General features: G+C 44.1%; 2 protein-coding genes across 2 annotated transcripts in view; both read left to right on the top strand.

Moving 5' to 3' along the window:
* The first annotated feature begins 15,495 nt into the window (after positions 1-15,495).
* On the top strand, positions 15,496-41,287 carry LOC138364492 (piggyBac transposable element-derived protein 4-like). Its single transcript, XM_069324137.1, has 3 exons — positions 15,496-16,927; positions 17,066-17,622; positions 41,216-41,287. The coding sequence occupies exons 1-3, from the start codon at positions 15,496-15,498 to the stop codon at positions 41,285-41,287; spliced, it is 2,061 nt and encodes a 686-aa protein (XP_069180238.1).
* A 26,422-nt stretch (positions 41,288-67,709) lies between these two features.
* The window catches only part of LOC138364308 (leukocyte elastase inhibitor-like), a 16,048-nt gene continuing 11,668 nt past the window's right edge, over positions 67,710-72,089 (top strand). The window contains exons 1-2 of the mRNA XM_069323909.1: positions 67,710-68,044; positions 68,189-68,327. Of these exons, the coding sequence (XP_069180010.1) occupies positions 67,722-68,044; positions 68,189-68,327 (462 nt within the window). The 5' untranslated portion in view covers positions 67,710-67,721. The remainder of the gene's footprint in view (positions 68,045-68,188; positions 68,328-72,089) is intronic.

Below are 72,089 nucleotides of genomic sequence, written 5' to 3'. Positions count from 1 at the left end.
ATTATTTCTTCTGATCCAATCCCAGTACGGCAGGCCTTGGTGGTTGGACTAGGCCGAAACAATGGAAACTCTTGGGTTGCAAGAGCAGGAAAAGTTTTAAACAGACTACATTTAAAAAACATGATTCTTGATAGAGAGGGTGATCATCCACACCCAAATTACACTCCTTCCGCGCCGTGGGAAGAGCCTACTTTCAAAATAGTAATAGAAAGTCTCCCAATGAAAAAGGCTGCCTATGATCCGACAATCCTAAGGCACATAATAGAAGAGCAAATGTATAGCATAGCAGTAGCGGAGCCACCCACATCTTCACAGACGGATCGGTGGACACAGAATATGAGAGTCTGGCGCTGCTCTTTGCACGACCAGCGTACAGGCATATTGGAGACTGGGAGGACTAGTATCATCAACCCAAACTGAGCTGTTTGCCATACAACAGGCATTCGCATATGTGATTGCACAAAACACTCAAAATGCAATCATACACACAGACTCAAAAGCTGCAATTCAAATACTAGGACAAAAACAGTGGAAAGATAATGTGGAAATAATTGCCACCATTTTGTATCTTGGAGCAGTCGCTAAAGGCAAAGGACTCAACATAACTTTAAACTGAATCCCATCCCATATTGGAATCCCATTAAATGAAAAAGCTGATGAAATTGCTAAATTGGCAACTCGTCATCCAGTGATACATAAAACAATTCAACCCAGTCTAGAGAACATAAAAAACTTCATCATAAAAATACTCTCACATCTCAACAAAGCCTTCCTACACCAGAGAATAGCTGAAGGTTCGCCATCTGCAACATGGTATCTTCAGGCAACCAAATTAGAAAGGTTAAATATCCCAAAAGGAATCCACAGGGAAATAGCAGTTAGGTTATATAGACTACGTCTAGGTTACAGATGCAACTGGGAGATTGGTGAACTTCGACAGAGAGAGTGCATCTTTTGCCAAACTGTCACAGAAAAGCCATTACTTCACTAGCTTCTGGAATGTGAAGCAACCAATGACCTTAGAAGAGCTTTAAGAGTTCCTGAATCATGCAGTGGCCACCCTGAAGCCATCAACACAGCCACTCTCCTGGTCAACAAAGGTGTCCAGCAGCTGGACACCCTCATAAAGACTGTGAAGCAGTATCCTCCCCCGCGATAACAGCTTGATAGTTAAATGCAACCTCAGAATACTGAGAGAAAAAAAAAAATTGTACCACTTACGGGCTATTCATGCCCATGCCACCTCTTGGGTGGCTTAATCTTTATCAATCAATCAATCAATTCTAGCACAGTAGAACTCTGTTTAGTGTTAGCAGGTTATTTTTTTGTGTGTGTAAACTAAAGTCTTTGAAAATGTAATAAGTTATTACGAAACGCGTTCAAGTGTCGCGTCAGAATAGAAATAAAAATGAATTTTGGAGAATTGATTTTTCAATTACCATCGACAGTGAAAAGAAACATAAGAAATATTGAGAAAATTCGTGTTAGAATTATTAGTCTTACTTTTTCGGTCACATTAAATAATATATATATATATATATATATATATATATATATATATATATATATATATATATATATATATATATATATATATATATATATATATATATATAACTGAAAACTCCACACCCAAGGAGTGACTCGAACCCAGACAGCCAGGAGCACTCTGCAACTGGCGTACATGGTACCTTAACCACTTGACCAACTGTGACCGTACAAAAGACGTTGGTAGCCTTGGCTATATCCACAACGCCCCAACGGCACTAGGTGGTAAGCTTGGGCATAGTTATTTCATTGAATTACCTTACTTTGAGGGGCCACGTGAGCAACACAAAAGTGAACAAGTTTAAATGGTCCCCAAGCCAATATGCAACCGAAAAGTCCACACCCCAGAAGTGATTCGAACCCAGACAGCCAGGAGCTGTATGCATCTGGCGTACAGTGTATCGTAACCACTTGTCCAATCGTAACCATACACCGAATTTTGTACAAATTTCAAGCATAGAAAGCATATATAGCTAACACGAAGTACTCCTTCTTGATGAGACTCGTCAGCTAAATTTTTTGTTTATTATAAAATCAATTGTCTGTGTTGTGTCGTAAAGAAAAATTGAGTTATATACAGTCAATGTAAAGCTACGATTGGTCGAGATCGTCCTTAGCGCGACGAAGTTTACTTACGAAGATTTTCTTACTGAAATGCCTACCTGAATACTGACGTAGCCACTATGAAGATGCTAAATAAGAACGTTTGTAAGTACGTACGTAACTGCTTCGTGAATCTGGCTCCCGGTTACGGAAGGGTTCGTAACATGGCACCAGGCATGCGGGAATAGTCTCAACTCCCACCCGGATCATGGTGGGGTGCTCCTGACCCTAGTGTAGGGTGAGTCTTAACCTTTGCCGGAGCATAGTGTGGTGCTGTGGCCCAGCGCGAAGTAAGTCTTAACCACTGCCTGGAGCATGCTATGATGCCCCTGGCCCCAGGGCGGGGTAAGCTTTAACCCACTGGCAGGAGCATGTGTAGTGCTCCTGGCCCAGGATGGGGTAAGATATAACCTAATCTCGGAGCATGGTGTAAGGTTATTGCCTCAGAGCGGGGTAAGTCTTAACACCCACCCGGAGCATTGTCTGGTTCTCCTGGCCCCAGGCAGGGAAAGTCTTAACCCCCCGCCCGGAGCATGGTATGGTGCTCCTGGTCCAGGGCGGGGCAAGTCTTAACCCCCGCCCGGAGCATGGTGTGGTGCTCCTGGCCCCAGGCAGGAAAAGTCTTAAACCCCGCCCGGAGCATGGTGTGGTGCTCCTGGCCTGTGACGGACCTCTGCGCCATCTATGATCCAGGTTCCGAATTAAATAGTTGAACCTCCCATTAATATCAGTTTCCCATCTTCAAGTCAGCTGTTCTGGTAGGTGATGAGCTACTGGTTACAGAGAGGGCTAGTGGAGCGCTGTGGACTTCACTGTTGGGGTGTGCTAGCCAGAGAAGACTAGTGGAGCGCTGTGGACTTCACTGTTAGTTTACTAGTCAGAGGGCTAGTGGAGCTCTGAGGACTTCACCGTTTGGGTGTGCTAACCAGAGGGCTAGTAGAGCTCTGGAAGACTTCACTGTTTGAGCGTACTAGCGAGTGGGCTAGTGGGGCGCTTGAAGACATCGCTATAACTGCAGCTAGTGGGCTAGGGGCTAGTGTTGCGCTGAAGACCTCGTCAGAGGAATGTAAATAGTATCCGTCATCTTCGCAGCTAGCTAGCGTGAGGGCTAACGATGCTCTGGATGACCTCTAGTAGTGAATTGTATATAGTTGTGGTGGTAGATAATAAGAACGGTTAATTTTAAGTGCAACATAATTTCTTACCTTAAAGATTACACTACATTTCCACAATGGGATCTCTGACCTTGAGAATGATCGTAGAGTTTATAAGAACCCGGTTACGGAAGGGTTCGTAACATGGCCCTAGGGCCGGGGAAGTCTTAACCCCTGCCCGGAGCATGGTGTGGTGCTGTGGTCCAGGGCGAGGTAAATCTTAACCACCTCCCGGAGCATTGTGTGGTGTTCCTGGCCCAGGGAGGGATAAGTCTTAACCCCCTGTTGGAAATCCTACACACATGTTAACATACTATAGTTAGCCATTTCCGAATATAAGGAAAATGGGAGATTCAGTGTCATCACAATAGACCCATATTCACAACACGTATATGTTAAATTCCATTTATTCTTTTAAACTTAAGTCTAGTGTTTAAACCTAATAAAAAAGTATTCGCTAGGACATTATAATTAGCAATAAAAATACACTACAGACTTCCTTGCTATTGTTTAATAAACCTAGTCCTTAAAACAGAGTAGGAACCAACAGAGTATTGGAACGCAACCTCAGGGAAGGAGGCTGGCAGTCACGCTCTGGCTCAGACACAGAAACAAAACAAAGAGGGCTCCTCACGACAAGCACAACTTGTCAATGGATCCACAACGATCCGACCAACCCTCAATAACAAAGAGAAGAGCTTAGTTCCCGACTCCCATTACATCTTTTATTGGTAGTGATCACTATTAAATATAGGATAGGTAGTTGGTTAAGCTGCAGACGAAGCCCCACAACAGAGTGAGTAGTGTTTTACTCAGCACTACACACACACAAATAATTCATGTCAAACCTGTACTTTATATGTTAATGGAACCGTTATTTATCCCATTCTTTGGTAGGTAAGTTTGTGAGTTGAAGATAATGAGGTGAGCTGGCCAACATAACTTGTGATGTTCTTGCTTACCCTAGCTGTTCCACAGACGCCACCTGAGTGCCAGCCCCCATTTTACAACTGGACCACATGTAGCCACACTCTAACAGCTATCACACTGCCTAATCAGGCCATACCTACATCATGGCTAAGATCTCACATTTGTACTAACCCATGTTTACTATAAGATTGAGTAGTACTAACCATACTGTAGATTAATTACCACCATATGTGGTATAATTTATATTATAATAAGGTAAATGTTTATAGCTTATTATATGACCACCAATTGTTGTATAAGGTGTAAACGTCCCTCCAACTATGTGCAGGTAAATTCTGGCAGGCTGAATCAAATATACAGTCCACTTAGAATCATAATCATCAATATTGAAGTGATAAAAAAATAGAAAATAAATGTTCACAAAGAATAAAAACAAATAATTGCTTGCTAGGATTATCCAACACCCCCACCCAGAGCACGGAGGGGTGCTCCTGGCCCAGGACGGGGTAACAACGACGACGACAACAAGCACTTCACTCTCGCATCACAACATCAACAACACGGGTACATCAACAACAGCACTATAACAACACATCATCAACAACAAGAGAACATCATCAACAAGGGAACATCAACATCAACCACAACAACAACAACACCACCACAACAACAACAACAACAAGAGCCGGCATGACAACATTTGAGGGGATTCCCATGAACAAAACAGGAAAATTTTTCCGAGATATTATCTTACACGCCACACCAGGTGGTATTGTTGACCTTTGTGGACGCCTGCTGGTAGATACTGGGGGAGGGTGGGGAGGGTCGGCGGTGGGGAGGGTCGGCGGTGGGGAGGGCCGGCGGTGGGGAGGGTCGGCGGTGGGGAGGGTCGGCGGTGGGGAGGGTCGGCGGTGGGGAGGGCCGGCGGTGGGGAGGAGACAGGGTGAGGAGGAGACAGGGTGGGGAGGGTCGGCGGTGGGGAGGAGACAGGGTGGGGAGGGTCGGCGGTGGGGAGGAGACAGGGTGGGGAGGGTCGGCGGTGGGGAGGAGACAGGGTGGGGAGGGTCGGCGGTGGGGAGGGTCGGCGGTGGGGAGGAGACTGGGTGGGGAGGGTCGGCGGTGGGGAGGAGACAGGGTGGGGAGGGCCGGCGGTGGGGAGGGTCGGCGGTGGGGAGGGCCGGCGGTGGGGAGGAGACAGGGTGGGGAGGGTCAGCGGTGGGGAGGGCCGGCGTTGGGGAGGGTCGGCGGTGGGAAGGGGACAGGGTGGGGAGGGTCGGCGGTGGGGAGGGCCGGCGGTGGGGAAAAGACAGGGTGGGGAGGGTCGGCGGTGGGAAGGAGACAGGGTGGGAGGAGACAGGGTGGGGAGGAGACAGGGTGGGGAGGAGACAGGGTGGGGAGGACCACGGTGGGGAGGGCCGGCAGTGGGGAGGGTCGGCGGTGGGGAGGAGACAGGGTGGGAGGAGACAGGGTGGGAGGAGACACGGTGGGAGGAGACAGGGTGGGAGGAGACAGGGTGGGAGGAGACATGGAGGGAGGAGACAGGGAGGGAGGAGACAGGGAGGGAGGAGACAGGGAGGGAGGAGACAGGGAGGGAGGAGACAGGGAGGGAGGAGACAGGGAGGGAGGAGACAGGGAGGGAGGAGACAGGGAGGGAGGAGACAGGGAGGGAGGAGGCAGGGTGGGAGGAGGCAGGGTGGGAGGAGACAGGGGTGGGAGGAGACAGGGTGGGAGGAGACAGGGTGGGAGGAGACAGAGTAGGAGGAGACAGAGTAGGAGGAGACAGGGTGGGAGGAGACAGAGTAGGAGGAGACAGGGTGGGAGGAGACAGGGTGGGAGGAGACAGAGTAGGAGGAGACAGAGTAGGAGGAGACAGGGTGGGAGGAGACAGAGTAGGAGGAGACAGGGTGGGAGGAGACAGGGTGGGAGGAGACAGGGTGGGAGGAGACAGGGTGGGAGGAGACAGGGTGGGAGGAGTCTGGGTGGGAGATGTATATAAGAACTGCTGCATAGTTTTTCCCGACACAGTTGACCACACGATCGTCAGCTGTTGTCTGCTGCTGCTGCTGTTGTCTGCTGCTGCTGCTGTTGTCTGCTGCTGCTGCTGTTGTCTGCTGCTGCTGCTGTTGTCTGCTGCTGCTGCTGTTGTCTGCTGCTGCTGCTGTTGTCTGCTGCTGCTGCTGCTGTTGTCTGCTGCTGCTGCTGTTGTCTGCTGCTGCTGCTGTTGTCTGCTGCTGCTGTTGTCTGCTGCTGCTGCTGTTGTCTGCTGCTGCTGCTGCTGTTGTCTGCTGCTGCTGCTGTTGTCTGCTGCTGCTGCTGTTGTCTGCTGCTGCTGCTGTTGTCTGCTGCTGCTGCTGCTGTTGTCTGCTGCTGCTGCTGTTGTCTGCTGCTGCTGTTGTCTGCTGCTGCTGCTGTTGTCTGCTGCTGCTGCTGTTGTCTGCTGCTGCTGCTGCTGTTGTCTGCTGCTGCTGTTGTCTGCTGCTGCTGCTGTTGTCTGCTGCTGCTGCTGTTGTCTGCTGCTGCTGCTGCTGTTGTCTGCTGCTGCTGCTGTTGTCTGCTGCTGCTGTTGTCTGCTGCTGCTGTTGACTGCTGCTGCTGCTGTTGTTGTCTGCTGCTGCTGCTGTTGTCTGCTGCTGCTGTTGTCTGCTGCTGCTGTTGTGTGCTGCTGTTGTCTGCTGCTGCTGCTGCTGTTGTCTGCTGCTGCTGCTGTTGTCTGCTGCTGCTGCTGTTGTCTGCTGCTGCTGCTGCTGTTGTCTGCTGCTGCTGCTGTTGTCTGCTGCTGCTGCTGCTGTTGTCTGCTGCTGCTGCTGTTGTCTGCTGCTGCTGCTGTTGTCTGCTGCTGCTGCTGCTGTTGTCTGCTGCTGCTGCTGTTGTCTGCTGCTGCTGCTGCTGTTGTCTGCTGCTGCTGCTGTTGTCTGCTGCTGCTGTTGTTGTCTGCTTACGTTGTTCTCTCGTCCCTTCAGTTGTGAGGTAATAATACATGGCTTGTACACGATAAGTGGCCAAAGTATTTGGCCATATTCAACCCCCCCCCCCCCCCCGCCCTCACCATATTCTACTACCACCTTATTCTACACCCACCATATTCTACCCCACTATATTCTACCACCACCATATTCTACCACCACAATATTCTACCACCACAATATTCAAACACCACCATATTCTACCACCACCATATTCTACCACCACCATATTCTACCACCACCATATTCTACCACCACCATATTCTACTACCACCTTATTCTACCACCACCATATTCTACCCCACTATATTCTACCACCACCATATTCTACTACCACCTTATTCTACCACCACCATATTCTACCACCACCATATTCTACTACCACCTTATTTTACCACCACCATATTCTACCACCACCATATTCTACCACCACCATATTCTAATACCACCATATTCTACCACCACCATATTCTACCACCACCATATTCTACCCCCATCATTTTCTGCCACCACCATATTCTACCCCCACCATATTATACCCGCCACCATATTCTACCACCACCATATTCTACCACCACCATATTCTACACGAACAATATTCCACCACCACCATATTCTACCACCACCATATTCTACCACCACCATATTCTACACCCAAAATATTCCACCTCCACAATATTCTACCACCACAATATTCTACCACCACGATATTCTACCACCACGATATTCTACCACCACGATATTCTACCACCACAATATTCTACCACCACAATATTCAAACACCACCATATTCTACCACCATCATATTCTACCACCACCATATTCTACACCCACCATATTCTACACCCACCATATTCTACCAGCACCATATTCTACACCCACCATATTCTACCACCACCATATTCTACCACCACCATATTCTACCACCACCATATTCTACACCCACCATATTCTACACCCACAATATTCTACCCCACCATATTCTACCACCACCATATTCTACCACCACCATATTCTACCACCACCATATTCTACCACCACCATATTATACACCCACAATATTCTACCCCCACCATATTCTACCACTACCATATTCAAGCACCACCATATTCTACCACCACCATATTCTACAACTACCATATTCTACACCCACAATATTCTACCACCACCATATTCTACCACCACCATATTCTAACACCACCATATTCTACCACCACCATATGCTATACCACCACAATATTTTACTACCACAATATTCTTCACTCACAATATTCTACCACCACCATATTCTACACCCACAATATTCTACCCCCACCATATTCTACCACCACGATATTCTGCCACCACCCTATTCTACAACCACCATATTCTACCACCACCATATTCTATCACCACAATATTCTACACCCACAATATTCTACACCCACAATATTCTACCACCACCATATTCTACCACACTATATTCTACCAACACTATATTCAACCACCACCATATTCTACCACCACCATTTTCTACCACCACCATATTCTACACCCACCATATTCTACCACCAAAATATTCTACCACCAACATATTCTACCATAACAATATTGTACAACTACAATATTATTCCACCACCTTATTCTACCACCACCATATTCTACCATAACAATATTGTACAACTACCATATTATTCCACCACCATATTCTACCACCACCACCATATTCTACCACCACCATATTCTACCACCACCATATTCTACCACCACCATATTCTACCACTACCATATTCTACCACTACCATATTCTACACCCACCATATTCTACCACCACCATATTCTATCACCACAATATTCTACACCCACATTATTCTACCACCACAATATTCTACCACACTATATTCTACCAACACTATATTCAACCACCACCATATTCTACCACCACCATATTCTAAACCCACCATATTCTACACCCACCATATTCTACCACCACCATATTCTACCACCACCATATTTTACCACTACCATATTCTACACCCACAATATTCTACCACCACCATATTCTACCACCAAAATATTCAACCACTACCATATGCTACCACCACAATATTTTACTACCACAATATTCTTCACTCACAATATTCTACCACCACCATATTCTACCACCACCATATTCTACCACCACGGTAATCTGCCACCACCCTATTCTACAACCACCATATTCTACCACCACCATATTCTATCACCACAATATTCTACACCCACAATATTCTACACCCACAATATTCTACCACCACCATATTCTATCACACTATATTCTACCAACACTATATTCAACCACCACCATATTCTACCACCACCATATTCTACACCCACCATATTCTACACCCACCATATTCTACCACCACCATATTCTACATAACAATATTGTACAACTACCATATTATTCCACCACCATATTCTACCACCACCACCATATTCTACCACCACCATTTTCTACAACCACCATTTTCTACCACCACCATATTCTACCACCACCATATTCTACCACTACCATATTCTACACCCACAATACTCTACCACCACCATATTCTACCACCTCCATATTCTACCACTACCATATGCTACCACCACAATATTTTACTACCACAATATTCTTCACTCACAATATTCTACCACCACCATATTCTACCACCACGATATTCTGCCACCACCCTATTCTACAACCACCATATTCTACCACCACCATATTCTATCACCACAATATTCTACACCCACAATATTCTACCACCACCATATTCTATCACACTATATTCTACCAACACTACATTCAACCACCACCATATTCTACCACCACCATGTTCTACACCCAAAATATTCTACACCCACCATATTCTACCACCACCACCATATTCTACCACGACCATATGCTACCACCACAATATTTTACCACCACCACCATATTTTACCACCACCATATTCTAACACCACCATATTCTACCACCACAATATTCTACCACCACAATATTCAAACACCACCATATTCTACCACCATCATATTCTACCACCACCATATTCTACACTCACCATATTCTACACCCACCATATTCTACCAGCACCATATTCTACACCCACCATATTCTACCACCACCATATTCTACCACCACCATATTCTACCACCACCATATTCTACCACCACCATATTCTACCACCACCATATTCTACACCCACAATATTCTACCCCACCATATTCTACCCCACCATATTCTACCACCACCACCATATTCTACCACCACCATTTTCTACACCCACAATATTCTACCCCCACCATATTCTACCACTACCATATTCTAGCACCACAATATTCTACCACCACCATATTCTACACCCACAATATTCTACCCCCACCATATTCTACCACCACGATATTCTGCCACCACCCTATTCTACAACCACCATATTCTACCACCACCATATTCTATCACCACAATATTCTACACCCACAATATTCTACACCCACAATATTCTACACCCACAATATTCTACCACCACCATATTCTACCACACTATATTCTACCAACACTATATTCAACCACCACCATATTCTACCACCACCATTTTCTACCACCACCATATTCTACACCCACCATATTCTACCACCAACATATTCTACCACCAACATATTCTACCATAACAATATTGTACAACTACAATATTATTCCACCACCTTATTCTACCACCACCATATTCTACCATAACAATATTGTACAACTACCATATTATTCCACCACCATATTCTACCACCACCACCATATTCTACCACCACCATATTCTACCACCACCATATTCTACCACCACCATATTCTACCACTACCATATTCTACCACTACCATATTCTACACCCACCATATTCTACCACCACCATATTCTATCACCACAATATTCTACACCCACATTATTCTACCACCACAATATTCTACCACACTATATTCTACCAACACTATATTCAACCACCACCATATTCTACCACCACCATATTCTAAACCCACCATATTCTACACCCACCATATTCTACCACCACCATATTCTACCATAACAATATTGTACAACTACCATATTATTCCACCACCATATTCTACCACCACCACCATATTCTACCACCACCATTTTCTACCACCACCATATTCTACCACCACCATATTTTACCACTACCATATTCTACACCCACAATATTCTACCACCACCATATTCTACCACCAAAATATTCAACCACTACCATATGCTACCACCACAATATTTTACTACCACAATATTCTTCACTCACAATATTCTGCCACCACCCTATTCTACAACCACCATATTCTACCACCACCATATTCTATCACCACAATATTCTACACCCACAATATTCTACACCCACAATATTCTACCACCACCATATTCTATCACACTATATTCTACCAACACTATATTCAACCACCACCATATTCTACCACCACCATATTCTACACCCACCATATTCTACACCCACCATATTCTACCACCACCATAATCTACCATAACAATATTGTACAACTACCATATTATTCCACCACCATATTCTACCACCACCACCATATTCTACCACCACCATTTTCTACCACCACCATTTTCTACCACCACCATATTCTACCACCACCATATTCTACCACTACCATATTCTACACCCACAATACTCTACCACCACCATATTCTACCACCTCCATATTCTACCACTACCATATGCTACCACCACAATATTCTTCACTCACAATATTCTACCACCACCATATTCTACCACCACGATATTCTGCCACCACCCTATTCTACAACCACCATATTCTACCACCACCATATTCTATCACCACAATATTCTACACCACAATATTCTATTACTGTAACGACCGCTTACCCTGTCGTAATAATAACCGCGGCCTTTATTGTAATAACCCAATGTTCCCCAGTATTACTCCTGTTATCGTGTTATCTCTCGTGATCGTAATATACGCTCTCTGTTGTACGTCTCTGTCTCTCTTCACTCAATACCCCAGCTTAACACTGTTACAGTCCAGCATGACCCCTCACTGGACGGCCACGTATGTAAGAGGAATATTAAATGAGGAAGATACACCAAGGACAAGGGTTATTAGTTAAAAAAAACAATAACATAACACATTTACACTGCCACCACCTTCCTGACCAACCATACCTGAATGTGTCAATCACCGATCCCCCAGGAAGGCAAGGAATCAGTAACCATGGGACTCCGGGTAATATGAATTTCAGTAATAAATTTTGGAAAATTAGTTTGTGTAATTTACGTTAACTTATTTGAATCCAAGGGCAACTTTAGTATCTATTAATAGTAGGAGAACATGGGGGCTTCCAATACAACACCTAAAAATGACAAAGTAGCAAAATATATCAAAGGGGAGTTAAGTGAATACCACTGGACAAGCTATACAATTTATTTTATGAAACATATAAATTAAGACAATTTGAACACATCACCTATTCTATTTCCCTAGAGGCACAATGGATATTTACCGAGGACACAAAACTCAAGTGCACTATACCTTAAATACCCGCACCACGGCCAAGATGTTGATGGCTGCCCTCAGCCCCGAGGATACGGGCTTGCGGCCCTGTTCCTAATACACTCCCAAGACACACTGATGAAATTTAGTTTTTCCAACTTATTGTTGGGAAGGATTACTCCTCCCACCATCTAATACAGCCCCAGGGCTCCACCCATTATTTTGGCACTGGCCAACCATTTAACACGTAGGCCTGAGGTCTGGCTCTCTAGGGCCAATAAGGACTTGGCCCTATCTCAGGCCAATCACCTTCACTGATCTGTCGTGGAAAGCTACATGAATTTCTGAAGATTGAGTCAGCTCTCCCCAGCTAAAGAGAAGAGGGACAAGGCGCGTCTATGGAGCCCAGGCACCTGCGAGCAATGTTTACAAAACTGATAATTTATGTTCAAGCCTGTCTCCTCTAAGATAGGAGTAGGGACATTTGACTCTGCCTGGTATGGGGAAGGCCGCTGCTGAGAGGGACAGAGAGGGGATGAGAGGGGATGGAGAGGGGAACATCTGAGTGGGGAATTGAGTGGGAGAAGCCAAGGTATCCAAGACCACCCTACCCTCAGGTCAACCTCTTGACCCTGACAAATGGGCGACAGGGGGGGGGGGAAGAGGAGGAGACGAATGACGGCCAAGGGGAGGGGAGAAGGAAGGAGGAGAGAGGGAGAAGGAAAGGAGGGGAGAAGGGGAGGGAAAAGAGGGGAGAAGGGAGAACCAATGATCTGAGCCCCAGATCATTACAACTCCCCCTCCTCGGAAATTAAGAAAAAACATAACACATTTACACTGCCACCACCTTCCTGACCAACCATACCTGAATGTGTCAATCACCGATCCCCCAGGAAGGCAAGGAATCAGTAACCATGGGACTCCGGGTAATATGAATTTCAGTAATAAATTTTGGAAAATTAGTTTGTGTAATTTACGTTAACTTATTTGAATCCAAGGGCAACTTTAGTATCTATTAATAGTAGGAGAACATGGGGGCTTCCAATACAACACCTAAAAATGACAAAGTAGCAAAATATATCAAAGGGGAGTTAAGTGAATACCACTGGACAAGCTATACAATTTATTTTATGAAACATATAAATTAAGACAATTTGAACACATCACCTATTCTATTTCCCTAGAGGCACAATGGATATTTACCGAGGACACAAAACTCAAGTGCACTATACCTTAAATACCCGCACCACGGCCAAGATGTTGATGGCTGCCCTCAGCCCCGAGGATACGGGCTTGCGGCCCTGTTCCTAATACACTCCCAAGACACACTGATGAAATTTAGTTTTTTCCAACTTATTGTTGGGAAGGATTACTCCTCCCACCATCTAATACAGCCCCAGGGCTCCACCCATTATTTTGGCACTGGCCAACCATTTAACACGTAGGCCTGAGGTCTGGCTCTCTAGGGCCAATAAGGACTTGGCCCTATCTCAGGCCAATCACCTTCACTGATCTGTCGTGGAAAGCTACATGAATTTCTGAAGATTGAGTCAGCTCTCCCCAGCTAAAGAGAAGAGGGACAAGGCGCGTCTATGGAGCCCAGGCACCTGCGAGCAATGTTTACAAAACTGATAATTTATGTTCAAGCCTGTCTCCTCTAAGATAGGAGTAGGGACATTTGACTCTGCCTGGTATGGGGAAGGCCGCTGCTGAGAGGGACAGAGAGGGGATGAGAGGGGATGGAGAGGGGAACATCTGAGTGGGGAATTGAGTGGGAGAAGCCAAGGTATCCAAGACCACCCTACCCTCAGGTCAACCTCTTGACCCTGACAAATGGGCGACAGGGGGGGGGGGAAGAGGAGGAGACGAATGACGGCCAAGGGGAGGGGAGAAGGAAGGAGGAGAGAGGGAGAAGGAAAGGAGGGGAGAAGGGGAGGGAAAAGAGGGGAGAAGGGAGAACCAATGATCTGAGCCCCAGATCATTACACCACCACCATATTCTATCACACTATATTCTACCAACACTACATTCAACCACCACCATATTCTACCACCACCATGTTCTACACCTAAAATATTCTACACCCACCATATTCTACCACCACCACCATATTCTACCACGACCATATGCTACCACCACAATATTTTACCACCACCACCATATTTTACCACCACCATATTCTAACACCACCATATTCTACCACCACAATATTCTACCACCACAATATTCAAACACCACCATATTCTACCACCATCATATTCTACCACCACCATATTCTACACCCACCATATTCTACACCCACCATATTCTACCAGCACCATATTCTACCACCACCATATTCTACCACCACCATATTCTACCACCACCATATTCTACACCCACCATATTCTACACCCACAATATTCTACCCCACCATATCACTTTCGCTCGGGGATGACGCAGCATTGCGTCATCCGTTTACTGGCGGTAATGCCGGGGATGACGCAGCATTGCGTCATCCACTTTAAAAATTCGCCAAAAATCAGGTTTTTATCCGATTTTTTGGGGACTGGTTTTAAAATGCGCGCCGATGTCTTCCCATTTTCTTTGTTGCGCCTAGTGGCCCTCAGGCGGCGCGGCACACGCCGTCGGCCCATTGTTTTCGCTCCACTGTTGTGACCGGTATCGCCTCCCCTCGCTTCTCAAACGTGTGAACATTTCGGCTATTTTCCGTGGCTATATTTCTTACTGCGGCTTCAGAAACTATCTACGCTTACTCCACGATGGATAGTGATCATGAACAAGGCCCTTCCAGGAAGAAAATTGCAAAAGAAAGGCGTGAAAAGCAGAAGCTGAGTAGTGTACAGGAGAAGTACAAGCATGTGAGACTAACTCCCTCAAAGTTTCAGGCTGTATTTGACGATTTGTCTGGGTCATCTAGTGATGAAACTGATGTTGGTATTGATACTGATGCAAGTAGTGAACATTTAGAAACAGAGACGGCCGATGAGGATTTTGAAAGTGATGAAAGTGAGGACAGTGAGGAGTCTGAGGTCGAGATTGCCACTCATGCACGGCGTGGTACTGGAGCTCGTGCTAGAGCCAGACATACCACACGTACCACACGTACCCCAGCACCAACAGATTCTGATGATGGATGGTGTAGTGACAATACTGCACCCTTTGTGGACAATTTTACAGGTACACCAGGCTTGACTGTTCCTGTACCTACCACTGTTCTTGGATTCATTCAACTCTTTCTGACACAAAAATTACTGAAATATATTGCCTATGAAACAAATTTATATGCTTCCCAAAATAAGGCAGGTACTGGGCAAAGTACAAAGCATAGATGGCAACCAGTGACAGTGAAGGAAATTGCTAGATATATGGGACTGACGATCTTGATGGGTATTTGCCCGTTGCCAAGACTTAGAATGTATTGGCAAACAGGCAGATTTTGGCACATACCTTGTTTCAACACCTTCATGACAGGTAAGCGATTTGAAATGATTGCTAAATATTTCCATGTTTATAACAATAAGTCCATACCACCAGGCCAAGGAGTTGACAAACTTATCAAAGTTCGCTCACTCATGCAATATCTCCTGAATAGATTCAAGAGAATATACATTCCCAATAAAAATTTGAGTTTGGATGAAGGGACAATGCCATGGCGTGGCCGTCTATGTTTCAAGACCTATAATCCCAATAAACCAGATAAATACGGAATAAAGCTCTACATGCTAGCTGAAGCCACCAGTGGCTACATTTATGATTTTGAAATCTATTCAGGAGTTGGGAAAAAGACGATTGACACAGTTATGGCCTTGATTGAACCACTGAAGGATAAAGGTTACCATTTATATATGGACAACTATTACAATTCGGTCAGATTGAGTGAGGCACTACTTCAAGTAGGGGTATACACCTGTGGTACCCTCAGACTGCAGCGTGGTGCACCTAAATCCCTTCAGATGCAAGCAAAGGGTAAAGTGCCAATAGATAAAACTTTATTCAAACGCAAAGACAATACTTTCATAATTTTGTGGAAAGATAAACGAATTGTTTCACTCATAACAAATTGCCACAATGCAGAAACACAACAGGTTCAACGCAGAAAACGAGTACGGAATCGTGATGGAACAACCTCAGTGCAGCAGGTAACTGTCAACAAGCCGAATGCAATCTGTGACTACAATACAAACATGAAAGGTGTTGATCACTTTGACCAAATGATCAAATATTATCACTTCACAAGGAAAACACACAAATGGACGAAGAAAATGACCTTTTATTTTGTGCAAATGGCTATCTACAATGCTTTTGTGATGTACAACTACTACACAACAGATAGAAAGAAACTGACATTACTCCATTTCCATGAACAAGTCATCGCTGCACTATTGTTCTATAAGTCTAGTAACTGGCCTGAGGAAGATGATGACATCCCACATGCTGCTGATGTCAATGCCACTGGAGCCAATGTTGCAACACCAGGACCATCAACACCCAGAGCTCCAACAGCAGGACCTTCAGGTGTGAGGCGCCCACTATTCACTTCACCTGTACCTGCAGACTTACCTTCATCATCTGAGTCAGGAGACGAGGCTGTGATTATCACTAGTGGTGCTTCTGCTGCAACAAGACCCCGTATTGTGGATAATCCAGACCGCCTCAAAAGAAACTTGTCCCATACCCAAGTAAAGATACAGAAACGTCTGAGGTGTCGTGTGTGCAAATTGTCGGGTAAAAGGAAGGACACACACTATAAGTGCAAGACGTGTGATGTGGCATTGTGTCCTGCACCATGCTACAGCAAATACCATCGAAAGAGAAAATTCTGGGCAGGTGGAGTGGATAAAACAAATGTTCAACCCATGTCATGTTCAACACACAACACTGAGGTGGTAAGTGCAAATTTTTTTATTATTTATTTATTTATTTTTTTTTGTTCATACTTTCCCGTATTGTACAGGCAATGTTGTTCTTCAATTGGCCCTTATATGCACATATCCATCTGAAGAATTCTATTAGGAACATTTTCATACCTAAATGAGCGCTGTAACACGAAAATTGAGATTACCACCAGGAAATAATACTAAACATATGTGGGCAGGAATTGGGAGTGTAGCTGGAAGGCGTCTGAGCACTCACTCACGGCTAACGCGTGGCCCGTCTTCAACTCGTCGGCGGTTGGAGCGTGACCAGGTTTTTTATTTTATATGTTAATATTCCTCTAGAGAATTCTATTACGAACCCATTGAGACCAAAATGAAAGACCTAGGACGAAAATTGAGGTGACCAGAGTGAAAATAGTGAAAACATTTTATCATGTTTGCGCGCTCCCGGGTAACTCGTTCGCACTTTCTCTGCTTGCTGCGGGTAATTAGCCGGGCTTTTGGAGTTTATATGCATTTAGTGCTGTAGAGAATTTTATTGCGAACACAATGATACCAAATTTAATCTCGTAGAACGAAAATTGAGGTGACAAAGTTGAAGAGAGTATACACTTTTCGGAATTGACGCGCGCTTCCATGACACGCTGGGGCCCATATCGCCCTGTGGAGGGGTGGCGCGCGGGGTGCGCGAAAGTGATATTCTACCCCACCATATTCTACCCAACCCGTCCTCTTAAAAAGAACGTCACTTTTGGCTGGTATGCGCGATATGGCTAAATTTGGACGTAATTTGAAATGAAATCGACTCACAAAAGTGACGTTCTGTTCCGTTTTCTATTTGAGTCGTCCGGCGTACGCGCATACCACTACCATATTCTACCACCACCATTTTCTACACCCACAATATTCTACCCCCACCATATTCTACCACTACCATATTCTAGCACCACCATATTCTACCACCACCATATTCTACAACTACCATATTCTACACCCACAATATTCTACCACCACCATATTCTACCACCACCATATTCTAACACCACCATATTCTACCACCACCATATGCTATACCACCACAATATTTTACTACCACAATATTCTTCACTCACAATATTCTACCACCACCATATTCTACACCCACAATATTCTACCCCCACCATATTCTACCACCACGATATTCTGCCACCACCCTATTCTACAACCACCATATTCTACCACCACCATATTCTATCACCACAATATTCTACACCCACAATATTCTACACCCACAATATTCTACCACCACCATATTCTACCACACTATATTCTACCAACACTATATTCAACCACCAACATATTCTACCACCACCATATTCTACCACCACCATATTCTACACCCACCATATTCTACCGCCAACATATTCTACCACCAACATATTCTACCATAACAATATTGTACAACTACAATATTATTCCACCACCTTATTCTACCACCACCACCATATTCTACCACCACCATTTTCTACCACCACCATATTCTACCACCACCATATTCTACCACCACCATATTCTACCACTACCATATTCTACCACTACCATATTCTACACCCACCATATTCTACCACCACCCTATTCTACAACCACCATATTCTACCACCACCATATTCTATCACCACAATATTCTACACCCACATTATTCTACCACCACCATATTCTACCAACACTATATTCAACCACCACCATATTCTACCACCACCATATTCTAAACCCACCATATTCTACACCCACCATATTCTACCACCACCATATTCTACCATAACAATATTGTACCACTACCATATTCTACACCCACAATATTCTACCACCACCATATTCTACCACTACCATATTCTACACCCACAATACTCTACCACCACCATATTCTACCACCTCCATATTCTACCACTACCATATTCTACACCCACAATATTCTACCACCACCATATTCTACCACCACCATATTCTACCATAACAATATTGTACAACTACCATATTATTCCACCACCATATTCTACCACCACCACCATATTCTACCACCACCATTTTCTACCACCACCATTTTCTACCACCACCATATTCTACCACCACCATATTCTACCACCACCATATTCTACCACTACCATATTCTACACCCACAATATTCTACCACCACCATATTCTACCACCACCATATTCAACCACTACCATATGCTACCACCACAATATTTTACTACCACAATATTCTTCACTCACAATATTCTACCACCACCATATTCTACCACCACCATATTCTACCACCACGGTATTCTGCCACCACCCTATTCTACAACCACCATATTCTACCACCACCATATTCTATCACCACAATATTCTACACCCACAATATTCTACACCCACAATATTCTACCACCACCATATTCTATCACACTATATTCTACCAACACTATATTCAACCACCACCATATTCTACCACCACCATATTCTACACCCACCATATTCTACACCCACCATATTCTACCACCACCATATTCTACCATAACAATATTGTACAACTACCATATTATTCCACCACCATATTCTACCACCACCACCATATTCTACCACCACCATTTTCTACCACCACCATTTTCTACCACCACCATATTCTACCACCACCATATTCTACCACTACCATATTCTACACCCACAATACTCTACCACCACCATATTCTACCACCTCCATATTCTACCACTACCATATGCTACCACCACAATATTTTACTACCACAATATTCTTCACTCACAATATTCTACCACCACCATATTCTACCACCACGATATTCTGCCACCACCCTATTCTACAACCACCATATTCTACCACCACCATATTCTATCACCACAATATTCTACACCCACAATATTCTACACCCACAATATTCTACCACCACCATATTCTATCACACTATATTCTACCAACACTACATTCAACCACCACCATATTCTTCCACCACCATATTCTACCATAACAATATTGTACAACTACCATATTATTCCACCACCATATTCTACCACCACCACCATATTCTACCACGACCATATGCTACCACCACAATATTTTACCACCACCACCATATTTTACATCCACCATATTCTATCACCACAATGTTCTACACCCACGATATTCTAGCACCACCATGTTCTACCACCACCAAATTCTACCACCACCATATTCTACCACAATATATTCTACCAACACTATATTCAACCACTACCATCTTCTACAACAACCGTATTATACCACCACCATATTCTGCCACCACCATATTCTACCACCACCATATTCTACCACCGCCATATTTTACCACCACCACATTCTACACCCACAATATTCTACACCCACAATATTCTACCCCCACCATATTCTACCCCCACCATATTCTACCACCACCATATTCTATATCCACCATATTCTACCACCACCATATTCTACACTCACTATATTCTACACCCACAATATTCTACCCCCACCATATTCTACCACCACCATATTCTACTACCACCATATTCTACCATAACAATATTCTACCATAACAATATTCTACCACTACCATATTATTCCACCACCACCATATGTTACCACCACAATATTCTACCACCACCACTATATTCTACCACCACCACCATATTCTACCACCAACATATGCTACCACCACAATATTTTACCACCACCACCATATTCTACCACCACCATATTCTGCCACCACCATATTCTACCATCACCATATTCTGCCACCACCATATTCTACCATCACCATATTCTGCCACCACTATATTCTACCACCACCATATTTTACCACCACCATATTTTACCACCACCATATTCTGCCACCACCATATTCTGCCACCACCATATTCTGCCACCACCATATTCTGCCACCACCATATTCTGCCACCACCATATTCTACCATCACAATATTCTACCACCACCATATTCTACCACCACCATATTCTACAACCACCATATTTTACCACCACCATATTCTGCCACCACCATATTCTGCCACCACCATATTCTACCATCACAATATTCTACCACCACCATATTCTACCACCACCATATTCTACAACCACCATATTTTACCATCACCATATTCTGCCACCACCATATTCTACCACCACCATATTCTGCAACCACCATATTCTACAACCACCATATTTTACCACCACCATATTCTACAACCACCATATTCTGACACCACCATATTCTACCATCACAATATTCTGCCACCACCATATTCTACCACCACCATATTCTACCACTACCATATTCTACCACCACCATAGTCTACCATCACAATATTCTACACCCACAATATTCTACCACCACCATATTCTGCCACCACAATATTCTACCACCACCATATTCTACCACCACCATATTCTACCACCACAATATTCTACCACCACCATATTCTACCATCACAATATTCTACCACCACCATATTCTATCACCACCATATTCTACCACCACCATATTCTACCACCACCATATTCTACCACCACCATATTCTACCACCACCATATTCTACCACCACCATATTCTGCCACCACCATATTCTGCCACCACCATATTCTGCCACCACCATATTCTGCCACCACCATATTCTACCACCACCATATTCTACCACCACCATATTCTACCACCACCATATTCTACCACCACCATATTCTGCCACCACCATATTCTGCCACCACAATATTCTACCACCACAATATTCTACCACCACCATATTCTACCACCACCATATTCTACCACCACCATATTCTACCACCACCATATTCTGCCACCACCATATTCTACCACCACCATATTCTACCACCACCATATTCTACCACCACCATATTCTACCACCACCCTATTCTGCCACCACCATATTCTACCACCACAATATTCTACCACCACCATATTATTGGGAGCAGCGCCAAGTATTAAGTTGAATAGGAAATAGTGTTTAAAAATAATCAGCGCTGCAGGCTGTGGAGGCTAGGCTGTGGAGGCCAGGCTGTGGAGGCCAGGCTGTGGAGGCCAGGCTGGGGTGAACAGGCTGAGGACGCCAGGCTGTGGAGACCAGGCTGTGGAGGCCAGGCTGGGGACGCCAGGCTGTGGAGGCCTGGCTGGGGACGCCAGGCTGTGGAGACCAGGCTGGGGAGGACATGCGTGGGAGGTCACACTAGAGAGGCAAAGCTGGGTAGATCAGGCTCGGAAAGCCTTGCTGGGGAGGCCAGGCTGGGGAGGACAGGCTTGGAAGGACATACTTTGGAGGGCAGGCTTGGGAGGCCAGGCTGGGAAGGGCAGGCTTGGGAGGCCAGGCTGGGGAGGCCAGGCTGGGGAGGCCAGGCGGGGGATGCCAGGCTGGGGAGGCCAGGCGGGGGAGGCCAGGCTGGGGAGGCCAGGCGGCGGAGGGCAGGCTGGGGAGGCCAGACTGGGGAGGACAGGCTGGGGAGGCCAGGCTTAGGTAGAATGACTTGGGAGGCCAGGCTTGGGGGGACAGGCTGAGGACGCCAAACTTGGTAGGCCAGGCAGGGGAGGCCAGGCTGGGTAGGACGGGCTTGGGAGGCCAGGCTGGGGAGGTCAGGCTGGGGAGGCCAGGCTGGGGAGGCCCCGTCAAGAAAAGGAAGGAGGGAATTTGATTCCCATTCAACTTTGAAATGGATGGAAGGAGCCAGACTGTTACGAGAGGAGAGGAAAGGATGGAAAAGACTAAGGTCATGAGGCCAGGAAGCAAAATGTTATCAACATAGCGAAGCCAGAGAGAGGGACGAGTATCAATAGAAGGAAGAAGAAGAAGAACAGTTTCGAAGTGTTCCACGTAGAGTTGGCAAGATCAGGGCAAAGAGGGAAACCCATATATGGTGTGTATGTGTATATATGTGTGTGTGTGTGTGTGTGTGTGTGTGTGTGTGTGTGTGTGTGTGTGTGTGTGTGTGTGTGTGTGTGTGTGTGTGTGTGTATATGTGTTTGTGTGTGTGTATGTGTTTGTGTGTGTGTATGTGTGTGTGTCTACTCACCTAATTGTACTCACCTAATTGTGCATGCGGGGGTTGAGCTTTGGCTCTTTGGTCCCGCCTCTCAGCTGTCAATCAACTGGTGTACAGATTCCTGAGCCTACTGGGCTCTATCATATCTACATTTGAAACTGTGTATGGAGTCAGCCTCCACCACATCACTTCCTAGTGCATTCCATTTATTAACTACTCTGACACTGAAAAAATTCTTTCAAACGTCTCTGTGGCTCATCTGGGTACTAAGTTTCCACCTGTGTCCCCTTGTTCGTGTCCCACCCGTGCTGAAGAGTTTGTCTTTGTCCACCCTGTCAATTCCCCTGAGAATTTTGTAGGTGGTTATCATGTCTCCCCTTACTCTTCTGTTTTCCAGGGATGTGAGGTTCAGCTCCTTTAGCCTTTCCTCGTAGCTCAATCCTCTCAGTTCCGGGACGGGCCTGGTGGCATACCGCTGAATCTTCTCTAACTTTGTCTTGTGTTTAACTAGGTATGGACTCCAGGCTGGAGCTGCATACTCCAGGATTGGTCTTACATAATTGGTATACAGGGTTCTGAAAGATTCCTTACACAAGTTTCTAAAGGCAGTTCTTATGTTGGCCAGTCTAGCATATGCTGCTGATGATATTCTTTTGATGTGGGCCTCTGGGGACAGGTTCGGTGTGATATCAACCCCCAGGTCTTTCTCTTCTTTTTGACTCTTGCAGGATTTCACCTCCCAGATGATACGTTGTGTTCAACCTCCTGCTCCCTTCGCCTAATTTCATCACCTTACACTTTCCCGAGTTGAACTTTAGCAGCCATTTTCTAGACCATTCCTTCAGTTTATCCAGGTCATCCTGTAGTCTCTGTCTATCTTCATCCGTGTTGATTCTTCTCATATTTTTTGCATCATCTGCAAACATTGAGAGGAATGAGTCTATACCCTCCGGAAGATCGTTCACATATATTAGAAACAGGATGGGTCCAAGTACTGATCCCTGTGGGACTCCGCTGGTGACATCTCACCACTCTGATGTCTCCCCCCTCCCTGTTACTCGCTGTTTCCAGTTGCTTAAGTACTCCCTTATCCACTGGAGCACCTTCCCTTTTGCTCCTGCCTGTTGCTCCAACTTTTTTAACAGCCTTTTATGGGGTACTGTGTCAAAGGCTTTTTGGCAATCCAGGAAAATGCAGTCGGCCCACCCTTCTCTTTCCTGCCTAATTTTTGTTGCCTGGTTATAAAATTCTATTAAACCTGTGAGGCACGATTTACCATCCCTGAACCCATGTTGGTGGTGCGTTACAAAGTTATTTCCCTCCAGATGCTCTACGAGCCTTTTCCTCACGATCTTCTCCATCACCTTGCATGGTATACAAGTTAAGGAAACTGGCTTGTAATTCAGTGCCTCTTGCCTGTCACCCTTTTTGTATATTGGGACCACGTTAGCTGTCTTCCAACTTTCTGGTAAGTCTCATGATTCCAGTGACCTGTTATACACCATAGAGAGTGGCACACTTAGTGCTTCTGCACTTTCCTTTAGTATCCATGGTGAGATTCTGTCAGGCCGAACAGCCTTTGTCATATCCAGCTCCAGCAGACACCTTTTGACCTCATCACTGGTGAGGTCAAATTCCTCCAAGGTTGCTTGGTTTGCCACCACCTCATTTAGTGCAGGGGCTTCTCCTTGTTCTATTGTGAAGACCTCCTGGAATCTCTTGTTGAGTTCTTCACACACCTCCTTGTCATTCTCTGTGTATCTGTTCTCTGCTTTTCGTAGCTTCATCACTTGTTCCTTCACTGCTGTTTTCCTCCTGATGTGGCTGTGGAGCAGCTTTGGTTGGGTCTTGGCTTTACTCGCGATGTCATTTTCAAACTGTCTCTCTGCTTCCCTCCTCACTCTGAGGTACTCATTTCTGGCCCTCTGGTATCTCTCCCTGCTCTCTGGTGTTCTGTTATTTCTGTAGTTTCTCCATGTTCTTTTACTCAGTTGCTTCGCTACCTTGCATTCCTGGTTGAACCATGGGTTTTTCTGTTGTTTTTCGTTTTTCTCCTTTTGGACGGGGATAAACCTGTCTGCAGCTTCCTGGCACTTCTGGGTGACAAAATCCATCATGACCTGCACATTTTTGTCTCTAAGTTCTGTTTCCCATGGTATTCCCCTGAGGAAGCTCCTCATCTCGTCATATTTTCCTCTTCGGTAATTCAGTCTTTTTCCCTCTACTCCCATCCTTGGATAGGTTATCCCTACCTCCACCAAGTACTCAAAAGTCAGTACACTGTGGTCACTCTTTCCTATGGGGACTTCAACTTTGACTTCCCTTATTTCTGACTCATTCAGGGTGAATATCAAGTCGAGTCTAGCTGGTTCATCATTGCCTCTCACTCTTGTGGGTTCCTTGACATGCTGGCTCAGAAAATTCCTTGTTGCCACTTCCAAGAGTTTAGCTCTCCACGTATCTGCACCACCATGTGGGTCCCCATTCTCCCAGTCTATCTTTCCATGGTTGAAATCGCCCATGATTAAGAGTCTGGAGCCATTCCTGCAGGCAATTGAAGCTGCTCTCTCTATTATATTAATGGTTGCCATGTTGTCCCTATCAAACTCCTGTCTAGGTCTTCTGTCATTTAGGGGAGGGTTGTAAATGACTGCCACTATTATCTTAGGTCCACCCATTGTTATAGTTCCTGTTATATAATCTCTGAATCCATCACAGCCCGGAATTTCCATCTCATCAAAACTCCAGTCCTTCCTTATCAGCAGGGCCACTCCTCCACCTCCTCTCCCTTCCCTCTTTTTCCTTACTATATAGTAGTCCTATGGAAACACAGCATCTGTTATGACTCCTGACAATTTTGTTTCCGTTAGTCCTATTACATCAGGGTTTTCTTCTTGCACCCTTTCTGTCAGTTCACTTGCTTTATTGGTAATCCCATCAATGTTTGAGTACATTACCTTGAAGCTCACTTTCTTATATCCAATTTCACCCTCACTCCCCACAAGTGTAGGAAGTTGTTCTATGGTCATTGCTACTTGGGTTGGCTCCTCCTCCTGTGAGGTAGTTTCCAGGGGTTCAGGGGGAGGTGGAGTGGGGGAAGGAGGGCTTAGGTCTTCCTCAGGCCTGCTTGAGGCAGGAAGAAGTCCTGGGGGTGAGAGAGCAGGGATTGCTTGGGGAAAGGGCACGCCCTCCTGCAGTGTAGTTGACAGGGGTTTGGAGGGAGATGGAGTGGGGGATAGAGGGCTTTGGTCTTGCTCAGGCCTGCTTGGGGCAGGGAGAAGACCAGGGGCTGGGAAAGCAGGGGCTACTTGGGGTAAGGGGAGGGGGAGGATTTGGGTTTCCTGATGGGCATTGTGCAGGGGCAAGGAAGGGTTTGTGCTGAAGGGTAGGGAGGGGCCCTATTGGGTGGTGGGTTGGGGTGTTGCATTCCCCCTGGGGTTCCTGGGTTGCTGGATTTGGGCTCCCCATTCCCCTCTGGGATTGCTGGGTTGGGGGCTGAGGTTCCCTGGCTCCCTTCCCTCTCCTTGCGCCTTTTCCTTGCATCTACTGCCCTTACTATCTCGTCTCTGGTCATGTCCCTCTGAACATATACCTCTTTGTAGTTCTTTGCATACCTCAATTTGCTCTTCTTTACTAGGATGTTCTCAATCTTGAATACTACCTTGATCAATCTCTTTTTGTCTCTGTTGTACTGGCCAATCCGGAAAAACTGGTTTATGTCTCGTTCATCCCCTTTCATTCCTATCTCCTTTAATATCCCTGCCACTTCAGCTTTGTCTTTATTCCTTGATTCCTCCCTTGTGGTGCCGTCTTGTTCCTTCACAACTACCACTACTACAGCTCTTTTCCTTTCCATTAGCTGGCTTGTGCATCTAGCTGCCTCCTGTGAGGTTACTGCTTTCATTACAACTTCCTTGACTGTGGACATTGCTCCTGGGCTCTTCAGCATTTCAGCAAAGGTTGGGCCAATTGTTGTGGTTCCTGCCATTGCTACATCTCCTGGTACCTGGGGGTTGGTCCCCTGGACCAGAGTCTGAGGAGGGCCTGTTTTTAGGCGTTTTATCTCCTCTTGCGCTTAGTTCTATCTGCAGCTTACATATAGTTTCCCTCAGGTCCTTTAATTCCCCACTGACTTCCTTCCATGCCATAGCCATCATCTCCATGAATGACTCGTCCAGTCCCTCTCCTCCAGCTTCATTCTGTTGTCTTACCATCCCGCTTGACCTGTGTGTGTGTGTGTGTGTGTGTGTATGTGTGTGTGTCTGTGTGTGCCTTTGTGTGCATGTGTGTGTGTGTGTTTATTGTGGGGCTGGCACGGTGGGGGGGTTGGGTTAACTGGTGGAGGGATGGAGGGAGAGGGAGTGAAAGGGAGAGGGGGAGTGAAGGGGAGTGAAAGAGAGTGAGGGAGATTGAGGAAGAGAGGGAAATAGGCAGAGCGGGAAGGGGGGGAAAAGGAAGGAGGACAATCAGGGGGGGTGAGGAATGGAGGGTCAGTCCCTGGGGTGAGGGGTGAGGTTGACGGTAGGCTGGTTTGTGCGTGCGTGTGTGTGTGTGTGTGTTTACACTGGCGTGTTATGGTGAAGTGGGGGGGGGGTAGGTCTAGTCAGTGGCGGTGTAATGTAACACACAGGTGTGAGAAAACTAGTACCAAACTGAGGCTCTTGATCTACTTTTTGTATTTTAATTAACTTATGTTCAAAGCTAATTACTATATATAAAAAACACTGTACACCTTGTATGACTGACTTTGAGAGGCACTCACCTCCAAGTAAGCATCCCACAGCACAATTAGGTGATTTATGAAGCGATGTCCGCCTTAATTGTTGACATCCCCGCCAGAGGTCCTCCCACGTGGTGGTCCAAGCTCTTCCCTTCTCAGGCCTCTGGTGCCACCGTCTTGCCACAATCTCGTTCTTTTTCAATTTTTTTCTCATCCAACGTTACAAGAATTCACTATGTTGCGTTATCACTGCGTTGCTGTACCCTTCATACGACCAAAAACTAAGTTTTGAGCTCACTGGTACGTAAGTGTGTGTGTGTGTGTGTGTGTATATACTCACCTATTTGTGCTTGCTGGGGTTGAGCTTTGGCTCTTTGGTTCCGCTGTAATGGGGGGTGGGGAAAATAGTTCTCTCTTGTCCATTATTCCACCCCTCAGTTAACTAACGAGGCCGAGGGAAACAGCTCCCTCTAGTCCGTTATCCCGTCCTCAGTTAGCTAACTATTCTAGAGCACTCTCAGAGTTCCTACGGCAGCCTCTCTCATACATCACCTTGTAACCTAGGTATTTGACTACCTAGGTGCTGGGACTACAAGGCGCCGTAACTTGATCAGCTACCCGAAACTCTAGAGAACTCTAGAATACATTTCACTGCCACAAACATATAAGAGAAACGAAAGGGAAAAGATGAGTAATGAAGTAATTAGTGAGGGTTTGGGGTGAGGGAGGTAGAGGTGGGAGAAGCGAGGAGGGTCGTCAGTTGAAAGTGAGAGTTTAGAGAGGGGTGGAGGGAGAGGAGTAGATAGGCAGAAGTAGAAGAGTAGATAGTAGAAGTAAAAGAGTAGAAGAAGGAAGACGAAATGCTGCCACCATCCATTCAAGACCATTTGTCCGTACCTACAAGACAAGGAATGGAACGTGTCTGTACCAAAAGATGTTATTACCATGTCATTATTAGTCTGTTCCAACTGTATCATGTACTCATTAACTCATGAGACCAGTAACCACAGAGGCTTTCTCACCTCAACTCAAAAACTCTAGGGAACAAAGTTAAAGACAATTTAAACAATAAATTCATCAATTATATTTTTCATGATAAGTATCATAATTTAAGCCATTTAATTTAATGTTCAAGATACAAAGTGCAAAGTGAGTCATAATCCAAGAATTCGACCTACAACCCTACAACTTGACTGCCAATGATCCTCACACAACATTTGTAAACACGACCAAGTCACCTTAATGTTCAACTCACCAAGTGTCTCCCTATAGCTGGATAGAGAGGAAGGGGGGGGGATGGTCTGTAGTTGACAGAGACGGTCCCGCCCCGCCGGCTGACAGCCTCCCTGGCTAGGCTGTCTTCTCCTCTGCTCTGCTGGCTGGCTCCTATTGCTTTTTGTATGCTCTGCTCTCCGAGTATATATTGGAGAACCTAGTAACTAACTCCGCCCACAAGTAGATAGCCTCAGGCACTCAGGTCTCTTGTCTGTCACGCTTTTTGTGTATTGGGACTACATTAGCCGTCTTCCATATATTTGGTAGGTCTCTCGTTTCTTGTGACCTACTATACACTTTGACAAGTGGCAAGCAAAGTGCTTCTGCACACTCTTTTAATACCAATGGTGAGATTCCACATGCGCCAACAGCCTTTCTCACGTCAAAATCCAACAGATGCCTCTTGACCTCATCTCTTGTAATTCCGAGCCCTTCTAAGGCCGCCCGGTTTACTGCACCTCTCCTAGGACAGTAACCTCGCCTCGTTCTATTGTGAAGACCTCCTGGAACCTCTTGTTGAGTTCTTCACATACCTCTTTGTTATTCTATGTTCACCTGTCCTCACCCGTTTAATCACCTGTTAATCACTGTTGTTTTCCTCCTTATGTGACTGTGGAGTTGTTTGGTTCGTTCTGGGCTTTATTAGCTATATCATTTTCAAACATTTTCTCAGCTTCTCTTCTCACACTAACGTTCCTGGTTCTTTGCACAATTTCTCTGCTTTCTGATCATCTGTTATTTCGAAAATTCCTACATGCCATTTTGTTCAGTTCCTTTGCTTCCATATATGCCCTATTAAACCATGGTTTATTGTTTTGCTTCTCGGTTTTTTCCTTTTGGTCCGGGATAAACCTGTTTACTGCCTCCTGACACTTCTGGGTGGCATAGTCCATTATGTTTTGTACGGACTTAGTTCTGAGTTCTGTCTCCTGGTATATCCCTTAGGAATTTTCTCATCTTATAAATTCCCTTTCAGTACGCCAGCCATTTTATTTCCTATTTTTTTTTTTGGGGGGGGGGGGGATGGGGGAGATAAATCTTAGCTCTACCAGGTACTCAAAGATTAATACACTGTGATCACTCATTCCCAAGGATGTTTCCAACTTAACTTATATCCGACTCATTTAGGGTAAATATCAGATCAAGCATGGTTGGTTCATCCTCTCTTCTCATTCTTGTCGGTCCCTTGATGTGTTGGCTTAGAAAGTTTCTTGTTGCCACGTCCAGCAGCTTAGCTCTCCATGTGGGTCTCTGTTCTGTCAATCTATCTCTCCGTGGTTGAAGTCTCCCTTGATTAGTAGTCTGGATCCGTTCCTGATGGCGACAGAAGCTGCTCTCTGTATTATATTAATAGTGGCCATGTGGTTTCTACCATATTCCTGTCTGGGTCTTCTGTCGTTTGGTGGGGGGGTTATATATGACCACTACTATAATTATTTTCCTCCAATTGCTATGGTACCTGTTATGCAGTCACTGAAATCTTCACAGCCCTGAATAACCATCTCCTTAAAACTTCAGTATTTTCTTATCAGCAGAGCTACACCACCTCCTCCTCTTCCTTCTCTCTTTCCTCACTACATAGTAGTCCTGTGGAAACATTGCATTTGTTATGGTTTTCATCAGCTTTCCTTCTGTGAGTGCTATTATGTCTGGGTTTTCTTCTAGTGCCCATTCTCCAAGTTCGCTTGTTTTATTTATAATACCATCTATGTCAGTGTACATTGCCTTGAAGCTCACTTTCTTCTGTTCATTCTCATGTTCCATTCTTGGTGAGCGTTCTGCTGATGGAGGAAGTTGTTCCATTGGTGTGAGGATTTGTGAGGTGGTTAAAAGGGTCCCGGAGGATACTTGGTGAGGGATGGGGGGGAGGGTCAAGGGAAGGTGGGATAGGGAGGGAATGGGGTAAGGAGGGAGGAGAGACATAGAGGATATGGAGTGAGGAGGAGGGGGGGATAGGGAGGGTATGGGATGAAGGGAAAGCGGGGACAGGGAGGGAAAGGGGAAGGGGGAACATGGTTGGAATGGGGTAGGGATGACAGGGTCAGTTCTGGGTGAGGGGTCTCACATCAAGGGTATTTGAGCTGGTTGTGGATTTTAAAACCCAAAAATGATCTCTGATCATTGCACCAGACTGTTACTTGCATACAGGTGGACAGCGTTCTCAATACCTCCCAGACAGAAATAAACAGCCAACCTCGGCAGCCACTCTCCCGCTACCGTCGGTTGACCAGCAATGGACACTTAGGTGCTTGTAATTTACCCAGGAGAGTACTCTGTATGCATCTTGATCTTGGGGAGTGGTTCAGCGTCACCTACTTAGCGGTGTGGCTCCCAAACTGGCCTCGTTGTCTTGTGTACACACACCCTACTCGAGCTGCCATGACTCCCCACTCTCTCCTTGTTTGGAATGATCTCCTAAATACCCCTTTTGTGAATTAGTGTCTACTGTCACATATCTGCAGCCATGACCATCTTTCTTTCTCTCCCTTTCTGGGAAACCTCACCAGCACAAGGGCAAAAGCCACCTAACATTTATTATACAAAGAAAACGTACATAATTCATGACATATAAAATTGAACATCACCATACAACGGTCTAAGCTGCTACAACCCAGTAGCGCTCCAAATCATATCCTGGCTTCACCAGCTCTCCATAGCAAGTGGCTGCACAACTCTGGGCTTTCCACTTACTACTCCCTCACTGTTTGAGGCGGAAATCCTGTCTCAACATTACTGTATCCTCAACCCTAAAATTATATGAAACTCTGTTTGAGGATGAAATACTTGAAACATCTATATATACATAAGTACCCCCCATCAAAAGAAGAAACCCGGGAGAAAGTCTTAACCCCGGGGGGGGGGGGGTTAAGACTTTCCCTGCCTGGGGCCAGGAGCACCACACCATGCTCCGGGTGGGGGTTAAGACTTACCCCGCCCTGGGCCAGGAGCACCACACCATGCTCCGGGCGGGGGTTAAGACTTTTCCTGCCTGGGGCCAGGAGAACCAGACCATGCTCCGGGTGAGTGTTAAGACTTACCCCGCTCTGAGGCAAGAGCCCCACACCATGCTCCGGGATTAGGTTATGTCTTACCCCATCCTGGGCCAGTAGCACTACACATGCTCCTGCCAGTGGGTTAAGGCTTATCCCGCCCTAGGGCCAGGGGCATCATAGCATGCTCCAGGCAGTGGTTAAGACTTACTCTGCCCTTGGGTCAGAACCACCACATCTTGCTTTGGGAGGGGATTAAGACGTACCCATATATGGGGCCAGTAGCACTACACCATGTTCAGGGTGGGTGTTAAGACTTACCAAGCTCTCGGGCCAGGGGCACCAAACCATTCTCTGGAAGGTGGTTAAGACTTACTTCGCCCTGGGCCACAGCACCACACTATGTGTGAGATTTTTTTCTACGCCTACCTCCCTTAGGAGGTGGACTACAAGTTTAAAGGCTGCTCACGGCAGTTAAGCATGAGTCCAATAGAAAAAGGAAAAGCAGGAGCAAACCGCCAGGCCTCCACCAGTAGGGGGGTGAAAACCTGTCCACAATAGGCCGCTGGCTCCTCCTAGTTAAACAGGACGTTAAAACTAATAAAGGGTAACCGACGGGTTCTCACAATCAAATATTTATATATGATGTGGCGCTATGAATTGGAATTCGATTTCCCAATGACAGCCGTCATATCAAGATCACATCAACATTTAATCGTATAAAGCAGAACATGGGTGGAAAAGAATGGTTGAAGGGTTGACATCAAAGACCGTTTTCTATAACATAACAATTTATAGATAACAAGAGACTAACTACTACGTTACCGAGTTTACGTTACGTTAATGTCCATCCAGTGGCACGATAACAAACAGCTAAATAGCAACCCTTGCTGTGCGGCTGCATACTGAACTAACCTGAACACAGTTGTGCCCACTGATGACGCAATATTGCAAATAAAAAAAAAATATCACAGACTAAGTTATACCACAGCGAATGGTTACGTTATTGTCCATCCAGTGGCAATTACAACACAGCTATTCAACAGCCCCTCGAGAAATGACAGCAGGCTCCATCCTGCTGACACTTCGTGCTGACAAGTGAACTAACTGAACAATGATGCCCACTGAAGACACAAGCATGCAATCAATAGTGTCATGGCTTCCCTGACAGCTACTCTAATCACAAGCTTAAGGGTCCTCCTTCCAAACAGGAGTGACCCCCGTAACTAGGCGGGTAGTCCAACAGTGACTCCCCCTATCACAACCTAATGTGAACACTCGTTGCAACTCCCTACAAGAAGCTGCACTGTAAACAGTAAAAAAGTCAGACAAGGTGGGATTCTAGGACACAGCTCCAGTAATCCCGAAGTTACTCTACTCTCATCACCCGACGATAAACAAAAGAAATTGCCTTAATCAATTACCAAACTGATTATGTGATTAATTACGTTAATTGACTAATCACAGCAGTCAGCAACAAAGTACTACGGTAATCACAAACAATTGTCTCTCATAGACAACAACATGATGGTACTCTACGTTAATCATCAACACATGACATCTTGTTAACAATAACTCAAAACTCTCTTATATTACATCACACTTGACTCCTTGCAAGTATTCAGTGAGTAATTCTTAATTAAGGTGAAACGGACCACTAATTACATCCCCATTGAGTTACGATGACTAAGCCTACCCTAACTTGGTAGCTTCTAAACAGTCTGTGTCAAAAATTTACTTTACTGAGCGTTAATTACCCTAATTAACTCCGAGCAATTAATTAACTGTCACCAGAACCGATAATTAATCATACATAAATACGTCTCACTCCGCACTACCTAAGCAAGTCTCATCAAACACTGTGAATTCACGGGAAATGAGTTAATTACCCTAATTAACATGAGTGCAATTAATCCACTGTCCTCAGACAGGATATGATTATTATATCCAGTTATGCTAGCCCCATGACCTCGCTTTACCGAGTCATCTGAGTCCTCAAGACTCCAGACGTTAATTACTCTACTAATTATCATGAGCCACTAATTGCTATACCCCCGAAAGGTAATTAGTCCCGAGCAAATTACGTTAACACAAATACTGACAGACTCTGACAGATCCTCTCTCACTACGTGAATTCATGATGAGAAGGCTAATTACATAATTAGCTAGAGTGGTCAATTAGTTGTCACACGGACAATTAATTGCACCCGAGACGTATCTCACTCAAGCTCAACACTGTTCTCTCATAACAGCTCTCACTCACTCAACAATAAGTGTGCACCCCTTATCCAGTTAATTACCCCAATTATTAACTCACTGAATCCTTAAGTCCTCAACACAACTTAAAGAAACAAAGTAACCCCAGTGTTACATAGGTCACACTCCAAATGCATGCAACAACACAAATGCACTGCCCACATACGGTTGCAGCTACTGCAACTCGTTAATTACTATGACCACACAGTAATGACACACGGTTGTGCAACAACAAGAGTATACCAATATTACTGCCCCCCTTATCTTGCAACCGTTGCAAAGGACTACTGTGAGCACACACTTACCTCAGCAAGGCAATTAACAAATCAATTGCCTGCTCTCATTTAGTACTGTGAATTCCCCTGAATAATCATAGAGGTCCCTTAAACCCTCAACACAGCTCCTAGGGTAGTAATATCGTAAACCTGATAACAACACTGCACAAACCTAACTTTTTCGGCTTCCAAACCTAACCTAACCTATAAAGATAGATTAGGTTAGGTTAGGTAGGGTTGGTTAGGTTCGGTCATATATCTACGTTAATTTTAACTCCAATAAAAAAAATTGACCTCATACATAATGAAATGGGTAGCTTCATCATTTCATAAGAAAAAAATTAGAGAAAATATATTAATTCAGGAAAACTTGGCTTATTAGGCAAATTGGGCCTTGCATAGTAGGCTGAGAAGTTCGTTCTGGCTACTAGGTACGACATTGTCACACATATATATATATATATATATATATATATATATATATATATATATATATATATATATATATATATATATATTTAATAATGAAGAATTTAAGAATATTGATTCGATTGGTCTTAAGCTTTGTTACCCACTGAATTTTTTGGAAGTTTGTCGTAACAAAGCTCGTCGTACATATTATAATAATGTATGTAGTGAAAGGATTCGCCCAAAGAATGTGTTATGTTTACCATATTTCTCTGGGTTTGAGAATATTGTCAAGGCCTTGAAACTTTTTAATATATATATATATATATATATATATATATATATATATATATATATATATATATATATATATGTCGTACCTAATAGCCAGAACGCACTTCTCAGCCAACTATGCAAGGCCCGATTTGCCTAATAAGCCAAGTTTTCCTGAATTAATATATTTTTTCTAATTTTTTCCTTATGAAGTGATATAGCTACCCATTTCATTATGTATGAGGTCAATTTTTTTTTATTGAAGTTAAAATTAACGTAGATATATGACCGAACCTAACCAACCCTACCTAACCTAACCTAACCTATCTCTATCGGTTAGGTTAAGATAGGTAGCAGAAAAAGTTAGGTTAGGTTAGGTTAGGTAGGTTAGGTAGTAGAAAAAACATTAATTCATGAAAACTTGGCTTATTAGGCAAATTGGGCCATGCATAGTTGGCTGAGAAGTGCGTTCTGGCTATTAGGTACGACATATATATATATATATATATATATATATATATATATATATATATATATATATATATATATATATATATATAATGTATATATATATTTAGAGAGAGAGAGAGAGAGGCCTAGGGGACGGACGTGTGGCGGAGGAGCTGCTGCCTTCTCAGCCATTACCCTGAGACATCTTGACCTCACCGTACCAAGACTCAACCATATTCACCGTGAATACACCAAGCAGACGTGGGAGTGGCCGGAAGTGCCTACGGTGTACCATCTATGTGAAAACTTATCAAAACAGGTGGGTTGGCAGTGTGGAGTGATGGAGGCTGGAATGAGGGGCCATGATGGACCCTGCAGGCCTCCCATAGTGAGGGGAGGTGGGGGGCAAGTGAGGGGTATTGTGTGGTCAGGAGAGAGAGGTGGGGGTTACCCGTGTGCCAAATAGTGTTTTGTGTTTTTCTTTTTTGAAAGTTTTGTTGAACAAGTTACGTTGTCAGCGATAATTGGCGCAACATATCTATCATATTGTGAGTACATCACACGTGCAGTGAGTCAGATTACAAGTGTGTGATTCATTCATTATTGTGCAGTGATATACGGGGGAATTATACCTGTGTTAGTGTCACCCTGTCCCCCGCCCCCACACTGCGCCTAGGCCGGGAAGTACCTGCAGCTCTCCCCCTCTTACCCACCCCACCACGTCGCCTCCCCACCCACGAGGCCACCTTGCCACCCTCCCATAGGGCCCGGGAGGCGCCCATGTGTGTCTACGCCACCCACTCACCCAATGTATACCCACATATTGTGTAGTGGGTGTATACCCACACTTCGTATAGAGGTGGTATATGTATTACCACTCGTCTGAGTAGTAAGAGCCACGGCCAGCTGATCATTCCCCCAGCCTCCAACCGCCGCCCACCCTCCAGTCTCCACCCGCCGCCCAGCGCCCGCCCATGTCGCAGCTCTCAACAGACAGCCAGGTTTCTCCAAGCCAAGATGAGCCATCAAGCAGGGGTAGACAAGGCAGATGTCAGACATGTGACCGGGTATGTTATATCCGGTTGAGTGACGATAATGTGCGCCTTCATTACTATAACAGAGCCAGGTGTTTGGGTTCTGGGCGCCCTCCCAGGGAGAACACCAATCAACAGCCCACACCGCCCGTAAGGCAAAACACCGCCCAGACCTTCATTCCCACAGAAAACTTATTAGAAGCTATCAAAGCAACATCAGCCAGAACCTTGCAACACATCCCTAAACAGCCCGCCCCCATGCTGCAGCCAAATTATCTGCCCTCCTGAGAAAGGTCAACGACTCTCCTGGAACGACCCAAGCATGGCACAACCTCCTACTGTTTGGCAACATATGTCTAGCCACCCCTGCAAGGAGAGACAAGACCTTAGCTGCCTCGGTCATCAAAGCTATAAATGATTTTCCCAGGGAGGACAACCAGGTGCGCCTTCCCACTCGCGCGAGAAACACCCACGGCAGGAAGAGCAACAGTGCCATATCCGAGACATCAAAAATCAGAACATCAGTCACCAAGAAAATAGAAGAAGGAAATACTATTGGCGCAATAAGAGTCATCACCAATGAGGACTCAATTGCCGACAGAGATGCCGCAACAGCTCAAGCCCTAAGGGAGAAACACCCACCCAGGGCTCCGCGTGAGGACGACATTGTACAAGTGGGGGCTACCGGAGCAGAACCTCTCTGGGTGGCTGAATCTGTGGTCCATAAAGCAGCCATGTCCTTCCCTACAGGATCAGCAGGTGGGTTCACAGGACTAAAACCCAACCACCACAAGCAAATGCTCAACCCTGCACTGGGTGACATTGCAAAGAACCTCTTGGTGGAACTAACCAGATTCACCAACACATGTCTAGCTGGCAACATACCAGCGACCATAAGACCTATCATTTTTGGAGCATCTCTCTGTGCTCTAAAGAAAAAGGATGGAGGGATCAGGCCAATAGCTGTGGGCAATTCTCTCCGGCGTCTCGTCGCAAAGGCAGCTAGTTAGTGATGCAGCGGCCAACATGCTGAAGCCAAAACAGCTCGGGTTCGGCATTCCACAAGGGTGTGAGGCGGCAGCCCATGCAGCTCGAGCCTTCATCGCCAACATCACAGACGAAAAGGCCCTTATCAAGCTAGATTTCAAAAATGCCTTCAATTTGGTGCGGAGGGATGCTGTCTCCGTGCGGTTCATAGTCATTTCCCTTCCCTCTACCCTTTTGTACATTCATGCTACAGTATGGACCTTAAGCTACTTTTTGGCGAACATGAAATTGACTCGCGAGAAGGCGTCCAACAGGGTGACCCCCTTGCTCCTCTCCTTTTCTGCTTAGTCATCAAACAAATCACAGAGGTCCTGTCCAGTGAGCTTAACGTCTGGTTCTTGGATGATGGTACCCTAGCTGGTTCCCAAGACTCCCTCTTGGAGGACATCAGAAAAATCCAGGAGCAAGGTGCAGTTTAGGCCTCACCCTGAACCCTTCTAAATGTGAAATAATATGTTCCAACCAGGGCATCGTAGAGAGAATAGAGGGTCTTCTGCCAAATATCCATAAAACTAAACCTGAAGACAGCACACTCCTAGGAGCTCCCCTGGGGTTGAAAGCCATCGATTAGGTCCTTGATAAGAAAATCGCCGACCTTAAGAGGATGGATGGGAGGATTGAGGATTTTGATGCTCATGATGCACTCTACCTCATCACCAGATGTCTGTCCCTCACCAGGTTAACCTACTTTCTGAGGTGTTCACCATCTTACAGTAGCCAAAAACTAAGTGAGTATGACCGGTTACTGAAATCAATGCTAGAAAACGCCCTTAACCTTTCTCTTGATGACCTACAGTGGAAACAAGCCTCTCTTCCCATAAGACTTGGGGGCCTCGGAGTTCGAAAAGCAACGCAAATCACTGTTCTAGCCTTCCTGTCCTCCTTATCAGCATCCGACGACCTTGTGAAGGAAATTCTACCTGCCCACTTACATCAGCTGGCAGGTGTACATGATCACAATTTTACACGCAGTGCCACAGAGTGAGCCTCTCGTGCAGGCCCATCACCTCAACCACTATCCCCAAAAGCCCACAAGCAATCCAGCTGGGATGGCCTCATTGTAGACCAAGTTGCTGCAGAGTGCCTGGGTGCTGCAACAACACAGCACGACATTGCTCGCCTCACAGCAGTAGCAGCCCCACATGCAGGGGATTTCCTGTTAGCAACCCCAATGTCGGCAACTGACACGCGTCTCACACCACATGCCCTCCGAATTGCTGTGGCCCATCGCCTTGCTGCCCCAATCCACACCAGATATAGGTGTATTTGCGGCGAGGTGGTGGCTGACAGGTACGGCCACCATGGCCTACTCTTCCAAAGCACAGGAGGATGGCACTCGAGGCACAGTGAAGTTAACGACATCATCAAGAGGAGCCTCACCACAGCTGGATGCCCAGCTGAAAGAGAGCCCCATTACCTAACGCCTCGTAACTCTGATGCTCTTATTAGTCGCCCAGATGGTATCACAGTGAACCCCTGGAAGAATGGCAAGCAGTTGGTATGGGACTACACGTGCGTATCAACCCTGGCTAACACCTACATTAACCTCAGTGTTGCACAACCAGGTGGCGCTGCCACCCACAGGGATGCAGCCAAATTCCGTAAGTATAGAGAACTGGATCACCACTACAATTTTGTCCCCAATGCTTCTGAGACACTCGGCGCCTGGGGTAAAAGTGTTACCAGATTTTTGAAGGAACTGGGTTCTAGGCTCATTGAAACAACAAGGGACCCTAGAGCTGCCAGCTTTCTTTTCCAGCGCCTTAGCGTGGCGATACAGAGGGGAAATGCGCACTGCATCCAGGGTTCCTGCCCGCCATCTGAGGAGCTGGAGGAACTCGACAACCTATGTTAACCATCTTTGTAACCTATATATAACTCCTTTTTTGTAACAAGGTTCAAATAAAGCAAATATATATGTGTACATACAAAAGAATGGGGGTGGTAGGAGAAGATAATTTTAGTGTTCAGTGAGAGACCACAAGGTCTCCTCTGAATACTTTTTATTTTCTTCTCCGAGGCTATGGGTCCCCACATTGGCACCAGAGGTGGTAAACTCACAAATTTTATTATATATATATATATATATATATATATATATATATATATATATATATATATATATATATATATATATATATATATATATATATATATATATATATATATATATTGGTGTATACTGGCAGCAGGTTTTCTTTCAAACATGTTTCATTGAATATGACCGCATATTCTGTATTTATTATTTTCTGGTTTAGGGCTTCTATCCCTCTAACTATTTTCTTAGCATCAGGGCTTAATTGAAATAGGAGTTCTCCAAAACTCATTTTCGTACTTTTAAGGTGAAGAAAAGAAGTGATTTACTATAGAGTGTATTACACTTATTTGTATAATTTGCACGACGTTTCGAACCTCCATGGTTCATTCTCAAGTGAACAGATCTTACAATACTAGTTGATTTTATACCCGCATTAGGTCAGGTGATAATACAATGAAGGTGAAAACATGGGGGGATACATAAGGGATAAACATAGGGGCTGCTGAAGGCTTATTGGCCCATACGAGGCATCTCCTATCTAAACACAAAGATTAATCCAGTGTAATTGGCCTGTTATGTTGGACATTGTCTTCTGTGTTGGCATCGATATGTTCTTGTCTTGTCCTTACTCTCATGGTGGGTAGAGTAAATAGTTCCGTGATTTGGGTGTTCATGGTAGGTCGCTCTATTCTTATGTGAATTGCCTCAAGAATTTGTAATCTTCTTGAATCTTGGGTTTTGTCTATTATGCAAGTATTCTTGTTCAACATTTCTCTTGTTAGAGTAATGTCATGGGCTTGTCTCATGTGATTCCTAGGGGCACCAGATTGAAGATGGCAAAGATGCCATCTTCAAGTTGAAGATGCCATCTTCAATCTGGTGCCCCTAGGAATCACATGAGACAAGCCCATGACATTACTCTAACAAGAGAAATGTTGAACAAGAATATATATATATATATATATATATATATATATATATATATATATATATATATATATACATATATATATATATATATATATATATATATATATATATATATATATATATATATATATATATATATATATATGCGAACAAGCCTACTGCTCCTGGCAGTATGGGTTCGAGTCACTTCTGGGGTGTGAGTTTTCAGTTGCATATTGTCCTGGGGACCATTCAGGCTTGTTCGCATTTGTGTTCCTCACGTGTGCCCCAAAGAATGAGGTGATTTGATAAAATGCTATGCCCAAGATTACCATCCGAGTGCCGGCAAGAAGTGGTTCAAATAGCTTCGGATATCACTTCCTTATGTCCGGTCGTGATGGTCAAGCGGATTAAGGCGTCCCTGTACATACCAGTTGCATTGCTCCTGGCAGTATGGGTTCGAGTCACTTCTGGGGTGTGAGTTTTCAGTTGCATATTGTCCTGGGGACCATTCAGGCTTGTTCACATTTGTGTTCCTCACGTGTGCCCCAAAGAATGAGGTGATTTGATAAAATGCTATGCCCAAGATTACCATCCGAGTGCCGGCAAGAAGTGGTTCAAATAGCTTCGGATATCACTTCCTTATGTCCGGTCGTGATGGTCAAGCGGATTAAGGCGTCCCTGTACATACCAGTTGCGTTGCTCCTGGCAGTATGGGTTCGAGTCACTTATGGGGTGTGAGTTTTCAGTTGCATATTGTCCTGGGGACCATTCAGGCTTGTTCGCATTTGTGTTCCTCACGTGTGCCCCAAAGAATGAGGTGATTTGATAAAATGCTATGCCCAAGATTACCATCCGAGTGCCGGCGGGGAAGTGGTTCAAATAGCTTCGGCTATCACTTCCTTATGTCCGGTCGTGATGGTCAAGCGGATTAAGGCGTCCCTGTACATACCAGTTGCGTTGCTCCTGGCAGTATGGGTTCGAGTCACTTCTGGGGTGTGAGTTTTCAGTTGCATATTGTCCTGGGGACCATTCAGGCTTGTTCGCATTTGTGTTCCTCACGTGTGCCCCAAAGAATGAGGTGATTTGATAAAATGCTATGCCCAAGATTACCATCCGAGTGCCGGCAGGGAAGTGGTTCAAATAGCTTCGGCTATCACTTCCTTATGTCCGGTCGTGATGGTCAAGCGGATTAAGGCGTCCCTGTACATACCAGTTGCGTTGCTCCTGGCAGTATGGGTTCGAGTCACTTCTGGGGTGTGAGTTTTCAGTTGCATATTGTCCTGGGGGACCATTCAGGCTTGTTCGCATTTATGTTCCTCACGTGTGCCCCAAAGAATGAGGTGATTTGATAAAATGCTATGCCCAAGATTACCATCCGAGTGCCGGCGGGGAAGTGGTTCAAATAGCTTCGGCTATCACTTCCTTATGTCCGGTCGTGATGGTCAAGCGGATTAAGGCGTCCCTGTACATACCAGTTGCGTTGCTCCTGGCAGTATGGGTTCGAGTCACTTCTGGGGTGTGAGTTTTCAGTTGCATATTGTCCTGGGGACCATTCAGGTTTGTTCGCATTTGTGTTCCTCACGTGTGCCCCAATGAATGAGGTGATTTGATAAAATGCTATGCCCAAGATTACAATCCGAGTGCCGGCGGGGAAGTGGTTCAAATAGCTTCGGCTATCACTTCCTTATGTCCGGTCGTGATGGTCAAGCGGATTAAGGCATCCATGTACATACCTGTTGCGTTGCTCCTGGCAGAATGGGTTCGAGTCACTTCTGGGGTGTGAGTTTTCAGTTGCATATTGTCCTGGGGACCATTCAGGTTTGTTCGCATTTGTGTTCCTCACGTGTGCCCCAATGAATGAGGTGATTTGATAAAATGCTATGCCCAAGATTACAATCCGAGTGCCGGCGGGGAAGTGGTTCAAATAGCTTCGGCTATCACTTCCTTATGTCCGGTCGTGATGGTCAAGCGGATTAAGGCATCCATGTACATACCTGTTGCGTTGCTCCTGGCAGAATGGGTTCGAGTCACTTCTGGGGTGTGAGTTTTCAGTTATACATATATATATATATATATATATATATATATATATATATATATATATATATATATATATATATATATATATATATATATATATATATATTTATGTCGTACCTAGTAGCCAGAACGCACTTCTCAGCCTACTATGCAAGGCCCGATTTGCCTAATATGCCAAGTTTTCCTGAATTAATATATTTTCTCTAATTTTTTTTCTTACGAAATGATAAAGCTACCCATTTCATTATGTATGAAGTCAATTTTTTTTTATTGGAGTTAAAATTAACGTAGATATATGACCGAACCTAACCAACCCTACCAAACCTAACATAACCTATCTTCATAGGTTAGGTTAGGTTAGGTTAGGTAGCCGAAAAAGTTAGGTTAGGTAAGGTTAGGTAGTCGAAAAACAATTAATTCATGAAAACTAGGCTTATTAGGCAAATCGGGCCTTGCATAGTAGGCTGAGAAGTGAGTTCTGGCTACTAGGTACGACATTTTTATATATATATATATATATATATATATATATATATATATATATATATATATATGTCGTACCTAATAGCCAGAACGCACTTCTCAGCCTACTATTCAAGGCCCGATTTGCCTAATAAGCCAAGTTTTCATGAATTAATGTTTTTTCGTCTACCTAACCTACCTAACCTAACCTAACCTAGCTTTTTTTGGCTACCTAACCTAACATTACCTATAAATATAGGTTAGGTTAGGTTAGGTAGGGTTGGTTAGGTTCGGTCATATATCTACGTTAATTTTAACTCCAATAAAATAAAATTGACCTCATACATAGAGAAAAGGGTTGCTTTATCATTTCATAAGAAAAAAATTATAGTAAATATATTAATTCAGGAAAACTTGGCTTATTAGGCAAATCGGGCCTTGAATAGTAGGCTGAAAAGTGAGTTCTGGCTACTAGGTACGACATATATATATATATATATATATATATATATATATATTTATATATATATATATATATATATATATATATATATATATATGTATATATATATATATATATATATATATATATATATATATATATATATATATGTCGTACCTATTAGCCAGAACGCACTTCTTAGCCTACTATGCGAGGCCCGATTTGCCTAATAAGCCAAGTTTTACTGAATTAATATATTTTCTCTAATTTTTTTCTTATGAAATGATAAAGCTACCCATTTCATTATGTATGAGGTCAATTTTTTTTATTGGAGTTAAAATTAACGTAGATATATGACCGAACCTAACCAACCCTACCTAACCTAACCTAACCTATCTTTATAGGTTAGGTTAGGTTAGGTAGCCGAAAACGTTAGGTTAGGTTAGGTTAGGTAGGTTAGGTTGTCGAAAAAACATTAATTCATGAAAACTAGGCTTATTAGGCAAATCGGGCCATGCATAGTAGGCTGAGAAGTGAGTTCTGGCTACTAGGTACGACATATATATATATATATATATATATATATATATATATATATATATATATATATATATATATATATATATATATATATATATATATATATATGTCGTACCTAGTAGCCAGAATTCACTTTTTGGCCTACTATTCAAGGCCCGATTTGCCTAATAAGCCAAGTTTTTCTGAATTAATATATTTTTTCTAATTTTTTTGTTATGAAATGATAAAGCTACCCATTTCATTATGTATGAGGTCAATTTTTTTTTATTGGAGTTAAAATTAACGTAGATATATGACCGAACCTAACCAACCCTACCTAACCTAACCTAACCTATCTTCATAGGTTAGGTTTGGTTAGGTAGCCGAAAAAGTTAGGTTAGGTTGGGTTAGGTAGGTTAGGTAGTTGAAAAACAAATAATTCATGAAAACTTGGCTTATTAGGCAAATTGGGCCTTGCATAGTAGGCTGAGAAGTGCGTTCTGGCTACTAGGTACGACATATATATATATATATATATATATATATATATATATATATATATATATATATATATATATATATATATATATATATATATATATATGTGTGTATATATATATATATATATATATATATATATATATATATATATATATATATATATATATATATATACATATATATATATATATATATATATATATATATATATATATATATATATATATATATATATGTCGTACCTAGTAGCCAGAACGCACTTCTCGGCCTACTATGCAAGGCCCAATTTGGCCAATAAGCCAAGTTTTCCTGAATTAATATATTTTCTCAATTTTTTTTCTTGTGAAATGATAAAGCTACCCATTTCATTATGTATGAGGTCAATTTTTTTTTATTAGAGTTAAAATTTACGTAGATATATGACCGAACCTAACCAACCCTACCTAACCTAACCTAACCTATCTTTATAGGTTAGATTAGGTTAGGTAGCCGAAAAAGTTAGGTTAGGTTAGGTTAGGTAGGTTAGGTAGTCGAAAAACAATTGATTCTTTAAAACTTGGCTTATTAGGCAAATTGGGCCTTGCATAGTAGGCTGAGAAGTGCATTCTGGCTACTAGGTACGACATATATAAATATATATATATATATATATATATATATATATATATATATATATATATATATATATATATATATATATATATATATATATATATATATGTCGTACCTAGTAGCCAGAACGCACTTCTCAGCCTACTATGCAAGGCCCAATTTGCCTAATAAGCCAAGTTTTCATGAATTACTTGTTTTTCGACGATCTAACCTACCTAACCTAACCTAACCTAGCTTTTTTGGCTACCTAACCTAACCTAACCTATAAAGATAGGTTAGGTTAGGTTAGGTAGGGTTGGTTAGGTTTGGTCGTATATCTACGTTAATTTTAACTCCAGTAAAAAAAATTGACCTCATACATAATGAAATGGGTAGCTTTATCATTTCGTAAGAAAAAAAATAGAGAAAATATATTAATTCAGGAAAACTAGGCTTATTAGGCAAATCGGGCCTTGCATAGTAGGCCGAGAAGTGCATTCTGGCTACTAGGTACGACATATATATATATATATATACCAGCTGCATTACGACGACCGGAGTAGAGATCTTTGGCAGAAACGTAGGCTTCAGCATTTGAGTAGTTATCAGGAAGATATATATATATATATATATATATATATATATATATATATATATATATATATATATATATATATATATATTTGTGCTTTATTATGCATTTGATGGTTACAAGCACACAGAAACTGTATTGGAGGGGATCTAAACATTCCCTCTAATGCGTTATACATGGTTTCCTCCGAGGCTATGGGTCCCCCTTCTTCCAGCTAGAGGTGGTACTCCCTATATATATATATATATATGTCGTACCTAGTAGCCAGAACGCACTTCTCAGCCAACTATGCAAGGCCCGATTTGCCTAATAAGCCAAGTTTTCCTGAATTAATATATTTTCTCTAATTTTTTCTTATGAAATGATAAAGCTACCCATTTCATTATGTATGAGATCAATTTTATTTTATTGGAATTAAAATTAACGTAGATATATGACCGAACCTAACCAACCCTACCTAACCTAACCTAACCTATCTTTATACGTTAGGTTAGGTTAGGTAGCCGAAAAAGTTATGTTAGGTTAGGTTAGGTAGGTTAGGTAGTCGAAAAAACATTAATTCCTGAAAACTTGGCTTATTAGGCAAATCGGGCCTTGCATAGTAGGCTGAGAAGTGCGTTCTGGCTACTAGGTACGACATATATATATATATATATATATATATATATATATATATATATATATATATATATATATATATATATATATATATATATAGAGAGAGAGAGAGAGAGAGAGAACCTACCATGAACACCCAAATATCATGATAATGTGTATATATATATATATATATATATATATATATATATATATATATATATATATATATATATATATATATATATATATAGAGAGAGAGAGAGAGAGAGAGAGAGAACCTACCATGAACACCCAAATATCATGATAATGTATATATATATATATATATATATATATATATATATATATATATATATATATATATATATATATATATATATATATATATATATATATATATATATAATATATATGTTAGTTTACTCTCATGGTGTGTCGAGTAAATAGTTCCGTGATTTGGGTGTTCATGGTAGGTTGTTCTATTCTTATGTGAATTGCTTCAAGAATTTGTAATCTTCTTTCATCTTGGGTTTTGTCTATTGTACAGGTATTTTTGTTCAACATTTCTCTTGTTAGGGTGATGTCATGGGCTTGTCTCATGTGATTCCTGGGGGCACCGGATTGAAGCTGGCATGTCAAACGCCTCGTCAGCTTGGTCGACGTCATACCTATGTATTTAGATTGAAGGTTACATCCTTCGTGGGGACAAGTGTACATGTATACAACGCTTGACTGCTGTAGAGGGTTGAAATTGAAATTGAAATTGAAATAAGTTTATTGAGGTAAAATACACACAAAGGGATGAGGTAGCTCAAGCTATTCTCACCCCATTCAGTACAACGTGTTAATATATACATAGACACACATCACAAATAAACATATTGCCAAACATTCTGAGAGGTAAACATATACATTTCCTCCTTCACAAGGAGTATGTTATCAGACGTACACACAAATACTTTTATGACCTAGGTATACTGTATAGACAATTTGCAAGAGACATGCAGATAATTCAACAAAATATTACAATCTTGATGCAAAATTCTTATATCTCTCAAGAATATCATCAACCTTTCCGTTGTGACACATCCAGGCTATTTGTTCAGGAACAGTCCTTATCTCAGTGTTTCTATATACATTAATCAACGGACAATCAAGAACATAATGGGCCAGGGTGTGAGACCTTAACATACCACATAGTTTACACCTCGTGTCATTATCATGAACATCTAACCCGTATTCCCAGTAATATTTGTACCCAAGCCTGAGCCGCATGTACACAGAGTCACTCCAAGCATTTCTCCTTTTACCATAAGTGAAATGGGTGTTTTGACTCACATACATGTAGTGTTGCATGGTTTGACTACTCTCATACATTATCTCTCTCCTCTCCACTCCCGCCTGTGCCTGAATAATTCTGATTTTGCTTCTTATTTGTCTCATTGTGAATTCACATTCAATGTCAACTTGTGGTTTTGATGTGGCACGTTTGGCCAAGTCATCCGCCACCTCGTTGAGCACTATTCCAACATGAGATGGAATCCACATGAATTTCACACTATAACCTTTCAGCTGTATCTCAGTTATTCTTCTCTTACAGTCCTCAACTATAGACATGAAGACTGGATTTCGACTGTTTAAGGACTCCAGTGCTCCTCGGCTATCGACAAATACAAAAACATTTTTGTCGTCATGACGTACTTCCTCCAAACACGCCAGAATGGCCTGCAGTTCAGCTTGTGTGGATGATATATAATTACTAAGCCGGAGTTCAATTATCCTGTCCACAGTCCCAAACTCCGTATAATCCCTTATTAGGACACCACACCCTGCCCTGCCATCCTCCGCCACCGACCCGTCGCAATATACATGTAAACTGTTGCCTCTTGGTAACCGAGATATCATGCTTCCATACAAACACCGTAATTGTCCCGGTTCATGATGAATCTTTTTCGCCTTGAGGGGTACAATTTCGACGTCTATTTTCTGTACTTTCCAGGGAGCAGACATATTACACTGTCGAGAGGGTTTACAGCAGTCAAGTACGTCGTATTCCCTGAGGTCATGAGCTAATCCCCTCGTGTAGCGTGTCTCCCTCAGTTTCCTGGAAGTGTGTACGTCACTCAAGCAGGTCTGAACGCTCTCAAACAGCTTATCCCCTCCTTTTCTCCGCATGAAACGAATAGATACTCTAGTGTTAATGTCACGGACTCTATCACACACACTCTGTAAATTTAATTCCATTCTCATTATTTCAATCATTGCATTTCTTTGACATCCAAGAATAATCCTCATAGCCTCGTTCTGTATCAGCTCTATTTTTTGAATTCTGCCTTGGCCTGTGTAAGACAATACGGGTGCTGCGTAGTCTATCAGGGACAGAACAGTACTTATGTATAACATCCGCAAGATAGGTACCCCAACACCTTTACCAGAAAAAGCCAGTGCTTTCAGAGGATGCAGACGGGCTTTACATAAGGTGCTGATATGATTTATTTCAGCATTTTTACTCTCACATGTGTATCCAACATACATGCCCAGATACTTGTACTTCTGAACACGGCTCAGTTCCACACCATTTAGAGTAAGTGTTATATTTCTTCGTTTCCTATACTCGTATTTGGTTTTATCTGCATTTATAACTAAGCCTAACTTGTGACAGGTTGTACCAAGTATGTTAAGAGCAGTTTGAATTTTGTTCCCAGAAGTGCCTTGTATAAGAATGTCATCAGCATATATGATCGTCGTGACCCCTGGAGGATACATCTCTGATGCTAATCGGTTCATTAATACATTGAATAAGGTGGGACTTAATACTCTCCCTTGTGGGGTACCTAACTGAAACCTCCGTTCCTCAGACATGTAACCCTGGTAATACACCTGACCTTTTCTGCCTTGTAGATAATCCTTTATCCAGTGTAGCAATCTCCCTGTTATTCCCAGATTGGCTAATTCGTATAAGATTACTTCCCCATTGGCTTTATCAAATGCTCCTTGTAGATCAACAAAAACTCTACAATTGTCATCCACATTAGACAAACACTTTAAGAGACAATCCGCAGTACTTTTGCCTTTGATAAAACCAAAGAGATTACTGGACATGTTATCACCTACAAGGTAGAGTAGCCTATTTAACAAAATCCTTTCCATCATTTTACAAAAGCAGGATATTAAGGAGACAGGTCTGAAGCCTCCGTTAGACTTAGGGATAGGAATGATGACAGCCTCTTTCCATTTTCTTGGTAACTTTCCCTCTCTATAACTCATATTAAACAAATCAAGTAAGGGACTAGGTTTCATACCAGCTAAATAATTAAGTATGTCATACGTTACTCCATCTTTTCCCGGAGCAGTAGAGCTGCCACTTTTTATAGCATCCAGTAGCTCATCGTGAGTTATCTCAGTGCATGTTATAGATCTTGTATTTAAGGCACTTAAAGTTACTCCATTTCTAATATTTTCCCATGACTCAATGGTGACTCTCGTGTCTGCAGGTAAGGACTCCATACCAGCAGCACTTGCCCATTTATCTACTAACTCATTAGCAACTTTCCCTGGATCTGAATGAGCAATGAATTTGGTCTTACAACCCCTGACTTTGTTTACTGCTCTCCATATGTCTTTAAGGTTCTTAGTATTACCAATGGACTGAGCAAAGTCTTGCCAGTATCTGTCCCGCGCCTCCTTCCTCACCTGACTGCATTCCCTAGCCACTTCCAACATTGTATTTTCTCTTCATCCCTCATTCCATATTTTAACCATTCTTTATGTGCACTCCGTAGCATTCTCTCCCACCCCTTGACTTGCTGATCATTGGAATATTTAAATTTCTTAGGTCCATGCGTCTTGCTTCCCCTGCCCCCGTTATTTTCCCTCTGTACTAATTTCTCTATGTTCTCGACCATGTCCTCGTAAAAACTATCAACGCAGAGCGGCATGTAATGTTGATACCAATCTCCCATATTTTGAATAAAATAATTTTTCATATCTTTATTAATATGTAGCCTTTTCCTTTGAAAGTGGACTTGTTTTTTCCCCAGTGGTAATTCCACGTTCAAGGCAAAGTGGTCACTAAGTAGGTCCCGAACAACCCGAGCCTCCCCCATAATCCCCTGAGAGTTTAAAAGGAGGGTTGTCCGTCGGCTCCGGGCTGTTTTTGATAAGGAGTTCGGAAGTCTTCTTGGTTTTGTAGAATATTATCAGGTTTATGTTTTGGTTAGGAGTAATGCTTTTTACTCCTCTACAGATTATTTCTTTCATTATTCTTTCCTCTTTTATATGTTCACTGTGCATGGTTGATTTGTAATATAATTTTATTGGAGGTATTATGGTTTCTGTTCTAGGTTCAGGATTATACCAACGGTCCAAGTGTCTTCTTATAGCAGCGTTTATTTCCGCGTTGCTATATCCGTTGTTCACCAATAATGGTTTATGTTTTGGTTAGGAGTAATGCTTTTTACTCCTCTACAGATTATTTCTTTCATTATTCTTTCCTCTTTTATATGTTCACTGTGCATGGTTGATTTGTAATATAATTTTATTGGAGGTATTATGGTTTCTGTTCTAGGTTCAGGATTATACCAACGGTCCAAGTGTCTTCTTATAGCAGCGTTTATTTCCGCGTTGCTATATCCGTTGTTCACCAATACCTGAGTTACTCTTTCAAACTCTCTACTCACGTTGCTCCATTCAGAGCAGTGGGCAAGCGCTCGACGAATATAAGCATTGAGAACACTGGCTTTGTATCTTTGGGAGCACTCACTTTTACCGTTCAGGCATAATCCTTTGTTGGTGGGCTTATTATATACGTTGGTGCTTAAAGAGGTTCCTGTTTTTGTTATTAGTACATCCAAGAATGGCAGACTGTTATTTTCAGTATTTTCATGTGTAAATCGGAGTACTGACTCTCTCACTAGATGGATTTTTAGATCAATTAGTTCATCTGAGTCTTTTACTGTTACGAATATGTCATCTACATAACGGCAATATACAGTTGGTTTTTGTCTGCTACTGAAGACTCTGTCTTCGATGGTTCCCATATAAAAATTAGCAAATAAGACTCCTAAGGGGGAACCCATTGCTACTCCGTCTATTTGTAAATACATGTCTCCTTGTGGACTGATGAAAGGGGCTTCCTTTGTACATGCTTCGAGAAGATTCTTCAAGTGTGGCTCAGGTATGTCTAATTTGGGGGTGCTCTCGTCTCTGTATACTCTGTCCAGTATCATTCCTATGGTTGTGTCGACTGGGACGTTAGTAATTAGGGATTCGACGTCCAGGGAAGCAACTATTCCATCGGGCTGAGTAGATTTGATTAATTCTAGGAAATCTGCTGATGATTGTAGACTATACTTACTTGGAGTGTATGCAGTTAGGAGTTCATTGAGTCTTTTTGCCAGGTGATAGGTTGGAGTTGGTATTTGGCTGATTATAGGGAGTAGTGGGTTTCCTGGTTTGTGTGTCTTAACATTGCCATAGGCATATCCTAAGCCATAGTCGCCTTAAAGTTTATTGAAATGCACACTACCTTTCTTTGCGTTGATTGCTGTAATTGTTTTGTTTACTTTCCGCTTAAGGTCTTCCACAGGGTTCCTCGTGATTCGTTGAAATTTGGTGTCATCACTACGGATGTCGCTAATTTTGTTCATGTATTCTTTGGTAGGAATCAATACATATGCTGCTGTCTTGTCGGCTTTTCTTATTGTTACGTCTTTCAGATTTTTTAGTTGTTTTGCTGCTTCTTTGAGTCGTGGGGTTAAGATTGCAGATGAATATGTTCCTCGTTTTTTCCCGCTTCTGCTAGTAGTTCAGCCTGAAGTGTGTCATTTGTGATGACTTTTTTGTTGTCTTCTAGGTTATAGATGTCGTCCAGAAGTATTTCGATTTCCAGGCGTTTTTGATGCATCTTTAGGTTAGATATGAATTGACAATTTAGACCAAGATTTAAGAGGTCTCGTTGGTCCTGGGTAAGATCATAAGAAGTCAGATTAATGTAGCTATCTTTAGGACGAGGGATCTTTAACTGTCCACCGTTTAGGACTGTTAACTTACGGAGTGTCTTTCTTTTTACACGAGTTTTATGTTGTTCAACTGTTCACTGTTCAACATAACAGGCCAATTACACTTGATTAATCTTTGTATATGGATAGCAGCTGCCTCGTATGGGCCAATAGGCCTTCCGTAGTCTAAGCAACAGAATGTCCCATATTGACTGACTTTCGCCCTCCTGGGCTAAGGTATGCTGAACTATGTAATTACTCTATGAGTACTGGAACACTTGATGATATATTGGACTTGTACCCAAGATTAACCATGTAATGTATCAATTATGCAATGTATGTATGTGATGTAACTATATAACCTGAACTTTTAAAAGCACCTTAATCACCTTCAGTGATTAAGTGCTTAATTTCAGACTAGTTTTTCTATCAGCTATCTCACACTGTCAGAGTAAAAGAGACAAATATATGTGAATGCATGTGTGTGTGTATATATGTATGTGTATGTATATGTACTCACCTAATTGTACTCACCTAATTGTGCTTGCGGGGGTTGAGCTCTGGCTCTTTGGTCCCGCCTCTCAACCGTCAATCAACTGGTGTACAGATTCCTGAGCCTATTGGGCTCTATCATATCTACATTTGAAACTGTGAATGGAGTCAGCCTCCACCACATCACTTCCTAATGCATTCCATTTGCTAACTACTCTGACACTGAAAAAGTTCTTTCTAACGTCTCTGTGGCTCATTTGGGTACTCAGCTTCCACCTGTGTCCCCTTGTTCGCGTCCCACCAGTGTTGAAAAGTTCGTCCTTGTTTACCCGGTCGATTCCCCTGAGGATTTTGTAGGTTGTGATCATGTCCCCCCTTACTCTTCTGTCTTCCAGTGTCGTGAGGTGCATTTCCCGCAGCCTTTCCTCATAACTCATGCCTCTTAGTTCTGGGACTAGTCTAGTAGCATACCTTTGGACTTTTTCCAGCTTCGTCTTGTGCTTGACAAGGTACGGGCTCCATGCTGGGGCCGCATACTCCAGGATTGGTCTTACATATGTGGTGTACAAGATTCTGAATGATTCCTTACACAGGTTCCTGAACGCCGTTCTGATGTTAGCCAGCCTCGCATATGCCGCAGACGTTATTCTCTTTATGTGGGCTTCAGGAGACAGGTTTGGTGTGATATCAACTCCTAGATCTTTCTCTCTGTCTGTTTCATTAAGTACTTCATCTCCTATTCTGTATCCTGTGCCTGGCCTCCTGTTTCCACTTCCTAGTTTCATTACTTTGCATTTACTCGGGTTGAACTTCAACAGCCATTTGTTGGACCATTCACTCAGTCTATCCAGGTCATCTTGTAGCCTCCTACTATCATCCTCTGTTTCAATCCTCCTCATAATTTTTGCATCGTCGGCAAACATTGAGAGGAACGAATCTATACCCTCTGGGAGATCATTTACATATACCAGAAACAGTATAGGTCCAAGGACTGACCCCTGCGGGACTCCACTTGTGACGTCTCGCCAATCTGAGACCTCACCCCTCACACAGACTCGTTGTCTCCTGTTGCTTAGGTATTCCTCTATCCACCGGAGTACCTTCCCTCTCACTCCAGCCTGCATCTCCAACTTTCGCACTAGCCTCTTGTGTGGCACTGTATCAAAGGCTTTCTGACAATCCAAAAATATGCAGTCTGCCCACCCTTCTCTTTCTTGCCTTATTTTTGTTGCCTGGTCGTAGAATTCAAGTAACCCTGTGAGGCAGGACCTGCCATCCCTGAACCCATGTTGATGCTGTGTTACAAAGTTCCTTCGCTCCAGATGCTCCACTAGTTTTTTTCGCACAATCTTCTCCATCAGCTTGCATGGTATGCAGGTTAGGGACACTGGCCTGTAGTTCAGTGCCTCCTGTCTATCCCCTTTCTTGTATATCGGGACTACGTTAGCTGCTTTCCAAATATCTGGCAGTTCCCCTGTTGCCAGTGATTTGTTATACACTATGGAGAGTGGTAGGCTCAGTTCTCTTGCTCCTTCCTTTAGAACCCAAGGGGAGATTCCATCTGGGCCTATAGCCTTTGTCACATCCAACTCTAGTAAACACTTCCTTACTTCCCCACTGGTAATCTCAAACTCTTCCAGTGGTTCCTGGTTAGCTATTCCCTCACTTACCTCTGGAATTTCTCCTTGTTCTAAGGTGAAGACCTCCTGGAATTTCTTATTCAATTCCTCACACACTTCCTTGTCATTTGTAGTGAATCCTTCCGCCCCTATCCTTAATCTCATAACCTGTTCCTTTACTGTTGTTTTTCTCCTAATGTGGCTATGCAACAATTTAGGCTGAGTCTTTGCCTTGCTTGCGATGTCATTTTCGTATTGTCTTTCTGCCTCTCTTCTCATCCTGACATATTCATTCCTGGCATTCTGGTATCTTTCTCTGCTCTCCAGTGTCCTGTTATTCCTATAGTTTCTCCATGCCCTTTTACTTTGCTGCTTAGCTAGCCTACATCTTTGATTAAACCATGGGTTTCTCATCTTCATTTCTCTGTTTTCCTTTTGGACTGGGACAAACTTGTTCGCTGCGTCCTTGCACTTCTGCGTGATGTAATCCATCATATCTTGGGCCGTCTTTCCCCTGAGCTCTGTTTCCCATGCTATATCTGTTAGGAATTTTCTTATCCCCTCATAGTTTCCCTTTCGGTATGCTAACCTTTTGGTTTCGGTATCCCTCCTCGAGTTCAATAACCCTTCTTCAATCAAGTACTCAAACACCAGTACACTGTGGTCGCTCATTCCTACTGGGTCCTCAAAACCGATTTCTCTTATGTCGGAGTCGTTCAGAGTGAAGACTAGGTCGAGTCTCGCTGGTTCGTCATTGCCTCTCATCCTTGTGGGTTCTCCGACATGCTGGGTTAAAAAGTTGCTTGTCACCACCTCCAATAGTTTGGCTCTCCACGTATCCTCGCCTCCATGCGGTTCCTTGTTCTCCCAGTCAATCTTTCCGTGATTGAAGTCGCCCATGATGAGCAGGTGGGATCTATTTCTACAGGCAGCAGAGGCTGCCCTCTCAATTATAGTGTTAACTGCCTTGTTGTTGTTTTCATACTCTTGACTGGGTCTCCTGTCATTTGGTGGAGGGTTGTATATTACTGCTACTACTATTCTTGGTCCTCCCATTGTTATGGTGCCTGCTATGTAGTCTCTGAACTCCTCACAGCCCGGGATGGCCATCTCCTTAAAACTCCATTCCCTTCTCATGAGTAGGGCCACTCCGCCTCCTCCTCTACCTTCCCTCTCTTTCCTTATTACTGTATACTCCTGGGGAAACACGGCATTCGTTATGATTCCAGAGAGTTTTGTTTCAGTGAGTCCGATTACATCTGGGTTAACTTCTTGTGCTCTTTCCCTTAGTTCACTTGTCTTGCTTGTGATCCCATCTATGTTCGAGTACATCACCCTGAAACTGACTCTCTTCTGCTTCTTTTCTGGGGGGGACCTTTGGGATCTGGGGTGAGTGGGAGCTGGGGGGACCTGGCACGGGGGGATTGGTGGAGGAGGGAGGGCTTGGGGTGGTGGGGGAGAGGGGGAGGGTACAGGGGGTGGATAAGAGGGGGAGGGTACAGGGGGTGGGTAAGAGAGGGAGGGTTGGGGAAGCATGGGGGGAGGAGAGGCTGTGGGGGATAGGGGAGATGGGGGGGCTTGGGGGGAGAGAAAAGGGTGGAGGGCTTGGGGGGCGTGGGGGAAAAGGGAGGGCTGAGGTGGGTGAGGAAGAGGGGAGGGTTTAGGGGAGTGGGGGAGAGGGGAAGACTTAGGTGGGGTGGGGGAGAGTGGGGGGCTTAGGGGGGAGGGGGGGAAGGGAGGGCATGGGGGTGGGGGAGACGGGAAGGCATGTGGGAGAAGGGAGGGCATGGGGGATGGGGGGGAAGGGAGGTCCTGGGGTGAGGGGTGAGGGGGAGAAGGGGGGTGAGTGGGGGGAGGGGGGTGGGTGGGGGGAGGGTGCCCTAGGTGGGTACTTAGTGGGGGGCTGACAGGGGATGGGGCAGGTTGGGTGTCTGTTGGGTAGAATTTGGGGGTGGTGCCCCAATCCCTGTGGCTGTTGCACTGTTTGAGGAGGGTTCTCCACTTCGCTCTGGGATTGTAGGGTTCCGGGTTGTGGTACTCTGATTTCCTTCTCTCTCCCTGCGCTCCTTCCTCGCGTCTGCTGTCCGTATTCTCTCTTCCCTTGTCATATCCCTCTGCAGGAATATTTTCTTGAACTTCTCTACACCTTTTAGACAACACTTCCTTGCTAGCAGTTCCTCTTTCGCGATTTCGCTCATGAAAACCACCTTTATCATTCGGTCTCTGTCCTTGTTGTACTTTCCAAGCCTGAAAACCTTTTCAACATTTCGCTCAGCTCCCTCCATCCTTACCTCTTTAAGGATCTCTTTAATCATGTTTTTGTCCTTGTCTCTCCGCTCCTTTGGTCTGGTCCCTGTTTGTTCTTCAATGCCTGCTACTACTACTGCTCTATTTCTCTCTATCAGCCGGCTAGTACATCTAGCTGCTTCCTGAGAGGAAGCCACTTCCATGGCAACTTCCTTAACCGCAGACCTAGCTTCAGGGCTCTTTTTAAGCATTTCAGCAAATGAGATCTGGGTTGTGGTGGTCCCCTCCACAGTAGCATTCCCATCTCCCTGGGGTACGGTTTGTGCCTGGTATTGTGGAAGAGTCTCCTTTAGGTATCTTATCTCCTCCTTTGCTGCCCTTAAATCATCTTGCAGGTTGGCTACTGTCTCCCTCATTACCCTCAGTCCTTCACTGAATTCATTCTGCATGTGTGTGTGTGTGTATGTATATGTATAAAGTATATATGGAAGCTGATCAGAATTACATTTCACCTTTATAAATGCACATTAATGACACTGTAAAAGACACATCGAACAATTTATGTAGGGCATACATAAATCTGTGTACCTATGTATTTACGTATGTAGGTTAGCTTAGCATTTTAACTAAGACACCACTGAATCACCTTCTGCGGTTGATTGTTCAATAAACCCCTGAACTATATGTTTAACACATCTCTAACCCTGTCCATGGAGGACAGAAGAAAGTGTATATATGCTGATTAGCATTGTAAATGTGTGGCCACGTCTGTGGTAGAAAATAATAATAATAAAATAATAATAATTGGTCCAACCTTTGCTGAAATGCTGAAGAGCCCAGATGCTATGTACACAGTCAAGGATGTTATAATGAAAGCAGTAACCTCACAGGAGGCAGCTAGATGCACAAGCCAGCTAATGGAAAGGAAAAGAGCTGTAGTAGTGATAGGTGTGAAGGAACAAGAGGGTTCCACAAGGGAGGAATGGGGGACTAAAGGAAAAGCCGCAGTGGCAGGGATATTAAAGGAGATAGGAATGGAAGGGGCTGAACAAGTCATAGAACAGTTTTTCCGGATTGGCCAGTACAACAGAGACAAAAAAAGATTGATCAAGCATCATAGAGGATATCCTAGCAAAGAAGAGCAAACTGAGGTATGCAAAGAATTACAAAGAGATATATGTTCAGAGGGATATCACCAGGAACGAGATAGTAAGGGCAGCAGATGGAAGGAGAGGGAAGGGAGCCAGGAAACCTCAGCCTTCAACCCACCAATCCCAGAGAGGAGTGGGGAACCCCAATCCAGCAACTCAGGAATCCCAGGGGGAATTGCAACACCCCAGCCTACCACCCAATAGGGCCTCCCCTATCCCCCCAGCACAAACCCTTCCTTGCCCCTGCACGATGCCCATCATAAAACCCAAATCCTCCCTCTCCCCTTACCCCAAGTATCCCCTGCTTTCCCAGCCGCTGGTCTTCTTCCTGCCCCAAGTAGGCCCAGGGGAGACCTAAGCCCTCTATCCCCCACTCCACCTCCCCCCAAACCCCTATCAACTACACCGCAGGAGGGCGTGCCCTCTCCCCAAGCAATCCCTGCCCCCTCACCCCCCCAGGACTTCTTCCTGCCCCAAGCAGGCCTGAGCAAGACCTAAGCCCTCCATCCCCCACTCCACCTCCCCCTGAACCCCCTGGAAACTACCTCACAGGAGGATGAGCCTACCCAAGTAGAAATGACCATGGAAAAACTTGGATATAAGAAAGTGAGCGTCATGGTAATGTACTCAAACATTGATGGGATTAGCAATAAAGCAAGTGAACTGGCAGAAAGGGCGCAAGTAGAAAACCCTAATGTAATAGGACTCACATAAAGAAATTTGTCAGGAGTCATAACAGATGTTGTGTTTCCAAAGGACTACTGTATAGTAAGGAAAGAGAGGGAAGGGAAAGGAGGTGAAGGAGTGGACCTGCTGATAAGAAAGGACTGTAGTTTTGATGAGATGGAAATTCCAGACTGTGACAGGCTCAGAGATTACATAACAGGAACTATAACAATGGGTGGACCTAAGATAATAGTGGCAGTTATTTACAACCCTCCCCTAAATGACAGAAGACCTAGACAGGAGTTTGAGAGGAACAACATGGCAACCATTAATATAACAGAGAGAGCAGCTTCAGTTGCCTGCAGGAATAGCTCAAGACTCTTAATCATGGGCGATTTCAACCATGGAAAGATAGACTGGGAGAATGGGGACCCACATGGTGTTGCAGATACGTGGAGAGCTAAACTCTCGGAAGTGGCAACAAGGAATTTTCTGAGTCAGCATGTTAGGAAACCCACAAGAGTGAGAGGCAATGATGAACCAGCTAGACTCGACTTGATATTCACCCTGAATGAGTCAGAAATAAGGGAAGTCAAAGCTGAAGCCCCCATAGGAATGAGTGACCACAGTGTACTGACTTTTGAATACTTGGTGGAGGTAGGGATAACCTATCCAAGGATGGGATCGGAGGGAAAAAGACTAATTTACCGAAGAGGAAAATATGACGAGATGATGAACTTTCTCAGGGGAATACCATGGGAAACATAACTTAGAGACAAGAATGTGCAGAACATGATGGATTTTGTCACCTAGAAGTGCCAGGAAGCTGCAGACAAGTTTATCCCCGTCCAAAAGGAGAAAAACGAAAAACAACAGAAAAACCCATGGTTCAACCAGGAATGCAAGGTAGCGAAGCAACTGCGTAAGAGAAAATGGAGAAACTACAGATATAACGGAACACCGGAGAGCAGGGAGAGATATAGAGGGCCAGAAATGAGTACCTCAGAGTGAGGAGGGAAGCAGAGAGACAGTTTGAAAATGACATTGCAAGTAAAGCCAAGACCCAACCAAAGCTGTTCCACAGCCACATCAGGAGGTAAACAGCAGTGAAGGAACAAGTGATGAATCTGAGAAAAGGGGAGAACAGATACACAGAGAATGACAAGGAGGTGTGTGAAGAACTCAACAAGAGATTCCAGGAGGTCTTCACAATAGAACAAGGAGAAGTCCCTGAATTAAATGAGAAAGAGGCAAACCAAGCAACCTTGGAGGAATTTGACCTCACCAGTGATGAGGTCAAAAGGTGTCTGCTGGAGCTGGATGTGACAAAGGCTGTTCGACTTGACAGAATCTCACCATGGATACTAAACGAAGGTGCAGAAGCACTAAGTGTGCCACTCTCTATGGTGCATAACAGGTCACTAGAAACAGGAGACTTGCCAGAAAGTTGAAAGACAGCTAATGTAGTCCCAATATACAAGAAGGGTGACAGGCAATTGGCACTGAACTACAGGCCAGTTTCCCTAACTTGTATACCATGCAAGGTGATGGAGAAGATCGTGAGGAAAAGACTCGTTGAGCATCTGAAGGGAAATAACTTTGTAACACACCACCAACATGGGTTCAGGGATGGTAAATCGTGCCTCACAGGTTTAATAGAATTCTATGACCAGACAACAAAAATTAGGCAGGAAAGAGAAGGGTGGGCCAACGGCATTTTCCTGGACTGCCAGAAAGCCTTTGACACAGTGCCCCATAAAAGGCTGTTAAAAAAGTTGGAGCAACAGGCAGGAGTAAGAGGGAAGGTGCTCCAGTGGATAAGGGAGTACTTAAGCAACAGGAAACAGTGAGTAACGGTGAGGGGGCCAGACATCAGAGTGGCGAGATGTCACCAGCGGAGTCCCACAGGGCTCAGTACTTGGCCCATCCTGTTTCTAATATATGTAAACGATCTTCCGGGGGATATAGACTCGTTCCTCTCAATGTTTGCTAATGATGCAAAAATTACGAGAAGAATCAAGACAGATGAAGATAGACAGAGACTACAGGATGACCTGGACAAACTGGAGGAATGGTCTACAAAATGCCGGCTAAAGTTCAACTCAGGAAAGTGTAAGATAATGAAATTAGGCAAAGGGAGCAGGAGGCTGAACACAAGGTATCATCTGAGAGGTTAAATCCTGCAAGAGTCAAATAGAGAGAAAGATCAAGGGGTTGATAACACCGAACCTGTCCCCAGAGGCCCACATCAAAAGAATATCATCAGCAGCATATGCTAGACTGGCCAAAATAAGAACTGCCTTTAGAAACTTGTGTAAGGAATCGTTCAAGACCCTGTATACCACTTATGTAAGACTAATCCTAGAGTATGCAGCTCCAGCCTGGAGTCCATACCTAGGTAAACACAAGACAAAGTTAGAGAAGATTCAGCGGTATGCCACCAGGCTCATCCTGGATCTGAGAGGAATGAGCTACAAGGAAAGGCTAAAGGAGCAGAACCTCACATCCCTGGAAAACAGAAGAGTAAGGAGAGACATGATAACCACCTACAAAATTCTCAGGGGAATTGACAGGGTGGACAAAGACAAACTCTTCAGCACTAGTGGGACACGAACAAGGGGACACAGATGGAAACTTAGTACCCAGATGAGCCACAGAGACGTTAGAAAGAATTTTTTCAGTGTCAGAGTAGTTAATAAATGGAATGCACTAGGAAGTGATGTGGTGGAGGCTGACTCCATACACAGTTTCAAATGTAGATGTGATAGAGCCCAGTTGGCTCAGGAATCTGTACACCAGTTGATTGACAGTTGAGAGGCGGGACCAAAAAGCCAAAGCTCATCCCCGGCAAGTACAATTAGGTGAGTTCAATTAGGTTATCTTGAGGTTATCTTGAGATGATTTCGGGGCTTTAGTGTCCCCGCGGCCCGGTCCTCGACCAGGCCTCCACCCCCAGGAAGCAGCCCGTAACAGCTGACTAACATCTAGGTACCTATTTTACTGCTAGGTAACAGGGGCATAGGATGAAAGAAACTCTGCCCATTGTTTCTCGGCGGCGCCTGAGATCGAACCCAGGACCACAGGATCACAAGTCCAGCGTGCTGTCCGCTCGGCCGACCTGCTCTCTAGACTGCCCAAGGGAGTATACACTTCTTCTCCAACCTTGAAATTCCTCCATTAACTTCTTCCCCATCCTCGAAGTTCTTCCATTTACTTCTTCCCAAACAAACCTGCAATTCCATTACCATGCCAAGAAAAATGTTTTCCTGACAAAACATAAGTAATAAAAATATCCTAGTATTAAAACGTGCCCTCTGACAACGCTCCGTGCTGTCCAACTGTGATGGGTGCTCCCCCATCCTGGACGGATCCAAGTTGGAAACATGTCTTGACACGCCACTGGGAGTTTCCCTCCGGCCATGTCACTGGGTGCCGCTTCTCCTCAGTCGCTCACCAGACAAGGAAGTGTGAGGGGTGCACCGCTCCTGCCGCCAGCATGTCCACTTAACTCCAACAAACTATATTTGCTAACTGGCTCAATAAAATTACTACACAATATATACATAAGTTCACTATGATCGCTGGGTACATGATCAAACACTGATAGCTAATCTAACAACTGATTAAACAGACTTAATGCAGGGATCTATGACACAGGGCGCTCACTCCCTGGTGCTCAACATGGCGCTCACACAGGCCGCCCACAAAAATCGCTATAAGACTGCTTCACAAGGCTTCTTCTAGTCCTGACTTGAGTACATTGAGTCGCCCAGCAGGCTCCACAACAGAAACGCCTGCTTACTTCCTTCCTCTTGAAGGAGCACACACAATTAAAATTAAACAAAGGCGCGACCAATGCTCACTTCCAGGTCGTCTCTAATATATCCAAATCATAGAGAAACGGTGTACTGTGTCCCCAACGGTTTCCTCACACTTGCGAGCAAGTAGCCTTCGCTCCAACACTATCACAGGGAACTATTTTCTTCCTCCTTTCAGGAGATCAACAAAGTACAACCGTCTCTGACAACTGCTGTAGCTCAGGTGAAGTCACAACGACCTGCTAGCTTCATGTCATGTTACCAAAGTATCGACATCTCATTTCATGTTACTTATTATCAGATGCTCTTCCTCTGCTAGTATTTTTAAATTATTCACTGGCATTTTATTTTTTTTACTTTCTCTGACTTCTTAATCTCAGGTCCGGAAAGCAGAATAACTCTACCTGGGTAGACTCGCTCCACCATGCTACATGGGGTTATAATAGGGGGAAGGGAGGGATGACTGAGCATTTGAGTGGGGGCAGGGAGAGTGAGGGGTAGGGAGGGTTTCTGTGTGGCAGAGAGTAGTGGTATTGCCCTCCCTCTGGTGTTGCTGGGATGCTGGTTGTGGGTTTCCCCCTTGCCACTGGGAATGTTGTGTTGGGGGCTGTGATTTCCTGGTTTTCTCCTCACACCCTGCACTTCATCCTTGCTTCTGTTGTCATGGCTCTCTCCTCCCTCGACCTGTCCCTCTGGAGGAATACTTTTTTGTATTCTCCCACATAGTGCAGATGGCTCTTCATTTCTAGAATATCCTCCTTCATGGTCTTGTTTGCAAACACTATCTTTATTAGGCAGTCTCTGTCCTTGTTGCACCAGCCCAACCTGAAAAACCTCCTCAATGTTTACTATTCCATTTTTTTCCTATGGGAGCCTTCCTCTTACACACACAAATCATAATAGTGTGATGCATAAAATAGACAAATCCACAAGGGCCGTGGTGAGGGTTCGAACCTAAATCTCAGCAGATCCCAGAGGCTGCCTTAATCGACTAGGCCATGACATGGTCAAAAGAATTGCAACTGGGAGTTCATTTTCCTTCTCACGGATCCTGCAGTCTCTCCACGACACAAACCAGGGTTTTACACAATTCCCCCATGCACTCGAGCTCTGTCAGATCCTCTCAGCCATAGGTTCGAACTTTCATAACGGCCCTTGTGGATTTGTTCACGAGCCTTCCTGTTCTCTGATGCTCAGAGCTACCACTGATCTTTTTCTTTCTAGCAGCTGACTGGTGCACCCTGCTGCTTCCTGTGAGGTAGCTGCTTGTGTGGCTACCTCCCTCACTGTGGCCATTGCTTCTGAGCTCTTTTCCAGAATTTCAGCCAATGTTTCATGTACAGAGGCATTCCTTTCCGATGAACCATTTCCATCATCCCTTTTGATGATTATCTGAGGTTCAGTCTCCATATTGTTCTCACTGAGGGTTTTTATCTCCTCCTTTGCTGGGTCAATTTACCCGCTTTGCAGGTTGTTTATTTTATATTTCATTTCATGCATCTCCTTCCTGATTTCCTCCCAAACTTGGGAGAACATTTCCTTCATTAAGTCAATTTGACTTTTCCCTGTGCTCTTGATGTGTGTACTTACCTAGTTACTCACCTAGTTGTGTTTGTTGGGGTTGAGCTCTGGCTCTTTGGTCCCGCTTCTCAACCATTAATTATCTGATGTACAGATTGCTGAGCCTACTGAGCGTCATCTTATCTACATTTGAAGCTGTGTATGGAGTCTGCCTCCACCACATCACTGCCTAATGTGCATTCCACCAGTTAACAACTCTAACACTGAAAAAGTTCTTTCTAATGTCCCTATGGTTCATTTGGGTACTTAGTCTCCACATATGTTCCCTTGTTCCTATACCACCCATGTTAAAAAAATTATCTTTATCTACTCTGTCAATTCCTCAGAGAATTTTATCAGTAGTGATCATGTCTCCCCTTACTCTTCTGCCTTCTAGTGTTACCGTGTGTGTGTGTGTGTGTGTGTGTGTGTGTGTGTGTGTGTGTGTGTGTGTGTGTGTGTGTGTGTGTGTGTGTGTGTGTACTCACCTAGTTGTGCTTGCGGGGGTTGAGCTCTGGCTCTTTGGTCCCGCCTCTCAACTGTCAATCAACAGGTGTACAGGTTCCTGAGCCTATTGGGCTCTATCATATCTACACTTGAAACTGTGTATGGAGTCAGCCTCCACCACATCACTTCCTAATGCATTCCATTTGTCAACCACTCTGACACTAAAAAAGTTCTTTCTAATATCTCTGTGGCTCATTTGGGCACTCAGTTTCCACCTGTGTCCCCTAGTGTGTGTGCCCCTTGTGTTAAACAGCCTGTCTTTATCAACCCTGTCAATTCCCTTGAGGATCTTGAATGTGGTGATCATGTCCCCCCTAACTCTTCTGTCTTCCAACGAAGTGAGGTTTAATTCCCGTAGTCTCTCCTCGTAGCTCATACCTCTCAGCTCGGGTACTAGTCTGGTGGCAAACCTTTGAACCTTTTCCATTTTAGTCTTATGCTTGACTAGATATGGACTCCATGCTGGTGCCGCATACTCCAGGATTGGTCTGACATATGTGGTATATAATGTTCTGAAAGATTCCTTACACAAGTTTCTAAAGGCCGTTCTTATGTTAGCCAACCTGGCATATGCTGCTGCTGTTATCCTCTTGATATGAGCATCAGGGGACAGGTCTGGCGTGATATCAACCCCCAGGTCTTTCTCTCTCTCGGACTCTTGAAGTATTTCATCTCCCAAGTGATACCTTGTATCTGGTCTCCTGCTTCCTACCCCTATCTTCATTACATTACATTTGCTTGGATTAAACTCTAACAGCCATTTGTTCGACCATTCCTGCAGCTTGTCCAGGTCTTCTTGAAGCCTCAAGCTGTCCTCCTCTGTCTTAATCCTTCTCATAATTTTGGCGTCGTCAGCAAACATTGAGAGGAATGAGTCTATACCCTCTGGGAGTTCATTTACGTATTTCAGAAACAGGATAGGTCCAAGTACAGAGCCCTGTGGGACTCCACTGGTGATTTCACGCCAGTCTGAGGTCTCACCCCTCACTGTAACTCTCTGCTTCCTATTGTTTTGGTACTCCCTTATCCACTGGAGCGCCCTACCAGTTACTCCTGCCTGTTTCTCTAGCTTATGCATCAACCTTTTATGGGGTACTGTGTCAAAGGCTTTCCGACAGTCCAAAAAAATGCAGTCCGCCCACCCTTCTCTTTCTTGTTTAATCTTTGTCACCTGATCGTAGAATTCTATCAATCCTGTAAGGCAAGATTTAACCTCCCTGAACCCATGTTGATGGGTTGTCACGAAGTCTCTTCTCTCCAGATGTGTTACTAGGTTTTTTCTCACAATCTTCTCCATCACCTTGCATGGTATACAAGTTAAGGACACTGGCCTGTAGTTCAGTGCCTCTTGTCTGTGTGTGTGTGTGTGTGTGTGTGTGTGTGTGTGTGTGTGTGTGTGTGTGTGTGTGTGTGTGTGTGTGTGTACTCACCTAGTTGTACTCACCTAGTTGTGTTTGCGGGGGTTGAGCTCTGGCTCTTTGGTCCCGCCTCTCAACCGTCAATCAACAGGTGTACAGATTCATGAGCCTATCGGGCTCTGTCATATCTACACTTGAAACTGTGTATGGAGTCAGCCTCCACCACATCACTTCCTAATGCATTCCATTTGTCAACCACTCTGACACTAAAAAAGTTCTTTCTAATATCTCTGTTGCTCATTTGGGCACTCAGTTTCCACCTGTGTCCCCTTGTGCGTGTTCCCCTTGTGTTAAATAGACTGTCTTTATCTACCCTATCAATCCCCTTCAGAATCTTGAATGTGGTGATCATGTCCCCCCTAACTCTTCTGTCTTCCAGCGAAGTGAGGTTTAATTCCCGTAGTCTCTCCTCGTAGCTCATACCTCTCAGCTCGGGTAAAAGTGTGTGTGTGTGTGTGTGTGTTTGTTTGTGTGTGTGTGTGTGTGTGTGCGTGTGTGTGTGTGTGTGTGTGTGTGTGTGTGTGTGTGTGTGTGTGTGTGTGTGTGTGTGTGTGTGTGTGTGTGTGTGTGTGTGTGTGTGTGTTTGCTTGTTTGTTTGTGTGTGTGTGTGTGTGTGTGTGTGTGTGTGTGTGTGTGTGTGTGTGCGTGCGTGCGTGCGTGCGTGCGTGCAGTGGGTGAATGTCTATAGTGGGTGAATGTATAGTGCCTCACCACCACACATCACCAACACCCATCACCATTACCCATCACCACCACCCCCCACCACCACCTCCCACCACCACCCATACCCACCACCCATCACCACCACCCCCCACCACCACCATCCATCAACACCACCCATCACCACCACCCATCACCAACACCCATCATCACTACGAAGCCTCACCAACACCCATCATCACTACGAAGCCTCATCAACACCCATCACCACCGCCATTACCACCACCAATCATAACCACCACCCATCACCATCATTCATCACCACCATCACTCACCACCACCCCGCTCTCCCCCCCCCTCACCACCACCCATCACCAACAAAACTATTACACCACAACTCTCCTCAGACGACTGCGAGCTTCTACTTATATAAATATTTAATTCATTACGATATTGGTGTTTGTAATATAATAAAGTAGTCATCAGTGTTGGTGGAGCGCCGCTGCTACAGTCCTCTTCCCCACAGTATGAGGAAGCTGTGGTGTGCAGCAGTGTTGGTGGTGACGCTGGTGAGTGTGGTGAGGCCTCAGTGTATCTCCAACAATGACAAGCTGGTGGTGACCTCCCCACCTGACCTGGCCCACATCACCCCCTTCAGCTTGGACCTCTTCAAGCAGCTCTATCCACCCACCGCCACAGGAAACTTTTTCTTCTCGCCCTACAGCGTGTGGACCGCCCTGGTCCTGGCCTACTTTGGGTCTGCTGGCAGGACTCGTCAGCAGCTGCAGGACACCCTTCGTCTCAGAGACCCTTCAACCACTCTGGCTACCTACAGGGCCCTCGACCGTCTGTGAGTCCATTCACATTCCTCACTTGTCATCTTAATTACTATCTTTTGTACTTAAACAATTAAAATTTGTATTACATTTATCTGTATCAACGAGCAATGTTTACCAATATTTGTGGTATATTATTGTTAATTATGAACGCGCAGGTATGCTGAGAGACAAGCCAACACCACAGAGTATGTGATAGACTTGGCCAACAAGATATACGTGGACGCAGACTTCGCCCTTCGGGAGTGCGTGAGGGAGGTCCTCCCTACAGAGGTGCAGACAACCAACTTTAAGAAGGTGTGATATATTCTGCATGCAGGCGGCAGTACTGTAGTTAACTTGTGACTGTTGGAGTGTGTTGGTTCATTCTGATCACCAACCCTTGTTATTGCACAGATGGACAGAGTCATCACGTGGGAACCCTTGACAGCACTGCTGCACCTGTACTACTGAGTGTCTCAGCACCACAGCTGAGACCCTCTGACACACACCATGTACTGCTCTTAGCAGCACCAGTAAACACAGCAGCAGCACTACAGCTGATACACTCTGACAAACACCATGTACTGCTCTCAGCAGCACCAGTAAACACAGCAGCAGCACTACAGCTGATACACTCTGACAAACACCATGTACTGCTCTCAGCAGCACCAGTAAACACAGCAGCAGCACTACAGCTGCGACCCTCTGACACACACCATGTACGGCTCTCAGCAGCACCAGTAAACACAGCAGCAGCACTACAGCTGCGACCCTCTGACACACACCCTGTACTGCTCTCAGCAGCACCAGTAAACACAGCAGCAGCAACACTACAGCTGCGACATCCTGACACACACCCTGTACTGCTCTCAGCAGCACCAGTAAACACAGCAGCAGCACTACAGTTGCGACACTCTGACACACACCATGTACGGCTCTCAGCAGCACCAGTAAACACAGCAGCAGCAACATTACAGCTGCGACACCCTGACACACACCATGTACGGCTCTCAGCAGCACCAGTAAACACAGCAGCAGCACTATAGCTGCGACACCCTGACACACACCATGTACTGCTCTCAGCAGCACCAGTAAACACAGCAGCAGCAACACTACAGCTGCGACACCCTGTACTGCTCTCAGCAGCACCAGTAAACACAGCAGCAGCACCACTACAGCTGCGACACTCTGACACACACCATGTACTGCTCTCAGCAGCACCAGTAAACACAGCAGCAGCACTACAAGTGTGTGTGTGTGTGTGATCCTCTATCCAGCTATCCGTCCATTTTTTCTTTCCAACTATCATTGTATCCATCCATCTACTCTTGTAGATGTTTAAGTGTTTAAAGTGTTTCTTTAGAATTGTTATTATATAATTAAATGGACTGTATTAATAATAGTTTCTTGTCAGGTATTTCCACTTACACAAATTTGGGGGTTAGATTGATGGTATTAAATTTGAAATTGAAAAAATATTAATTCAATGAATTAGTTAGTAAGTTACTCTACTATTGGTTAATGGTGAGAACTTTGTGGCTTAGCTGGAAAGACGTATCCAACCTAGGTCAGCCCAGACACGGAGTAGATAACGTGGATCAAACATGCAAAATAGACCTCGTGGTCCCTGCGTCCAGTACTCCCACGTGTTGAAACTGATGTGGTACCCTCTCACATCTCCATCGTATATGTGCCAACAATTTACGGTATACTAATTGCTACAACTTACTATTCACATTGCAATTATATTCAAGGCAATACCCAATGGAATTAAATGAAGCTTACTTGGTTTATTTGTAGGGCATGACTCCTAACCCGGCTGAAATTCTAATCTTATAGAGTTCGTAACAAAAGAATAAAGCTTACAACTGGGACAAGTTCTCTCGTGGTTGGAGGATGTGGCAGTCCGATGTATGGTAACTTGTTCTAGGACAAGTCTCAGCTGCTCAACTTGCCCCTTCGAGAGATACCCTTCTCTTATAAGTACAAATATGGCGGTTAAGGGGAGAGTATTATGGTACATCCGACCGTCACCAACGCCATGTGCTCAGCTACTGCCACTGTGCGCGGCGTCCTACCTCCTCCCTCCTTCCTCACAGCTTTTTTTTTTTTATTTAAATTTAAATTTTGCCCCGAGGGGCGAGTTTATTGGGCAGCGTCACTCATCTTGTGAGTGGACACACCGCCATAGCAGCATGTACAACACTCCCCTAAAGGAAGGAAACCCGCTGGGTTGTTCATCCTGTCACTTGTACCCTGACACAGCTGGGACTTGCTTAACTGTCTCAAGTGAACAGCTCCTCAAACAAGATTAACATTTTTTTTTTTAATTTATATAGACAAGAGTTCTTACATTCATGTACAGCCACTAGTACGCATAGCGTTTTGGGCAAGTCCTTAATCCTATGTTCCCTGGAATACGACCCCCACGAAGAATTGTTTTTACAACCAGGTACCCATTTTAATGTTGAGTTAATCAGAGGCAACAGTTAAGAATCTGCACCCATTAAATCCTCCCCGGTCAGGATACGAAGCCCAGGACAAAGCGCACGCGGAACGCCAGGCGAGCGTCTTACCACTACGCCACGGAGACTGCTATCTAACAGAGACTAGCTTATAGTCACGACACCTCTTCCCGGTGTAAATTTACATATGAGAGGAGGTAGATGCTCATTTATGAGTGATTTTATAATCCTCAATTATTATGAACAGTTTTATACTGTTTCTGATAGCCTACCGCAAGGAATTCAATAATTTGGGAAGAGTTATATTAAGCTAGAATTCCCAGTATGATCCCTCCTCTTTCTCCATGAAACATTTATTCACGGTAGTTTTAAATTTTACTATAAGAGGAAGTCAAGGAATTCATCCTATTTATTAATGGAACTCAATCTAAGATGGTAATCGCGAATAAAAGCAGATTGTAGATGAAGTTTTATGAAGTGTTAGGCAAAGGAATAGTCACCGCGAACATGTGGCGACTGACCCGATCATCCCTTTGCATGTTCTAGAACTTCTAAACCCTCAATTATCAGATTATTAGTACGGTTAGTTAGATTAGTGTTTTAACGCAACGGATTTTGTCTTATTGTATCATGGGTTAGCATTTGGGGTGTCGGAAATTTCCGACAACTCTATCCATCTATCATTCTATCCATTCATCTATCATTCTATCCATCCATCATTCTGTCCATCCATTTATCATTCTGTCCTTCCAGCTATCATTCTGTCCATCCATCTATCATTCTGTCCATCAATCGATCTCTGGATGGTTATTCATCTATTCATCCATGTATTCATTCATCTATTTATCATGTATCTATTCATTCATCTATCCGCCCATCTCTCTATTCATCCATCCATCCATCTTCCTACTTTCTGTCTTTCTCTTTATTCCCCCATCTTCTATCTCTAAATATCTACCTCTCTCTCTCTTTCTCTTTCTAAGAAAATAAATTTTGAGTGTTTTTGTTTTATATAACAGGCCATTGAGTGGTAGGTTTGGGACGTTGGTAAGCCACACGGTATGAAGGAGTTGTCAGGAGGAATGGAGGAGGCAATATAGAAGTTGTGTCTTTATGGTAGTACGGCTGAAGTTTGAACATCAGAAAATATATTTATATTTTCTCAAAATCAGTAAATAATCTTGTATATTATGATAAGAAACAAGCAGTTTGGATTTTTTATTAAAAAAGTTACCCATCTGTTTTGTATCTGTGTCTCTGCCTTTGGCTGTGAGGGCATGGGAGTCTGTGGGAGTTGTTGTGGCTGTACTTAATTTGTTTTATCGGCCTATGATCGAAATAATAACATAAAAAAATTATGTCAATTTTCCTAGTATCAGTGAATAATGCTGCACATTATTAAAAAATTATTGATAGGGATTTTTTATTCAGAATATTTACAGGGTTAGCCAGCAGCCAGTGCCAAAAATTGTGGTGGGGGGTCTGAGTTTGGACGTTACACCCTGCTCACTTTTCAATTCTGGTGACCCTGACCAACCAAAGTTTATCCCATACTACAGACCATTCTTTCTGTAAATTTGGGTGAATCTAGTCATAAGAGAAACTTATCTCT

The sequence above is a fragment of the Procambarus clarkii genome, chromosome 13, assembly GCF_040958095.1.
Source record: "Procambarus clarkii isolate CNS0578487 chromosome 13, FALCON_Pclarkii_2.0, whole genome shotgun sequence".
Classification (NCBI taxonomy): domain Eukaryota; kingdom Metazoa; phylum Arthropoda; class Malacostraca; order Decapoda; family Cambaridae; genus Procambarus; species Procambarus clarkii.
Note: the sequence above shows the minus strand (reverse complement) of the source record. Positions and strands in the feature narration are given on the sequence as shown.

What these genes read in the sequence shown, in the direction of transcription:
- LOC138364492 (XM_069324137.1), top strand. Translation starts at nt 15,496, where the DNA reads ATGGATAGTGATCATGAACAAGGCCCTTCCAGGAAGAAAATTGCAAAA. An exon ending in CTACAATACAAACATGAAAG is followed by an intron (nt 16,928 to 17,065) that starts GTGTTGATCACT and finishes ACTACACAACAG; the next exon opens with ATAGAAAGAAACTGACATTA. An exon ending in CAACACACAACACTGAGGTG is followed by an intron (nt 17,623 to 41,215) that starts GTAAGTGCAAAT and finishes TGTGATTCCTAG; the next exon opens with GGGCACCAGATTGAAGATGG.